The sequence below is a fragment of the Ranitomeya imitator genome, chromosome 2 (genome assembly GCF_032444005.1).
Source record: "Ranitomeya imitator isolate aRanImi1 chromosome 2, aRanImi1.pri, whole genome shotgun sequence".
Lineage (NCBI taxonomy): Eukaryota > Metazoa > Chordata > Amphibia > Anura > Dendrobatidae > Ranitomeya > Ranitomeya imitator.
The window spans coordinates 382,709,968-382,782,056 of NC_091283.1; the positions used below are offsets into that span (position 1 = coordinate 382,709,968).

At 44.7% G+C, this 72,089-nt stretch overlaps 1 protein-coding gene and 1 long non-coding RNA gene across 2 annotated transcripts; one reads left to right on the plus strand and one right to left on the minus strand.

Moving 5' to 3' along the window:
• The first annotated feature begins 19,929 nt into the window (after nt 1-19,929).
• On the plus strand, nt 19,930-55,198 carry LOC138664076 (zinc finger protein OZF-like). The gene is made up of 7 exons (XM_069750506.1): nt 19,930-20,504; nt 30,458-30,606; nt 30,736-30,915; nt 30,990-31,113; nt 31,197-31,294; nt 33,893-33,983; nt 53,801-55,198. Exons 2-7 carry the CDS (start codon nt 30,529-30,531, stop codon nt 54,793-54,795), a joined length of 1,566 nt encoding a protein of 521 aa, XP_069606607.1. The 5' UTR covers nt 19,930-20,504; nt 30,458-30,528; the 3' UTR covers nt 54,796-55,198.
• Nucleotides 28,011-29,027, minus strand: LOC138664094 (uncharacterized). Its single transcript, XR_011318288.1, has 5 exons — nt 28,924-29,027; nt 28,765-28,830; nt 28,608-28,675; nt 28,253-28,359; nt 28,011-28,145 (listed from the first exon to the last, which is right to left on the minus strand). It is a non-coding gene; the product is annotated as an uncharacterized lncRNA (long non-coding RNA).
• Nucleotides 55,199-72,089: the final 16,891 nt, after the last annotated feature.

The window sequence follows — 72,089 nt, forward strand, 5'->3', positions numbered from 1 at the left end:
CGGCTACCTTGGTTTCGCCGTTTTTCGGCAATTCTGGGTTCCATCCTCGTTTCTCTTCAGGGCAGGTTGAGTCTTCGGACTGTCCTGGTGTGGATACTGTGGTGGACAGGTTGCAGCGGATTTGGACTCATGTAGTGGACAATTTGACCTTGTCCCAGGAGAAGGCTCAACGTTTCGCTAATCGCAGACGCTGTGTGGGTCCCCGACTTCGTGTTGGGGATTTGGTTTGGTTGTCATCTCGTTATATTCCTATGAAGGTTTCCTCTCCTAAGTTTAAGCCTCGTTTCATTGGTCCGTATAGGATTTCTGAGGTTCTTAATCCTGTGTCTTTTCGTTTGACCCTTCCAGACTCTTTTTCCATCCATAACGTATTCCATAGGTCGTTGTTGCGGAGATACGTGGCACCTATGGTTCCATCTGTTGATCCTCCTGCCCCGGTTTTGGTGGAGGGGGAGTTGGAGTATATAGTGGAGAAGATTTTGGATTCTCGTGTTTCGAGACGGAAACTCCAGTATCTGGTTAAGTGGAAGGGTTATGGTCAGGAAGATAATTCCTGGGTCTTTGCCTCTGATGTCCATGCTGCCGATCTTGTTTGTGCCTTTCATATGGCTCATCCTGGTCGGCCTGGGGGCTCTGGTGAGGGTTCGGTGACCCCTCCTCAAGGGGGGGGTACTGTTGTGAATTCTGTGGTCGAGCTCCCTCCTGTGGTCACAAGTGGTACTTCGGCTAATTCTGTCTATGGGCTTCCGTTGGTGGATGTGAGTGGTACTGCGGCTTCTGAGTTTCCTTCCTCAGGTGATGAGGTTAAGTCGTTAGGTGCTGCTCTATTTAACTCTACCTAGTGCTTTGATCCTGGCCTCCAGTCAATGTTCTAGTATTGGTCTTGCTTCCTCCTGGATCGTTCCTGTGGCCTGTCTGCTCAGCATAAGCTAAGTTCTGCTTGTGTTACTTTTGTTTGCTTTATTTTCTGTCCAGCTTGCTATATTGGTTTTTCTTGCTTGCTGGAAGCTCTGAGACGCAGAGGGAGCACCTCCGTACCGTTAGTCGGTGCGGAGGGTCTTTTTGCCCCTCTGCGTGGTTGTTTGTAGGTTTTTGTGTTGACCGCAAAGCTATCTTTAATATTCTTGGTCTATTCAGTAAGTCGGGCCTCACTTTGCTAAATCTATTTCATCTCTGTGTTTGTATTTTCATCTTAACTCACAGTCATTATATGTGGGGGGCTGCCTTTTCCTTTGGGGAATTTCTCTGAGGCAAGGTAGGCTTATTTTTCTATCTTCAGGGCTAGTTAGTTTCTCAGGCTGTGCCGAGTTGCATAGGGAGCGTTAGGCGCAATCCACGGCTACCTCTAGTGTGGTGTGATAGGATTAGGGATTGCGGTCAGCAGAGTTCCACGTCTCAGAGCTCGTCTTATGTTTTTTGGTTATTGTCAGGTCACTTTGTGTGCTCTGAACTTCAAGGTCCATTGTGGTTCTGAATTACCTATTCATAACAGTACCCCCTGACAACCCCAGCTGGACAGAGACATAGATTTCCAATCCAACACTGGATTATGGACCTGTAGCCATGGCAACCCCAAAACGACCACATTATGCAGATTATGCAACACCAAAAAGCGAATATCCTCCTGATGTGCAGGAGCCATGCACATGGTCAATTGAGTCCAGTGCTGAGGCTTATTCTTGGCCAAAGGCGTAGCATCAATTCCTCTCAATGGAATAGGATACTGCAAGGGCTCCAAGAAAAAAACCACAGCGCCTGGCAAACTCCAAGTCCATCAAATTCAGGGCAGCGCCTGAATCCACAAATGCCATTACAGAATAGGACGACAGAGAGCAAATCAGAGTAACGGACAAAAGAAATTTAGACTGTACCGTACCAATGGTGGCAGACCTAGCGAACCGCTTAGTGCGCTTAGTACAATCGGAGATAGCATGAGTGGATTCACCACAGTAAAAACACAGCCCATTCCGACGTCTGTGTTCTTGCCGTTCAGCTCTAGTCAAAGTCCTATCACATTGCATAGGCTCAGGCCTATGCTCAGAGAATACCGCCAGATGGTGCACAGCTTTGCGCTCACGCATGCGCCGATCGATCTGAATGGCCAAGGACATAGACTCATTCAGACCAGCAGGCGTGGGAAATCCCACCATGACATCCTTAAGGGCTTCAGAAAGACCCTTTCTGAAAATTGCCACCAGGGCACATTCATTCCACTGAGTAAGCACAGACCACTTTCTAAACTTCTGACAGTACACCTCCACTTCATCCTGACCCTGACACAAAGCCAGCAAGATTTTCTCAGCCTGATCCACTGAATTTGGTTCATCATAAAGCAATCCAAGCGCCAGAAAAAACGCATCTACATCTCGCAATGCAGGATCTCCTGGCGCAAGGGAAAATGCCCAGTCTTGAGGGTCACCACGCAACAAAGAAATTATGATTTTTACTTGTTGAACGGGGTCACCAGAGGAGCGGGGTTTCAAAGCTAGAAACAGTTTACAATTATTTTTGAAATTCAAGAATCTAGATCTATCCCCAGAAAATAAATCAGGAATAGGAATTCTAGGCTCTAACATAGGATTCTGAACCACAAAATCTTGAATGTTTTGTACCCTTGCAGTGAGATGATCCACACAAGAGGATAGACCCTGAATGTCCATCTCTACACCCGTGTCCTGAACCACCCAAAGGTCTAGGGGAAAAGAAAGACAAAACACAGTGCAAAGAAAAAAAATGGTCTCAGAAGTCCTCTTATCCCTCTATTGAGATGCATTAATACTTTTGGCCAGCTGTACTGTTATGACCTGGTGGTTAGGAGCACCCGGCCTGATAGTTAAACTCATACAGGACGAGCTCTGGGATGTGGGAGCTCTGCTGACCGCAAGCCCTAATCCTATCGCACACACTAAAAATAGCCATGGAGCGCCCCTGACGCTCCTTAGGCGCCTCGTCACAGCCTCAGAGCTAGCTAGCCCTAGAGATAGAAAATAAAGCCTACCTTGCCTCAGAGAAATTCCCCAAAGGAATAGGCAGCCCCCCACATATAATGACTGTGAGTAAAGATGAAAGTCACAAACGCAGAAATGAAATAGGTTTCAGCAAAGGGAGGCCAGACTTACTAAATAGACAGAGGATAGGAAAGGAATCTTTGCGGTCAGCACAAAAACCTACAAAAGACCACGCAGAGTGTGCAAAAAGACCTCCGCACCGACTAACGGTGCGGGGGGGGGGGGCACTCTGCATCCCAGAGCTTCCAGCTAGCAAGACAAAATCAGGATAACCAGCTGGACAAAGAAACAATGAGCAAAAATAACAATAAGGAATTTAGCTTCTGCAGGAGAAGACAGGTCACCAGGCAGATCCAGGAGCGAACTAAACCAATGCTAAAACATTGACAGCTGGCATGGAGTAACGATCTGAGTGGAGTTAAATAGAGAAGCCAACCAAAGAATAAACCACGTCACCTGTGTAAGGAACCTCAGAAGCAGCAGCTTCACTCATAGCCACCAGAGGGAGCCCATAGACAGAACTCGCCGAAGTACCATTCACGACCACAGGAGGGAGTTCGACAACAGAATTCACAACAAGGTCCTTAACATAAATTTGAAGTGTATGAAGTGTATGAAGTTCATGCTGTGTCCTCCGTAGTGCACGCCTGCGCAAGGCAAGATTGCCTTGCGCAGGCGTGTACTACGGAGGACACAGCATGAACTTCAACCCAATATTGCGGCCAGCATGCAGCCAGCGGGTAAGGAAAGGGTGAATCAAACACCCGAAAACCCCACCCATATGACCGCAAACCTGTCCCGCCAAATTCAGGTGACAGGTTCCCTTTAACTCCAAAACATCCTAACAGGCCAAGTTACATGTTAACATAGGAACCTTTCTTCGATATCACCTTGCATCCATTAAACTTGTGAGTTTTTGGAGAGTTTCTGCTTCTTTGCATGAAGTCAGAATAGCTGCTGTTTTGAGGTGAACGGCCTCCCACCCTCATAGATCTTTTGCTTGATGATACTACAAAGGTTCTCTATAGGGTTGAAGTCAGAGGAAGATGATGGCCACACCATGAGTTTATCTCCTTTTATGCCCATAGCAACTCGTCTGAGTTTCGCACAAGTGAGTATGAGCCCTTTGAAGGATCCTACACCTTGAGGTTCAAGGGACTCCAGAGGCACCAGCAGCTTCAAATAACTGTTTGCTGCTTTGTAATGGTATTTTGGCAGCTGCTCTCTTAATCCAATGAATTTGTCTGGCAGAAACCTTCCTCATTATGCCTTTATCTGCATGAACTCTGTCTGTGCTCTCTTTCAGTCACAAATCTCTTCACAGTATGATGATCACTCTTAAGTTTTCATGAAATATCTAATGTTTTCATACCTTGTCCAAGGCATTGCACTAATTAACGCTTTTCAGCAGCAGAGAGATCCTTTTTATTTCCCATATAGCTTGAAACCAGTGTCTTGCTTAATAATGTGGAACATCATTTTTAAGTAGTTTTCCTTTAATTAATATCACCTGGAAAACTAATTATCACATGTGTTTAAGATTGATTTCAGTGACCCATTGAGCCCTGAGACACAATACCATCTACATGCATTTGCATATTTCATATAAGGGATGGGAGCAGTGTTCTGGATCACTGCGTTGAGAAACATGTGATGGTGTCTCTGCGGTGTTGGATGTTTTGATCTCCCTGAGGTCATTCATCCTTATGTTTATAGTCCTTTTACTAGGCACTGCTCCTAATAGCCAGTTTCCTACTCCACACTAATGAGGGGCAAATACCCCGAAACAGCTGTCTGTGGATGGATACCATGTTTTGGCATAGGTAGTTTTCCTATTTGGATGCTGCCCTTCCCGTGGTTGTTCCTTCCAGGTGAAAGACCTGGCTATTTATTGCTTGCGTTGAGAAACACGTGATGGTGTCTCCGCGGCTTTTCTACATGCATTTGCATATTTCCCATAAGGGATGGGAGCAATGTTCTGGAGCACTGCGTTGAGTAACACGTGATGGTGTCTCCGCGGTGTTGGATGTTTTGATCTCCCCGAGGTCATTCATCGTTATGTTTATAGTCAGCTGATTCAGTTTGACTGGTGGCCAAATTTGCAGTGTGCTCCAACACAGCCCGTAGAGCTCTCTGGATTAAATGCTAAATTAGGATCTATTCCCTGTGAAGGTGATTTCCTATTCAGGCCAACATTAGATGACATTCTTGAGAAAGCAGGGGATAATAAAAAAGGATTTTCTAATCTGCCTATTCCCACATATTAGAAGTCATTTTGGGGTAAAAAAAATTTCATTGAAGACCCCCGAGAGAGCAAAACAGTTGGGAAGAACTGAAAAAGAAAAGCAGAGAGTTCCTCTTTAGAGGTTCTTCACAGGATAGGAAGCTCTCCTAGTGATGGGCTTCCCAGGTGGGGATAAGGTTTTCCCTCTTTCTCCTCGCCTGGGGAAAGATTTCCAGGAATTCCTGGATACTGGTCCCTAAAAAGTTAGGTCTAAAGATAGAATTTCTCTCATTTCAGTCCCAAAATTTGTGGTAACTCCTCTACCGTCCTCTCCAGAGGAACAATGCGCCTTGGAACACGAAGTGTTGAATCTAGTGGACAAAGCAGGACAGGAGATCAACCCCCTCAGACAAAAACAGAAGGATTCTACTCCCCATTGTTTCTAGTGAAGAAACCAAACGGATCCTTCAGGGCAATAATAAAACTGAACAAGTGTCTGAAGGCTCAGACTTTCAAAATGGTGTCCAAAAAAACAACTGTCAAAATCTTGTTTCCAGATTGCTTTATGACAGTCCTGAACTGGAGGGATGCATACTATCATATTCCCATACAGAAAGACTCTCAGAAGTTCCTCAAGGTAGCGGCCTTCATAGCAGGCAAAGTCAGCTCTTCATCAGTACAGAGCCCTCACTTTCGACTTTGCGGCAGCCGCTGGAGTATTTACCAGACTTGTGGCGGAAGCAATAGCACACCTGAGGGAGCAAGAGATCTTGACTGTCTCTTACCTGGAAGACTTCCTAGTGATAGGCAACTCGATCCAACACTGCAGAGCTCAACTGGAGAGTTATGACCTCTTTAGTAAACTTATGATGGTGTTAAACTTAAAAAAATCAAAGATCGAGCCAAAAAGGGTACAGGAGTTCTTGGGGCCTATACTAGACTCCGAAAAGCAGGAGTGTCGCCTCCATGAAGAAAAAAGGGAAAAAATTATGGGTCATGGGTTGAGGGTATCACAATACCCATCAATGACGTTGAGGAAAGCTACAGGTGCTTCTCACAAAATTAGAATATCATCAAAAAGTTAATTTCAGTCCTTCAATGCAAAAAAGTGAAACTCATATATAGAGTCATTACAAACAGACTGATCTATTTCAAGTGTTTATTTCTGTTAATGTTGATGATTGTAGCTTATAGCTAATGAAAACCCAAAAGTCATTATCTCAGTAAATTAGAATACTTTGTAACACCAGCTTGAAAAATTATTTTAAAATCCGAAATGTTGGCCTACTGAAATGTATGTTCAGTAAATTCACTCAATACTTGGTCGGGGCTCCTTTTGCATCAATTACTGCATCAATGCGGCCTGGCATGGAAAAAATCAGCTTGTAGAACTGCTGAGGTGTTACGATAGCCCAGGTTGCTTTGATAGCAGCCTTCAGCTCGTCTGCATTGTTGGGTCTGGTGTCTCTCATCTTTTCTTGACAATACCCTATGGGGTTAAGGTCAGGCAAGTTTTCTGGCCAATCAAGCACAGTGATACTGTTGTTTTTAAACCAGGTGTTGGTACTTTTGGCAGTGTGGACAGGTGCCAAGTCCTGCTGGAGAATTAAATTTCCATCTCCAAAAAGCTTGTCAGCAGAGGGAAGCACAAAATTTCTTGGTAGATGGCTGCGCTGACTTTGGTCTTGATAAAACACAGTGGACCTGCACCAACAAATGACATCACTGATTGTGGAAGCTTCACACTAGACCACAAGCAGCTTAGATTATGTGCCCCTCCACTCTTCCTGCAGATTCTGGGACCTTGATTTCCAAATGAAATGAAAAATTTGCTTTCATCTGAAAACAACACCTTACGCCACTGAGCAACAGTACAGTTCTTTTTCTCCTTGGCCTAGGTAATACGCTTCTAGCGTTGTCTACTGATAATGAGTGGCTTGACACAAGCAATGCAACACTTGTAGCCTATGTGCTGGATACAGTCCACTCCTTGTGTATCTCCCCCAAATTTTTGGATGGCCTTTTCTTAACAATACTTTCAAGGCTGCAGTTATCCCGGTTGCTTGAGCACCCTTTTCTACCACACTTTTTCCTTCCACTCCACTCTCTATTAATATGTTTGGATGCAGCCAGCTTCTTTAGCAACAATATTTTGTTGCTTACCCTCCTTGTGTAGTGTGTCAATGACTGCCTTCTGGACATCTGTCAAGTCAGCAGTCTTCCTCATGATGGTGGAGCCTACTGAAGCAGACTAAGGGACATTTTTAAACTGTTAGGAAGACTTTGCAGATGTTTTTTGTTAATTATTCTAATTTACTGAGATAATGACTTTAGAGCTTTCATTGGCTGTAAGTCATAATCATCAACATTAACAGAAATAAACACTTGAAATAGATCACCTTTTGACTCTATATAATACCTGAGATTCACGTTTTGTATTGAAGAGCTGAAATAAATTTTTGATGAAATTCTATTTTTGCACTTGTAATTAGTAATGAGTCACAACATCTTATTCCGGACACAACTCACCTATTGGAAATGTTTAGACATACTGTACAGCTTTGGCAAAAAATTAAGAGACCACTGCAAAATGTTCAGTTTGTCTAATTTTTCTCTTTATAGGTATATTTTTGAGTAAAATGTAAATTGTTATTTTATTCTATAAACTTCTGACTACATGTCTCCAAATTTCCAAGCAATAACTTCTGTATTTTTTTCTGACAAAAGAAAAATGGTCAAAATTAAAAAAGAAATCTAGGGCTTTAGACTTCAAATAATACAAAGAAAACAAGTTCATAATCATTTAGAAACAACAATACTAATGTTTTAACTCAGGAGAGTTCAGAAATCAATATTTTGTGGAATAACCATGATTTTTAATCACAGCTTTCATGTGTCTTGGCATGCTTTCCACCAGTCTTTCACACTGCTTCTGGCACAAAAATGTAAGCAGTTCTTCTTTGTTTGAAGGCTTGTGACTATCAATCATCCTCTTGGTTACATTCCAGAGGTTTTCAATGGGGTTCAGGTCTGGAGATTGGGCTGCCCATGATAGGGTTTTGATGTGGCGGTCTCTTAATTTTTGCCAGAGCTGTATGTATTAGCTGCACAGATGAATGGTCTGAGAATATGCACAGTCCCACCAAGTGCTCGGAGATTTGGCCCTCTGGCATGAAGTCATGTGTACACTCAGCATTTGATACTGAGGATTCTTTCTAGGGGGGCAATGTAGAGCCCGTGCAGTGAGAAGTCCTGAAATCTCCTTATGAAGGCAGGATAAGATGGACCATACATCAGATCTTGCGACTATCAGGAACATCCATGAGAGGTTCTATGCTGCTGGGAATTGGCTAACTACCTGTCTCACTCCCTTTTGACCAGTCCTCATAATAATCAGAAGGCATACCTCTTCCCCTTGCACACACCATGGTAAAGCAGGACAAAACATGCATTGGGATGCCGGAAAATTGCTGGACCAGGTTCAATTTCAATGCTTGTTGTGTATCGCAGTTTGCAATTTTCACTCGCCAACATTCATTGCTGCATGTTTCTGGAAAATACCCATGGAGTCAAAATCACCACTACACCTGTAGATAAATTCCCAAAGAGGTAGAATTTCCAAAATGGGGTCACTTGTGCACTTCTAGAAATTAGGGGCTCTGAATATGGAGTCTGCAAACTCTCATAGGAACTTATGTAATTCAGGAGGCAAATAGCGCTCCATTCCACCCGAGTCTCTACATATGGCTAAGTAGTACTGAACAGCCACATTCTGTATTGTGGGAAAAATTTTGGTGCCATTTTTACTAGAAATGAGCAAATATTTTAATGTTTGGTTCGGATTACGAATTTGCAATATTCATGGATTAATTCATCGAATATTCGCTGAACATAACCAAACGCTATTCACCTCAATGGGACGCAAAAACAAACGCATGCACAACACCTTAGATTGGTCCCAAATGCTGCTAAAACACATTAAATGAGGGACAGACACCAGGAAAGTGGCCTCAATTCACACACAGTACAAATTGCAGCATGGCGCTGCAGCAATCAGCCAGGCATGAGGTATCAGGGTCTGGGACAGCATTTACAGCTTTCAATTGAATGTCACAGTAAGACGAGGTGAGTGAGGGATCAGTGTAGGCCTCCTTTGCTGGGAGCCCTGATACCACATGCAACACCTCTAACTGCTTTCATGCTGAGTACAAATCCTACTAGTATAAAATTCAATTACCTAGTATATACTAGTAGGATTTGTACTGTGTTTTTATGATACCTGAAGAAGGATATATACTGTATCCGAAACGCGTTGTATCTCTTCTATTTTAAGTTATGAAATAAAAAAATATGAAATATCATCTTTGAATGTGAGTCCTGGGAAGCGCTGCCATTCATGGGCTGGATGTGCTTTTCTTGAACTACTCATCCTGTGTGAGCCTTACTCTGGCTCTCTCACTTGGATCCACCCGAGGCAAGCTGCAAGCCCTGTATATTGAAAAGTATCTCAGAGGGAATTTGGAGGATACACGATCTAAAGCCATTTTAGTCTTTTATCAGGTGAGTGCATAAAATTGTGCACCCTTTAAAGACTATAATATTGTGTTTACGCACTTAGGGCGCCGCGATTTGTCTGTTCTTCTCTCCCAAACAGGGTTTTTTTGTATGCTTTCATGCTGAGCCACACTCAGGTGGCACAAATATCAGTTTTGTAGACTACTATTGTCATAAAAATTTAAGAATAGTAACATGGGTAGTTGAGTCCAAGGAAGTGGAGGCCTGACGGTCTTGGAGGCCTACTGCTACATGCAACACGCAAGAAGGAGACCCAACCAGGAGTGTTCACATTTCCAAAAATTATTGGCAGACACAAAAGTAATATAATAGGGACCGACAGTTCCTCCACACCCAATGCAGCAGATGGACACCCAACAAGGAGTGTTCACATTTAAAGAAATAAGGGCCTGACACCACATAACTGGCATCAATTTCACCACAGTAGAAATAGTATAATAGGGACCGACAGTTCTTCCATTACACCCAATCCAGCAGATGGACATCCAACCGTGAATGTTCACATTTAAAAATTAATGGCCTGACACCAACGAAGTGGAATAACTGTCACAAGAATAGAAATAGTATAATTGGGACCGACACGTCTTCCACTATAGCTAACCCAGCAGATGTAAACCAAATTTGTGTTAACATCAGCAGCAGCAACAGCCACAGAAGTGACACTAAAGATATCACAGAGTTCAGTTATGTGACATTAATGCATCACACTAAAAAATGCAATATCACCTAGTCTGTACAGTCTGCGATTGGGGTGCAAAAGTCCTTGGAGATCCATGACTTCTCATCTTAATGAAAGTTAGGCGGTCTAGACTTTCAGAGGACAGCCCGATGCACTTATCGGTCAGGACACCACCAGCATCGCTGAAGACACATTCTGAGAGAACGCTGGCTGCCGGGCATAACACCTCCAAGGCATGTGAGGCATTCACATATCGGGGTCTACCCATGAGGTCCGAGCCCATGCTGTGTTGGTGGCTGGGTAACAATGAGGCTTGTTTCCTTCATCCCCTTCCACCAACCATGAACAACAGAGAGGGGAGGATTATCCTCTTCATCCTACAGTTGCTCGCCCATCACCTTTTCCTCCTCCATTTGTTCCTCGGATCTTACACCTTCGATAACAGTTTGTCTGTTATCACTAGCCCCCCTCGATCGCAGTAAGCCACCCTCCATTGGCAGCCGCCTTTGTGACTACAGTCTTTAACTTAGAGACAATGTTATCCCTTCCACAGCCTCCTCTGCTTCCTCCTTTTCTTCTGGGACCACCATCTCCTCTCGCAGGCTATTCAAAGTCTGGCCCAGCATATAGATAACACACTAGATGCTACAAACTATTTTTAAAGTTAGGTCCCTTACTGTGTGACGTTAACAACAGAAAATTTTTTTTGGACCAAGGATCTGGCCTCTATAACACAATAGATGCTCCAAGCTATTTTTCAATTTTTTATACATATTAGTCCAATGATCAAATCTCCAAAGAACACATTCAACACAATAGTTCACAAAAAAGGCCCCCCCCCATGCTATTAAACAGGCCACAGAATGTTTAGTTCAAACATATAAATTTATTTATAACAAATACAAAAAAGTCCATCCTTCAACATGTACAAATTTCCTAATGTAAAGAATGCCTCCAATCCAATAGCTGGTTTGATGTAACGGTACAGATGTCCGAACAATAGGGACTTTATAGTAGATAGTAAAGTAAGTAACGAAATAGCTTATTCATTAATTATTGTTGGACCAATTTATGGGTAATGTGTCCAATGGATTGCCTGAGAGGAAGATCCCCAATGTTAAAGTGCCAATGTGCATAAACACATAACTACCTATCCAAGTCGCCCAAAAGGTTTGTACGATAGTATACACCTAGATTAATCAATCATTAATGCGGCCAAAACCACTATTTGTTGCAAGGCACCCAAACCTATAAAGTTTTTAATAGTTGCAATTTTGCCAGGCACAACCTCACTATGGCATAATCATAAGACCATAATTACCTCTGTACACGTACTCAAGACCAGTAGGAACCCCTACGCGCGTTTCGATAAGTTCTTCTTCCGGTGGGCTTGTGGACTTCTATTATGCGACGTGCACTTGCACAAAGATATACAGTATGTGGGCCTCGCCACCAGGCATTTAAAAGTGCGGGTTAGGGAGCACGTATTGGGCATTGCTGCAGCGGCAACCTGTGAGGACACATCCACATTAAAAACTATTCCTCGGCATTTTAAATTATTTCATGGATGTGATGGATGTGATGGCAGCCTACTTAGGGTAAGAGGAATAGATATGGTGGATGTGGGGATCCGGAGGGGTGATATTGGTAAAAGATTGGCCCAAATGGAATCCAGATGGATTTGGACCCCGGGAACCCTACATCCATCGGGACTTAATGAGAATCTAAGCTATGCTCCGTTTCTCTGATCACATTTGTCTATGTATAGTTTAGTGAGATCTCAACCTTAAAAATATTGTTTTAATAATTTTAATTCTGTGTGGTTTTTTATGTGTACTGATTTTATCTTTATATACCTTGTGTTCTCTGCAGTCTTTTCAAGGCTATGTTAATACACTTTTTGACTCCTCAAGCCCGATATGATGAATGGATCGGAAATGATTCTGTGATCTCCCAAGCAAGAAATATAGCAGCATTGATGTTCCTTACCGCATCAAAATATGTTGATTATGTAAATTTATGAGTGGACATTGATGTAATAATGATATCTTTGTGGGAAATATTAAGATAATTGTGGTTCCTTATACTGATGAGGACTTCTTGCCGTGTATATTGTTGTATTGGATGTGGTTGATAAATAGACTGCTGCTGGTGATTATCTTATATGTATGGAGGTTTTGCGGCGTGGCGTCCCTGCTGTTGCGCGAGATCCCGCTCAGCTACACTGGCTCCCCGGGGCATTCGGCGGTGCTGTGTGATGCTGATGCTCCGTGGCGTTGTGGTTGCGGAGGGGATGCGTCGCTGCACATCATTGGCAGCGATGGGGGAAATGGGATTATTTAAGGCACAGGACATGAGGGAGTTTGCCCCCTGACGAAGGATGGACCGAAACGCGCGTTGGGGTAGGCACACACTCCCCTGACTCCCCACAACTGATCGAGCACTCTGCACTTTAGGCCGGAGTCACACATGCGAGAAACACGTCCGTGTCTCGCATGTGAACAGCAAGCTCTGGCGCCGGCACTTCGGAGCGGAGCATGCGGCCACATAGCAACACATGGAGCCGCACGTTCCGCTCCGAAGTGCCGGCGCCAGAGCTTGCTGTTCACATGCGAGACACGGACGTGTTTCTCACATGTGTGAAACCGGCCTTATAGTAAGTATATGAGAATTCTCAACTTTGCCATGTAGTCTCACTTGGAGACAGGTGATTGCGAGTCACACGTGACAGGCTTTTAGTGCAGGGGCATAAGTACCTTCTGGGCTTAGATCCCATAGGAATATAATAGAGTATTCCGTGATAGTATCTGATATGGGTGGGGATGCACAGGGGGGGGGGTGCCTTAGGTGTATTACTATTTTTCAGGTTGTACTTTACACACACACCTGGTTGTGTTATGTTTTAAAATTTCTAATAAAGATTGATATATATTAAATAACTTTGGATGAGTACATCATTATTACCTGGTGGAATTTGTTTTGTTGTGTAATGGATGTGTCCGGTAGGATTAAGTATCCACATGGGGGTAAATGACTTATAATGGAGTATTATTAATATGTTATCTCCCAATATGTGGTGGTATTGTAGTTTTGTCATGCACTCACCACACATCTAGATCAGTTCCCTGAGGGGTCTAGTTTGCAAAATGGGGTCACTTGTGGGGGATTTTCACTGTTTAGGCACATCAGAGGCTCTCCAAAGGTGACATGGCTTCCGCAAATTGTTCCAGCAAATTTTGCATTCAAAAAGTCAAATGGCGCTCCTTCCCTTCTGACCTCTAGTGTGCGCCCAAACAGTGATTTCCCCCACATATGGGGTATCGGCATGCTCAGAAGATATTACATAACAAATTTTGCGGTCCATTTTTTCCTGTTACCCTTGTCAAAATAATACAAATTGGATCCGAAGTTAATTTTTTGGTGAAAAAAAGTTAAATGTCAATTATATATTTTTTTTTCAAAAAATTACTGTGAAGGGTTAATAAACTTCTTGAATGTGGTTTCGAGCACCTTTTGGGCTGCAGTTTTTATAATGGCGTCACTTTTTAGTGTCTTCTTTCATATAAACCCCGCAAAGTGACTTAAAATGTTCTGTTGTCCCTTAAAAAAATGGTTTTGTACGAGTAAGTGCACACATTACAGATTTAACTGTGGAATTTTCTGAGCAGATTCTGCATCTCTTGGCAGAAAACGCAAGTAAAAATCCACGTGGATTTGATGCGTTTTTGATGCGGATTTGTATGCGTTTTTGAATGCTAAATAAAGATCTATTATTAAACAAAAAAAAAAGATTTGTGATGTCATTTCTTGTTAACCTTTTTTTTTTTACATACTCTACTAAAGAATAATGTTTACACACAGATAGATAATAGATAGATATTACCAAGCTCGATGTTTAGTGATATACAAAATGGTACATAAAGAGTTAAATACACACACACACAAAATGTCATACACTTCGTACACACATGGCTCCACACCATACACCTTGCACACACGAAGCTCCGCTCCGTACACGTGGCTCCGCACACCTCGTACACACAAGGCTCCGCTCCGTACACCTCGAACACACGAAGCTCCACTCTGTACACCTTGTACACACGTGGCTCCGCTCCGTACACCTCGTACATGCGGCTCCGCACACCTCGTACACACACGGCTCCGCTCCGTACACCTCGTACACACGCGGCTCTGATCCGTACACCTCGTACACACACAGCTCCGCACACCTTGTACACACGGCTCCACTCCATACACCTCGTACGCACGGCTCCGCACACCTCGTACACACACGGCTCTGCTCCGCACACCTCGTTCACACATGGCTCCGCTCCGTACACCTCGTACACATGCGGCTCCGCTCCGTACACCTCGTACACACGCAGCTCCGCTCTGTATACCTCGTACACACACGGCTTTTCTCCGTACACACACGGCTTTTCTCCGTACACCTCTTACACACGCAGCTCCGCTCTGTACACTTCGTATAAACGCGGCTCCGCTCCATACACCTTGTACACACGCGGCTCCGCTCCGTACACCTCGTACACACGCGGCTCCACTTCGTACACCTCGTACACACGCAGCTCCGCTCCGTACACCTCATACACACGTGGCTCCGCACACCTCGTATACACAATGCTCCGCTCCGTACACCTTGAACACACGAAGCTCCACTCTGTACACCTTGTACACACGTGGCTCCACTCCGTACACCTCGTACATGCGGCTCCGCACACCTCGTACACACATGGCTCCGCTCCGCACACCTCGTACACACGCGGCTCTGATCCGTACACCTCGCACACACACAGCTCCGCACACCTTGTACACACGGCTCCACTCCATACACCTCGTACACACGGCTCCTCACACCTCGTACACACACGGCTCTGCTCCGTACACCTCGTACACACATGGCTCCGCTCCGTACATCTCGTACACATGCGGCTCCGCTCCGTACATCTCGTACACACACGGCTCTGCTCCGTACACCTCGTACACACATGGCTCCGCTCCGTACATCTCGTACACATGCGGCTCCGCTCCGTACACCTCGTACACACGCAGCTCCGCTCTGTATACCTCGTACACACACGGCTTTTCTCCGTACACCTCGTACAAACGCGGCTCCGCTCCGTACACCTCGTAGACACATGGCTCTGCTCCGTACACCTCGTACACGCACGACTCTGCTCCGTACACCTCGTACACACGCGGCTCCGCTCCGTACAACTCGTACACACGTGGCTCCACTCCGTACACCTAGTACACACACAGCTCAGCTCCGTACACCTCGTACACACGCGGCTCCGCTTACACCTCGTACACACGTGGCTCCACTCCGTACACCTAGTACACACACAGCTCAGCTCCGTACACCTCGTACACACGCGGCTCTGCTCCGTACACCTCATACACATGCGGCTCTGCTCCGTACACCTCGTACACACACGGCTCCGCTCCGTACACCTCGTACACACACGGCTCCGCTCCGTACACCTCGTACACACACGGCTCCGCTCCGTACACCTCGTACACACACGGCTCCGCTCCGTACACCTCGTACACACACGGCTCCGCTCCGTACACCTCGTACACACACGGCTCCGCTCCGTACACCTCGTACACACGCGGCTCTGATCCGTACACCTCGTACACACACAGCTCCGCACACCTTGTACACACGGCTCCACTCCATACACCTCGTACGCACGGCTCCGCACACCTCGTACACACACGGCTCTGCTCCGCACACCTCGTTCACACATGGCTCCGCTCCGTACACCTCGTACACATGCGGCTCCGCTCCGTACACCTCGTACACACGCAGCTCCGCTCTGTATACCTCGTACACACACGGCTTTTCTCCGTACACCTCTTACACACGCAGCTCCGCTCTGTACACTTCGTATAAACGCGGCTCCGCTCCATACACCTTGTACACACGCGGCTCCGCTCCGTACACCTCGTACACACGCGGCTCCGCTTCGTACACCTCGTACACACGCAGCTCCGCTCCGTACACCTCATACACACGTGGCTCCGCACACCTCGTATACACAATGCTCCGCTCCGTACACCTTGAACACACGAAGCTCCACTCTGTACACCTTGTACACACGTGGCTCCACTCCGTACACCTCGTACATGCGGCTCCGCACACCTCGTACACACATGGCTCCGCTCCGCACACCTCGTACACACGCGGCTCTGATCCGTACACCTCGCACACACACAGCTCCGCACACCTTGTACACACGGCTCCACTCCATACACCTCGTACACACGGCTCCTCACACCTCGTACACACACGGCTCTGCTCCGTACACCTCGTACACACATGGCTCCGCTCCGTACATCTCGTACACATGCGGCTCCGCTCCGTACACCTCGTACACACACGGCTCTGCTCCGTACACCTCGTACACACATGGCTCCGCTCCGTACATCTCGTAGACATGCGGCTCCGCTCCGTACACCTCGTACACACGCAGCTCCGCTCTGTATACCTCGTACACACACGGCTTTTCTCCGTACACCTCGTACAAACGCGGCTCCGCTCCGTACACCTCGTAGACACATGGCTCTGCTCCGTACACCTCGTACACGCACGACTCTGCTCCGTACACCTCGTACACACGCGGCTCCGCTCCGTACAACTCGTACACACGTGGCTCCACTCCGTACACCTAGTACACACACAGCTCAGCTCCGTACACCTCGTACACACGCGGCTCCGCTTACACCTCGTACACACGTGGCTCCACTCCGTACACCTAGTACACACACAGCTCAGCTCCGTACACCTCGTACACACGCGGCTCTGCTCCGTACACCTCATACACATGCGGCTCTGCTCCGTACACCTCGTACACACAATGCTCCGCTCTGTACACTTCGTACAAATGCAGCTCCGCTACGTACACCTCGTACACACGCGGCTCCGATCTGTACACCTCATACACATGCGGCTCCGCTCCGTACACTTCGTACACACATGGCTCCTCTCCGTACGCCTCGTACACACATGGCTCCACTCCGTACACCTCTTACACAGGCGGCTCCGCTCCGTACACTTCGTACACACAAGGCTCCTCTCCGTACACCTCATACACACAAGGATCCGCTCTGTACACTTCATACAAACGCAGCTCCGCTCCGTACACCTCGTACACATGCGGCTCCACTCCATACACCTAGTACACACACCGCTCCGCTCCGTACACTTCGTACACACATGGCTCCTCTCCGTACACCTCGTACACACACCACTCCGTACACTTCGTACACACATGGCTCCTCTCCGTACACACATGGCTCCTCTCCGTACACCTCGTACACATGTGGCTCCGATCCGTACACCTCTTCCACAGGCGGCTCTGCTCTGTACACCTCGTACACACACGACTCCGCTCCGTATACCTCATACACACACGGCTCTGCTGCGTACACCTTCTACACACGCGGCTCCGCTCCGTACAATTCGTACACACGTGGCTCTGCTCTGTACACCTCGTACAAACGTGGTTCTGCTCTGTACACCTCGTAGACACATGGCTCTGCTCCGTACACCTCGTACACCCACGGCTCTGCTCCGTACACCTCGTACACACGCGGCTCCGCTCCGTACACCTCGTACACACGTGGCTCTGCTCTGTACACCTCGTACAAACGCGGCTCTGCTCCGTACACACGTGGCTCTGCTCCGTACACCTCGCACATGCGCGGCTCTGCTCCGTACACCTCGTACACGCGCGGCTCTGCTCCGTACACCTCGTACACGCGCGGCTCTGCTCCGTACACCTCGTACACGCGCGGCTCTGCTCCGTACACCTCGTACACGCGCGGCTCTGCTCCGTACACCTCGTACACGCGCGGCTCTGCTCCGTACACCTCGTACACGCACGGCTCCGCTCCGTACAACTAGTACACACACGGCTCAGCTCCGTACACCTCGTACAGACACGGCTCAGCTCCGTACACCTCGTACACACGTGGCTCCGCTCCGTACAACTAGTACACACATGGCTCAGCTCCGTACAACTAGTACACACGAGGCTCTGCTCCGTACACCTCGTACACTTGCGGCTCTGCTCCGTACACCTCGTACACACAATGCTCCGCTCTGTACACTTTGTACAAACGCGGCTCCGCTGCGTACACCTCGTACACATGCGGCTCCGATCTGTACACCTCATACACATGCGGCTCCGCTCTGTACGCCTCGTACACACATGGCTCCCCTCCGTACACCTCGTACACACGCAGCTCCGATCCGTACACCTCTTACACAGGCGGCTCCGCTCTGTACACCTCGTACACACACGACTCCGCTCCGTATACCTCGTACACACACGGCTCCGCTCCGTACACCTCGTACACACACGGCTCCGCTCCGTACACCTCGTACACGCGCGGCTCCGCTCCGTACACCTCGTACACGCGCGGCTCTGCTCCGTACACCTCGTACACGCGCGGCTCCGCTCCGTACAACTAGTACACACACGGCTCAGCTCCGTACACCTCGTACAGACACGGCTCAGCTCCGTACACCTCGTACACACGTGGCTCCGCTCCGTACAACTAGTACACACATGGCTCAGCTCCGTACAACTAGTACACATGAGGCTCTGCTCCGTACACCTCGTACACATGCGGCTCTGCTCCGTACACCTCGTACACACAATGCTCCGCTCTGTACACTTTGTACAAACGCGGCTCCGCTGCGTACACCTCGTACACATGCGGCTCCGATCTGTACACCTCATACACATGCGGCTCCGCTCTGTACGCCTCGTACACACATGGCTCCCCTCCGTACACCTCGTACACACGCAGCTCCGATCCGTACACCTCTTACACAGGCGGCTCCGCTCTGTACACCTCGTACACACACGACTCCGCTCCGTACACCTCGTACACACACGGCTCCGCTCCGTACACCTCGTACACACACGGCTCCGCTCCGTACACCTCGTACACACACGGCTCCGCTCCATACACCTCGTACACACACGGCTCCGCTCCGTACACCTCGTACACACACGGCTCCGCTCCGTACACCTCGTACACACACGGCTCCGCTCCGTACACCTCGTACACACACGGCTCTGCTCCGTACACCCTTGGCTCCGCTCCGTGCACCTCGTACAAACACGCCTCCGCTCCGTACACCTCGTACAAACACGCCTCCGCTCCGTACACCTCGTACACACGGCTCCGCTCCGTACACACATGGCTCCGCGCCGTACACCTCGTACACACACGGCTCTGCTACATCCACCCTGTAAACCCCTCATGACCCCACACAGAAACTTCCCCTCATCCGGCACCATGACAACCAGCACAGCAGAGTCCTGCAGACAGCGCAGACAATGAGGCCCCTGATCATGTGACCCCTGACTCCTCCCCTCCTGTGACCTCATCACAGGTCCTATCCTGTGCACACAGGTCTCCCTCCTGAGAAGCCAGTGATGGATCAGCCATCTGCAGACCGGACATAACTGCAAGAGAAGTATGCTGCCTTCCAGGTGCGATGATCAAGGATGTGACCGATAGGATACCAAAGCTCTTCAGCTCCAAGGACGTCCACCCATTTCTTCTGATACATGTTGGCACCAATGACACGGCAAGGAAGGACCTACCGACAATCTGCAAGGACTTTGAAGAGTTGGGGAAGAAAGTAAAGGAACTGGATGCACAGGTAGTTTTTTCTTCTATCCTTCCAGTAGACGGGCATGGCACCAGGAGATGGAACAGGATCCTTGATGCAAACAACTGGCTAAGACGATGGTGCAGACAACAAGGATTTGGATTCCTGGACCACGGTGTGAATTACTGGTATGATGGACTCCTCGCCAGAGACGGACTACACCTCAACAAACCTGGGAAACACACATTCGCCAGAAGACTCGCTACACTCATCAGGAGGGCGTTAAACTAGAAGAAGAGGGGACGGGAAGAAAAACATTAGACTCGAACAAAGACGACCCAGGAAAACATACTCAGAAGGGAGGTAAGAACATTTCTAAAACAATCCACAGTGAGGAGATTGGAACAAAACAAAATCCTCTAAACTGCATGCTCGCAAACGCCAGAAGCCTGACAAACAAGATGGAAGAACTAGAAGCAGAAATATCTACAGGTAACTTTGACATAGTGGGAATAACCGAGACATGGTTAGATGAAAGCTATGACTGGGCAGTTAACTTACAGGGTTACAGTCTGTTTAGAAAGGATCGTAAAAATCGGAGAGGAGGAGGGGTTTGTCTCTATGTAAAGTCTTGTCTAAAGTCCACTTTAAGGGAGGATATTAGCGAAGGGAATGAGGATGTCGAGTCCATATGGGTCGAAATTCATGGAGGGAAAAATGGTAACAAAATTCTCATTGGGGTCTGTTACAAACCCCCAAATATAACAGAAACCATGGAAAGTCTACTTCTAAAGCAGATAGATGAAGCTGCAACCCATAATGAGGTCCTGGTTATGGGGGACTTTAACTACCCGGATATTAACTGGGAAACAGAAACCTGTGAAACCCATAAAGGCAACAGGTTTCTGCTAATAACCAAGAAAAATTATCTTTCACAATTGGTGCAGAATCCAACCAGAGGAGCAGCACTTTTAGACCTAATACTATCTAATAGACCTGACAGAATAACAAATCTGCAGGTGGTTGGGCATTTAGGAAATAGCGACCACAATATTGTACAGTTTCACCTGTCTTTCACTAGGGGGACTTGTCAGGGAGTCACAAAAACATTGAACTTTAGGAAGGCAAAGTTTGAACAGCTTAGAGATGCCCTTAATCTGGTAGACTGGGACAATATCCTCAGAAATGAGAATACAGATAATAAATGGGAAATGTTTAAGAACATCCTAAATAGGCAGTGTAAGCGGTTTATACCTTGTGGGAATAAAAGGACTAGAAATAGGAAAAACCCAATGTGGCTAAACAAAGAAGTAAGACAGGCAATTAACAGTAAAAAGAAAGCATTTGCACTACTAAAGCAGGATGGCACCATTGAAGCTCTAAAAAACTATAGGGAGAAAAATACTTTATCTAAAAAACTAATTAAAGCTGCCAAAAAGGAAACAGAGAAGCACATTGCTAAGGAGAGTAAAACTAATCCCAAACTGTTCTTCAACTATATCAATAGTAAAAGAATAAAAACTGAAAATGTAGGCCCCTTAAAAAATAGTGAGGAAAGAATGGTTGTAGATGACGAGGAAAAAGCTAACATATTAAACACCTTCTTCTCCACGGTATTCACGGTGGAAAATGAAATGCTAGGTGAAATCCCAAGAAACAATGAAAACCCTATATTAAGGGTCACCAATCTAACCCAAGAAGAGGTGCGAAACCGGCTAAATAAGATTAAAATAGATAAATCTCCGGGTCCGGATGGCATACACCCACGAGTACTAAGAGAACTAAGTAATGTAATAGATAAACCATTATTTCTTATTTTTAGTGACTCTATAGCAACAGGGTCTGTTCCGCAGGACTGGCGCATAGCAAATGTGGTGCCAATATTCAAAAAGGGCTCTAAAAGTGAACCTGGAAATTATAGGCCAGTAAGTCTAACCTCTATTGTTGGTAAAATATTTGAAGGGTTTCTGAGGGATGTTATTCTGGATTATCTCAATGGGAATAACTGTTTAACTCCATATCAGCATGGGTTTATGAGAAATCGCTCCTGTCAAACCAATCTAATCAGTTTTTATGAAGAGGTAAGCTATAGGCTGGACCACGGTGAGTCATTGGACGTGGTATATCTCGATTTTTCCAAAGCGTTTGATACCGTGCCGCACAAGAGGTTGGTACACAAAATGAGAATGCTTGGTCTGGGGGAAAATGTGTGTAAATGGGTTAGTAACTGGCTTAGTGATAGAAAGCAGAGGGTGGTTATAAATGGTATAGTCTCTAACTGGGTCGCTGTGACCAGTGGGGTACCGCAGGGGTCAGTATTGGGACCTGTTCTCTTCAACATATTCATTAATGATCTGGTAGAAGGTTTACACAGTAAAATATCGATATTTGCAGATGATACAAAACTATGTAAAGCAGTTAATACAAGAGAAGATAGCATTCTGCTACAGATGGATCTGGATAAGTTGGAAACTTGGGCTGAAAGGTGGCAGATGAGGTTTAACAATGATAAATGTAAGGTTATACACATGGGAAGAGGGAATCAATATCACCATTACACACTGAACGGGAAACCACTGGGTAAATCTGACAGGGAGAAGGACTTGGGGATCCTAGTTAATGATAAACTTACCTGGAGCAGCCAGTGCCAGGCAGCAGCTGCCAAGGCAAACAGGATCATGGGGTGCATTAAAAGAGGTCTGGATACACATGATGAGAGCATTATACTGCCTCTGTACAAATCCCTAGTTAGACCGCACATGGAGTACTGTGTCCAGTTTTGGGCACCGGTGCTCAGGAAGGATATAATGGAACTAGAGAGAGTACAATGGAGGGCAACAAAATTAATAAAGGGGATGGGAGAACTACAATACCCAGATAGATTAGCGAAATTAGGATTATTTAGTCTAGAAAAAAGACGACTGAGGGGCGATCTAATAACCATGTATAAGTATATAAGGGGACAATACAAATATCTCGCTGAGGATCTGTTTATACCAAGGAAGGTGACGGGCACAAGGGGGCATTCTTTGCGTCTGGAGGAGAGAAGGTTTTTCCACCAACATAGAAGAGGATTCTTTACTGTTAGGGCAGTAAGAATCTGGAATTGCTTGCCTGAGGAGGTGGTGATGGCGAACTCAGTCGAGGGGTTCAAGAGAGGCCTGGATGTCTTCCTGGAGCAGAACAATATTGTATCATACAATTATTAGGTTCTGTAGAAGGACGTAGATCTGGGTATTTATTATGATGGAATATAGGCTGAACTGGATGGACAAATGTCTTTTTTCGGCCTTACTAACTATGTTACTATGTTACTATGATCTGAGAGGACAGGTGAGTTCTTAGAGGGGAATTCTCTCAGTCCAGCCAGGACTTGTCTCTGCAGAAAATAACACAATGTTATCTAGAGCACGGATTCCAGAGCACATTCCCCATTTTTTTCCAACTTCTACACTACCTCAGATGAATCGTAACAGGACCCCCTTCAATTCATCATTTTCTCTCCCATACTTCAATACAGAATTATTTGATGTTTCCCACCCCCCGTCTCAATTCAGAATCATAATCATTGGCTTGCTCCCACCCCCAATACATCATCATTTTCTCTCCCTCAGCTTCTGTACATCATTTACTCTCCTCCTCCCCAATTCATTATTTGCTTTTCCCCACCCTCAATTCATCATTCTTTGCTCTCACCTCCCCCCACCCTCATTGTATCATTTGTTGTCCTCCACTCCCAATTCATCATTATTTGAATGTCTGTATGAGCCGACAGAACTCTTTTTTTTTTTTTATGGATCTGAAATAAATCATATAGTTTTTATAAATGGACTAGCTGAAGAGCCCGGCGTTGCCTGGGCATAGTAAATATCTGTGGTTAGTTATAGCACCTCACTTGTCTTATTTTCCCATCATGCCTCTCATTTTCCCAATCAAATCTTTCATTTTCCCCCTCACACTTCTCATTTTCTCCCTCACTCCTCTCATTCCCCCCTAACACTTGTCATTTCAACCTGACATCTGTCATTTTCTGATCACTCCACTTTTTTTCCTCACTCCTCTCATTTTGCACTCACACCTTTTCATTTTCACCTCATCACCTCAGTATATACATGTTTGTCATCTCCCTTATATATAGTATACATCTGAATGTCATCTCCTGTATATAGTATATACCTGTATGTCATCTCCCCTGTATATAGTATATACCTGCTGTGTCTCATCTCCCCTATATATAGTATATACCTGAATGTCATCTCCTTCTATATATAGTATATACCTGTGTGTCATCTCCTCCTGTATATAGTATATACCTGTGTGTCATCTCCCCTGTATATAGTATATATCTGTGTCATCTCCTCCTGTATATAGTATATACCTGCATGTCATCTTCTATATATAGCATATACCTGTATGTCATCTCCTCCTGTATATAGTATATACCTGTAGGTCATCTGCTCCTGTATATAGTATATACCTGTGTGTCATCTCCTCCTGTATATAGTATATACCTGTATGTCATCTCCTCCTGTATATATATGTACCTGTATGTCATCTCCTCCTCTATATAGTATATACCTGTGTGTCATCTCTCCTGTATATAGTATATATCTGTGTGTCATCTCCCCTGTATATAGTATATACCTGTGTGTCATCTCCTCCTGTATTAGACCTCGTTCACATGTTATTTGCTCAGTATTTTTACCTCAGTATTTGTAAGCTAAATTGGCAGCCTGATAAATCCCCAGCCAACAGGATGCCCTCCCCCTGGCAGTATATATTAGCTCACACATACACATAATAGACAGGTCATGTGACTGACAGCTGCCGTATTTCCTATATGGTACATTTGTTGTAGTTTGTCTGCTTATTAATCAGATTTTTATTTTTGAAGGATAATACCAGACTTGTGTGTGTTTTAGGGCGAGTTTTGTTTGTCAAGTTGTGTGTGTTGAGTTGCATGTGGCGACATGCATGTAGCGACTTTTGTGAGATGAGTTTTGTGTGGCAACATGCGTGTAGCAACTTTTTGTGTGTCGAATTGCATGTGACAGGTTAGTGTAGCAAGTTGTGTGCAGCAAGTTTTGCGCGTGGCGAGTTTTATGTGTGGTGCCTTTTTGAGTATGTGAAAGTTTTGTGTGAGGCAACTTTTGCATGTGTTGCAACTTTTGTGCATGTGGCAATTTTTCCGCGTGTGCAAGTTTTGCGTGTGGCGAGTTTTCCATGAGGTGAGTTTTGCACTTGTGGCAAGTTTTGCAACAGCCTAGTTTTTGCATGTGGCGAGTTCTGCGCGTGGCGAGTTTTGAGTGGCGACTTTTGTGTTTCGACTTTTATGTGGCGAGGTTGGTGTATTTGTGGTTAAATGTGTGCTGAGGGTAATATGTGTTCAAGCATGTGGTAGTGTGTGGCGCATTTTGTGTGTGTGTTTATATCCCCGTGTGTGGTGAGTATCTCATGTCGGGGCCCCACCTTAGCAACTGTACGGTATATACTCTTTGGCGCCATCGCTCCCACTCTTTAATTCCCCCTTGTTCACATCTGGCCGCTGTCAATTTGCCTCCTACACTTTTCCTTTCAATTTTTCGCATTGTGTAGATAGGAGCAAAATTGTTTGGTGAATTGGAAAGCGCGGGGTTAAAATTTCACCTCACAACATAGCCTATGACGCTCTCGGGGTCCAGACGTGTGACTGTGCAAAATTTTGTGGCTGTAGCTGAGACGCCTCCAACACTTTTCCTTTCACTTTTTCCCCATTATGTAGATAGGGGCAAAATTGTTTGGTGAATTGGAAAGCACGGGGTTAAAATTTCACCTCACAACATAGCCTATGACGCTCTCAGGGTCCAGACGTGTGACTGTGCAAAATTTTGTGGCTGTAGCTGCGACGGTGCAGATGCCAATCCGGGACATACATACACACATACACACATACACACATACACACACACACACACATACACACATTCAGCTTTATATATTAGATGTACATATGATGGATGCTCAGGTCAGTGCTTGTAGAGTGAAGGATACTTATATGATAAAGTCTTCAGGAATATTAGGACTAATTATGGGATATAAAAGGAAAAAAGTGTAAGGCCGGGGTCACACGAGTGATGATTTTCTCATGCGAGAGAATTGGCTCAATTATGGTGCCGTGTTAGACGCCCAGATATTGTCCAATTAGCCTCTGATGTTGGAGTTCGACCTCAAATACTTATTTTTTGTAATACTGTGGCAGTTTTGCATACTTCTACATATACTGTGCTTGTGATATGTATAAAATACAGTATATATATATATTAAAGTGTTTATGTTATATGACCTCTCTGGAAGGTGAATCTATTCCTCAGCTATAAATCCTGATGAGCAGTGTCCTGCTGACCCCCTGGCCCCCTTCAGGGAAGGAAAAGGCTGATGCCCCCTGACAGGATACCACAGCTCAATTTTGAAGACTGACCTTTTTCAGAGCAAATGACACCTGTGGGAATCTTGAGAGGAGGCCCGCTGTGTCCCGTCAGGGGGCAGATTGGGGTCAGCAGCCTAATCCTTCTCTGCAGGAGGTGCTCTTATCAGGATCTATAACTGACACATAGGCAGGGGTCAGGACACAACAGCGTCCTCAGTGAGCGGCTGCTATGCTGATAGTATGGCTGACACTGTCACTGAGCACACCGGCCGGCTCACTGAGGATGCGTCTGCTGCATGTGTGGACTGGAGCCTGTCAGGCAATGTCCATACACTTCACCAGCACAGGATCAGACACCTGGTGGGGGCTGCGCTGCTCCTGCTGCTCACTGACTGTGGTAGGGCACACGAGATGCGTGTGTTCTTGCCTTAATTGTCTGCCACCAAATTGTATATTTGAGGTATATGGCCGGAGTAATCACAGGACATGGACAATGAGTCGTGTCTCAAATGAATTGTGGTTTATTGGTTGAAATGTCTACAAGAGTTTTTTTTGTGTATCTTTACAATCAAATATATATCAAATACATATCCTTAACAACTGTGACTGGGGAGAATACTGTACGATCGCAGGCTCAGTGGGGATTAGATGGTGGAGTCTGCCCAACAGGGGTCCCACCCTCCTGTGGCTCAGCATTGGCTGCCTCTCCAAACTGTCAATGACACTCCTCCTACTGCTCCCTCCACACAGCTCCGGTTTATGAAAACTCTGACACAGGGCCCTCCCAGCTCACGGGCCATATACACCAGTAAGGGCTCCTACTCACTTGTGCGAGACTCAGATGGCGGCCCTGCCACAGGGCGATAGTCATTCAGGGAATCTAGGAAAGTAGCCTTGGGACCCGGAACTGGGCAGGACGTCTTCCATAACACTGGTAACCTCAGTGATTATAGACTCCAGGTAAACAGGTACTGTAAGACCGTACACAGCTGGTTTGCATCCACTTAAAGGACACGTGTACTGAGACTGTCTGGCCTTGCTGCTTTGCCTATGTCTAGTTTCCAAAACTGTCTCATCACATCACTTTGGGAAACTCTGAAATCAGTCCATGAGGACAAAGTCCTCTCCACTCTGTACTAGTCTGTCAATGATATTTCACTGTATTGTGTGTATATGTGTGTATACGGTAAGGAAACACGGCACTCAGTAGATATGAGGGTTGGCGGTGCTCAAGTAGGGTGTCCACCCCGTATATTAAAGATGAATGAAACTTGGCACTCAATTTTTGAGAAGAAAAGCTTCTTAGTTTATTGATGCATCCAGACAAACAAAACCGCTAAACGTTTTCGGTCCACACCGGACCTTCGTCAGAGTGTTTCTTAGACATTGACTAGTAAATATATAAAAATAAACATAGTGTCACATGATGCAGAAGTATACGTCATATAATGCAACAATAAAAAAAATCGACCTAACGGTGAAAAAACAAAAGGCAAACATATACGTGATGCTCCATCTGGTGTAGGGAGACATGTGCCAGAGAGATGAAACTATCCAGAATAAACGGTGCTCCGTGCGAGGTGGAGATATGGTCCGTGCTGAGATACTGGATAAGGGAAATAACAATCGTGCTGGAGATGAGAGGACGCTGGTGATGGTGTGACCTCAGGACAAGGAGGTCTAGCTAAGTACGGTAAAAGGATACAACACAGAAATGTACTATACAGATATTAGAAGCGCAGACATGTGGTATAGAATACGCCTCCAGTGAAGCTATATGGAATAGCATGGTGGATGATCTAACGTGAGGACCTAGAGAAATAAAGGATACGTGAGTCTGTGCACATAAATCTAGCTGGGCACACCAGAAAATAGGGAGAAAATAAGGAAAAACAAAGGGAAGACCAAAAAGGTGAAGAGGAGAAAAGAAAAGACAAGGTAGAATGGGTCCTAAGAGAGAGAAATAGGAAAGTAATATAACTACTACCTGAAGGAGACTGCCTAGTATGGACCTATACACAGAGGAGAGGTAATAGAGTAAATGGGAGCATAAAAACTACCTGGATGAGGAAGCTAATGAGCCTGAATGAGCGTCAGCCAGAGCACGGGATATAGGAGCTGCAGTCTGCTATAAAAAGCCAGAGCCGAGGGAAAGGGTTAAAAAGGGGGAGAACACACATGAACCTGGAGAGCTAAAAACATAGCAAATGTATATACCTGCAGGATCACAACGGAAGGTGAAGCGCCAGAGGAGAGGCACAAAGCCTGGAGGGAGTAACGGCGCTGTAGGAGATAATGTGACCGGGTTAGGAGATATATAATGGGGTAGATAACAGAAGATACAGGGGAGGAGGGGTGCAGTAACCGCCGGCATACCTGGATCCTGAGCGCTAGTAGTGCAGAGCAGAGGAGAGCGACGCTACAGGAGGGTTGGCACTTCCTGGTATAAATCCTGGAGACTAGTGATGTCATAGTGGTCATGTGACCACCCACAGAGTGGGGGAGGGCAGTACAGGGGAAGGAATCCCTAGATGTGCAGGATGCTGGGAGCGGTCATGTGACCGCAGGCAAAGTGCCTGTCAGAGCTGTAAAGGTGTCAATGGTGTAAATAAGATAGTGTGAGGAGAGTGACAAGGGGAAGAAGCGCATAACAATAGCGCTATGCAGAGAGATAATGGACAACAGGGAGAGGGAAAAAAAAAAAGGGGGAACAAGGAAAAAAGGAACAGAAAGGATTCCCATAATACCACAGGGGAAGAAGGAGATGTCATACCATACGAAGTATAAATGGTGCCCAGTATAGTGAACATGGTGCACGTAGTGCGATCTAGCGATTCTAAAGAGAAGAAAAAAAAGGAGACAAATTAGTATATACATAATATACACAAGAAAACAACAATGTACAATGAATTACAATAGGGCTGATACGTCATATTCCCTATTGAGACCTTTAGGCTCTAGGGTTTGGAGGGTAAAGATCCAGAAAGCCTCTCTCTTTTTGAGGATATTAATCCTATTAATACCTCTCCTATTAGGTTCAATTTGCTCCAGGACCTGGAATCTAAGTTGTGAGATATTATGGTTTTTTTCATGGAAGTGATATGGAAGGGGCAGATGATTTTTATTACAGCGAATGGTGGATTTGTGCTGTGAGACCCTGTCCTTAATGGGTTGGGTGGTTTCCCCAACATAGGCAAGCCCGCAGGGGCATTTGATGAGGTATACTACGTATGCGGAGTTGCATGTATAGTAGCCCCTAATCGGGATGCCCTGACCCGTGTGTGGATGAAACACTTTGGAACCTTTTTGAACGTTATTACATTGGAGGCAGCCAAGACAGGGGAATGTACCCCGCTTTTGCGTCTGTAAAAAGGTTTGTCTGGATATAGTGCTCCTGGAACCCACATCCGCCTTCACTAGTTTGTCCCGTAAATTTTTTTTTTTTGCCCTGCGGAAACAGGATAGAAAGGGTAACTTAAACTCAGGGATAGTAGGATAACCTTTCTGCAATAGACCCCAATGGCGTCTAATGGTAGCTTGTACCACATTGGAGAAGGGATGAAATGTACTAACAAAGGGGATACGTTTATTATTATCGTTGGGCCTATTGGCAACACCAGACTGTCTAGCTTGAAGTAACGCCTTTTGTGGATAACCACGGTTAGAGAATTTTTGTTGCATCTCGTTAAGTCTAGTGTTTTTAGTAGTTTCATCCGAGACTATCCTGTGTATCCGTTGGAATTGTGATTTTGGGATCGCATTTTTAATAGAGGGGGGGTGGCAACTATTGTAATGCAATAATAATGTATGTGTGTGTATATACATGTAAGGTGTCTACATATATACACAGCACCAGAGAGTCAGTAGTGGTCTAATATAATACTGTTACATCATCTTGTTTCTCATTCAGGTCCCTACAATATCGGACCTCTCAGTGGAGATCTTCTATATAAGAGAATTCTCCTGAGTGACCCTACAAGGATGGATAGGGACAGGGACAAGATGGCGGAGAGGATATTACACCTCACCCTAGAGATCCTCTTCCGGCTTACTGGAGAGGTGAGAGATTCTGATGACGTCACATTACATCATTCTTATCTATGGGAATAACAGATGGACAGAACTGGAGAGGTGAGGACTCTGGGAATGTCTGTAGTGAGGTTTATTAATGTGTCTCTCCATAACCAGGATTACACAGTAGTGAAGAAGACCTCTAGTGAGCGCTGTCAGGCCCCTGTGTCTGAGGGATGGGGAAGACCCCTGAGCCCAATCACAGGGCCTCCACCTCACCCCCTGAAACATGAGGACATCAATGATCAGAAGATTCTAGAACTCACCTACAAGATGATTGAGCTGCTGACTGGAGAGGTGACACTGCTGGGACATTATACAGTAACGCTATGGAGGGATCGGGGGGATGACGGTATCATTGTATGTGTCAGGTTCCTATAAGGTGTCAGGATGTCGCCGTCTATTTCTCCATGGAGGAGTGGAAGTATTTAGAAGGACACAAAGATCTGTATGAGGACGTCATGATGGAGGTTCCCCAGCCTCTCACATCACCAGGTAACAGACAGGACTATATACACACGGCCTATAATTATCTGTATGTAAATAATGAATTCAGTCCCTGTATGTGTTTCCTCCAGATCTATCAAGTAAGAGGACAACACCAGAGAGATGTCCCCATCCTCTCCTTTCACAGGATTGTAAGCAAGAAAATCCCAATGTTCTTCAGGATCATCAGGTAGATGGAGATGAGATATTATAAAATCTCCCTAATGTGTAGAAAGCTGTGAAGATCTTGTCTTCAGGCTTGTTTTTACTATCAGTATTTTACACTGAGCTGTCGCTTTATGAGAGACATCGGAACTTTTCTAATATAATTTTTCGTGAATGGAAATGTGACCAGTGACTCCAGAGTTCATCAGGAAATCCAGTGATCAGTTTTCTGGGGACATTTGCAATGAGAATCTACATTGTAATGGATTAAAGAAGTCAGAGGCGTTTATCAAGAGTCGTTTTAAGAACAGGCGATGCACAGTCATGTCCTGCAGCTGAATGCAATGCTGGATCTACAACTATAGTGACTGAAGAAACAGCTCTTCAGCACAGGAGCTTACCTAGGCTTTGTGGCCAATGGTCAAGTAAGTTCATCCTTTTCTAGCAGAAGGACACTTACGGCAGGACAATACTCGATGCCACAATGGTCATATTGTCATGGATTGCTTCTAGGAACATGACAGTGCATTTTTTTTTATTCTTACCCGGCCCTTATAGTATTCAGATCTTAATCCTAAGTAACATCTGCTTTACAAATAAGAATGACTTGATCAGTTTTCTGTGGACATTTGCAATGAGAAACTACATTAAATCACAACAAATGATACCGCGCTTGAGGGTGTATGTTTAAAACTGAATACTTAGCCATAATAATACAAAATAATGCAAATAGTCTCTCAGTGTACGGTATGTTGAAGCCCTTTAATTGTGGCTTAGTTGCTGATTGAGGCCACTAAGGTTGGCCAGTTTGGACAGGTACAGAGAAAAAAAACAATGCCCAAGATGTGGTTACAAAGGAAGCAAACTTGGGCACGTATGGCTAATCACTTACCCTAGTAATGGTAAGTTTCCGCTTGCAGAGTTTCATCTGGGCGTGTAGATTGCAGTGAGCGGACTGTGCTCCTGCGATAGGCAAGCAGCAGGAGTACATAGAGGCTGCGCAGAGCCAGGGAATACCCGGCCGGTGGCGTCCCTGGATATCAGCTGAAGGGAAAAAATGGCCGACAGAACCTGCTCGCGTGTGATGTCACAGAGGCTACAGAGCACCGCTGGAATCAAAAGGGTGACCTACGCATTTCGAAGGACTGCGCCCTTCATCAGGGTTACCGCCTTCAGACTTATCCCATCTCTATATACTGCCTGCGCTTAAGTCCCCACCCCCATGTCTTGCCTTGCCCTGTCAAAATATGTAAATGCGTGTACTTGTACATAGACTGAATTACAACTACTTAGTGTGTGGGACTGTATGTGGATTATAAGTCTCAAGATTTGAAGAGTGGATACATTTATTTTGCATATGCCATCTTAAATCTTTAAAATTATAAACTATGCACCACTATCTAAATTTAGAAATGTTCCAGGACAAAATGTATGAAGGGAAAAATGAAATACTTTAAAAACAAAGTTTATTAATAATTTAAGCAATTAAAAAATATATATTTTTAAATATTTGTATAGATGTATGATAAAGATAATCTAAAAATGTGTTAATCAGTATAGTACCTAGGATTATTGACTCAATATAGTATTATAGACCTTTGAACCCGGTTTATAAAACCTTCCTTAAACATAATTATATAAATAAAGGTGTTTAAAATATTTAGAGGTTTCCTCAAGATAATTTGTTCCAATGATCTATATATATTTTCCTTCTCACCCTAAAGCATCCTCAGGGTATATGTATCAACGGATTGAGAGCAAAAGGGTCCCATTGTCAAAAATAAAATACAATAAAAATGACCCCCATACTGATACCATTACTAGGGATTGGCCTTATGTGCCCAAGTTTGCTTCCCTTGTAACCACATCTTGGGCATTGTCAGAAGTCAGAGGTGTTTGTCAAGAGTCGTTCTAAGAACAGGCGGTGCACAATCATGTCCAGATGAATGCAATGCTGGATCTACAACTATAGAGACTGATGAAACAGCTCTTCAGCACAGGAGCTTACCTAGGCTTTGTGGCCAGTGGTCAACTAAGTTCATCCTTTTCTGTCAGAAGGACACTTACGGCAGGACAATGCTTGATGCCACAATGGCCGATTTGTCATGGATTGCTTCTAGGAACATGACAGTACGTTTTTAATTTTTTTTTCTTAGCCGGCCCTTATAGTGTTTAGTTCTTAATCCTATGGAACATCTTATTTACAAGTAAGAATGACTTGTTCAGAGCAAGTCAGCACCTCCATCTATATTGTGGCAACTGTAAAAACCTATCCTGTTATCAATGAACATTACTCATGCAGAAGGATTAATACTCATTGGAATTCACAACTTAACAATTTGCTGAGGTTCTGAAGACCGAATGAGGTCCAAGTGGGTGTCTCTAATAATGTGACCATTCAGTGTATGTTCTATTCAATGACAGGAAAAAACTGATCATAGACTATAGATGCTGTCTTGATTTTTCTCACAATTTTTTGATTATGGAGACTGCTGGTTACATTTAATAGTCAACATGTTGGATTTATACAGGAGACCTGCCGCTATTTCATCTTTTCTGTTCTTCTAAATCCTTTCACACAACATTTACATCTGTCTGTGACTTTTATAATATTTTGTTTCAGGGTGGAGCTCTGCCCCATATTAATACTACAGAGACATATGTGAGGGGTGATGAGCGGTGTAAAGGGGAGATTCCTACAGATAACTGCACAGGTGAGTAGTGACCATTAAATGTAGATAAGTCACAAATTAGAGAGAAAGAGAAGGAAAAAATGAAAGTGATAAATCAAATATAGATTGCGTTCTTAAGGGGTTACCTTCTGAACAGGTTTTATTGGGTAGTATTTTGAAAATATTGTGCTACTGGATGGAGATATATAATTATATTATACATAGTTAACTTGTGTCGCTTGTGTGTTTCATTGACTGCACTTCAATATTGTTTGTTGGTTTTATACAGTAATTGTTATATGGAAAGTGAATGTGGTGTGATGGTTTTGAGGATTTTATGGGAGGTTGACTTTTATTAGACTTCACTGAATATTATAGGAGAATTGGAACTATTAATTCTTAATTGATTATTGATATTAGAGGGAATGTTCAAGGGTAAGGCCTCTGTTTAAGGGGCATTTAAGTTATGTCCCAACAGTTGTCCATACTCCTTCAAAGTAACCATGAGGTTGGGGAGTGCTATATGAAGTTTAGTGAGGGTCAAAAAAACATCATCACCAAATAGTGAAATCTTAAGTACCTTATTTATGACTTCCACCCGAGATATTATGATTTTGACGTATCATTGCCACTAAAGGCTCCATACACATTACATATAGCAGGGGGAAAGAGGGCATGGGGGTCTATACGATGCATTTAATTCTGTAAAAAAAGCTCCTGAGATACCAAATGTTTTCACTGTTTCAAACAAGGAAGACCAGTTAAGTCGGTCAAATGCCTTCTCTGCTTCTAAACTTAAAATAAGTGTTTGGATTGACGTGTCCAACAAAAATAAAATACAATCTATCGCCCTTCTAAAGTTGTCCCCTCCCGGGGAAAAAGGGTCAAAGCCTAACTGATCCTTACTAATAAGCCGGGGTAGCCACTGATTAAGTCTATTAGCCAACATACAGGTAAATATTTTCAAGAGTTAGTAGGGCAATCGGACTACAATTAGAGCAATCCAAGTGGTATTTTCCCGCCTTAGAAATAAGTATCAAGTATGAATGCGACGGTATCTGGTATGAAAGAGCCCTAAGAGAGTTTATCGCTTCAGGGGCCAGGACAAGTAAATTTAAATTGTATAAGTAATTTTTCAATAGGGAATTCCTTCTATTTTCATCCAAATGAAGCGTATCCTGGAAATTATAGAATTTACTATAGAAATCTATATATATAAAGCTGTGTGTGTGTGTATCAAGCCACACCCACCCCACATAGCCACACTCCACATGCAAAGCCCCGTCCACACGGCCCACATTGTTAGCGCACTCGGGCGGAGACACATTCACCTTGAAAGCTACCCTGCAAAACTCACCGGCTGCGACATCCCAGCCACTGCGAGCTACAATCAGGGCCGCCGCCTCCCTGCGTGCTTCCCTGAGACCATTGGAACAACGCACTGTGATCCAAAATGGCCGTCGGGATCCTTCTGGGTCCTGCAGGGACGTGGCTTGCAAACGCCTGCTCAGAACAGGCGCCAGCAAGCCTTCTGCACTGCCTGTCAGCTTGCTGATCTGACACAGTGCTTTTCAAAGTGTCAGATCAGCGATCTGACACTATAGCATAATGTCCCAAATGATAAAGTAAAAAAGTAAAAAAAAAAAAATATTTACATGTGTTAAAAAAAAAAAATCCTACATAAAGAAAAAAAATTGTTGTAATAAATACATTTCTTTAACCCCTTAGGGACCGCCGATACGCCTTTTAACGGCGGCCGCTAAGGGTACTTAAACCACAGCGCGCTGTGGAAAAAGTAAATAGCGCCCCCCAGAGTCGGATTTTCCCCGGGGTCTCGGCTGCCGGGGGTAGCCGAGACCCCAGAGAACATGATTCGGGTTTTTTTTAACCCACCCCGCATTTGCGATCGCCGGTAATTAACCGTTTACCGGCGATCGCAAAAAAAAAACAAAAAACGCAATCTCTTTTTAATTTCTCTATCCTCCGATGTGATCGCACATCGGAGGATAGAGAAAAGGGGTCCCAGGTAGCCCCCCAATACTTACCTATCTCCCCCGATGCTCCTCGTGGCTCCCGGTGGGCGCCGCCATCTTGAAAATGGCGGGTGCATGCGCAGTGCGCCCGCCGGCCGGCCCCGCTAGAATCTTTGGGGTCTCGGCTGCCGGGGGTAGCCGAGACCCCAAAGAGCATGATCGGGGGTCGGTTTTAGCGACCCCTGTTTTGCGATCGCCGGTAATTAACTGTTTACCGGCGACCGCAAAAAAAAAAAAAAAAAAAAAAGCTAAGTGTAATTCTCTGTCCTCTGATGTGATCGCACATCAGAGGACAGAGAAATAGGGGGATTCGGGGACCCTATCATACTCACCTGTGTCCCTGGATCCTCCTGCTGCTCCTCCTGGCCGCCGGCATCTTCTGGGCAAAAGAAAATGGCGGGCGCATGTGCAGTGCGCCCGCCATCTGTCTCCATCTGCCGGCCGGCAGGAGAAGAGCAGTTGGGGCTAAAATTAGGGTTAGGGGTAGGGCTAGGGTTAGGGGTAGGGCTAGGGGTAGGGTTAGGGCTAAATTTAGGGTTGGGGCTAAATTTAGAGTTGGGGTTGGTGCTAAATTTAGGGTTAGGCTTCTTTCACTCTTACGTCGGTACGGGGCCGTCGCAATGCATCGGCCCGACATACCGACGCACGTTGTGAAAATTGTGCACAACGTGGGCAGCGGATGTAGTTTTTCAACGCATCCGCTGCCCAATCTATGTCCTGGGGAGGAGGGGTTGGAGTTACGGCCACGCATGCGCGGTCAGAAATGGCGAATGCGACGTACAAAAAAACGTTACATTGAACGTTTTTTATTGTGCTGACGGTCTGCCAAAACACTGATCCAGTGCACTTCGGACGCGACGTGTGGCCATCCGTCACGATCCGTCGGCAATACAAGTCTATGGGCAAAAAACGCATCCTGCGTGCACATTTGCAGGATCCGTTTCTTGTCCAAAATGACGGATTGCGACGGATGCCAAACGACGCAAGTGTGAAAGTAGCCTTAGGGTTAGGGTTGGGGCTAAAGTTAGGGTTAGAGTTGGGATTAGGGTTAGGGTTTGGATTAGGGTTGGTATTAGGGTTAGGGTTGGCATTAGGGTTACGCTTGGGATTAGGGTTAGGTTTGGGATTAGGGTTAGGTTTGGGATTAGGGTTAAGGTTAGGGTTGTGATTAGGGGTGTATTGGGATTAGGGTTAGGTTTGAGGTTAGTGTTGAGATTAGGATTAGGGGTGTGTTGGATTTAGGGTTTTGATTAGGGTTATGGTTAGGGTTGACATTAGGGTTGTTTTGGGGTAAGGGTTGGGATTATTGTTAGGGTTAGTGATTAGGATTATGGATCGGGTTGGGATTAGGGTAAGGGGTGTGTTGGGGTTAGGGTTGGAGCTAGAATTGGGGGGTTTCCACTGTTTAGGTACATCAGGGGGTCTCCAAACACGACAGCCAATTTTGCGCTCAAAAAGTCAAATGGTGCTCCCTCCCTTCTGAGCTCTGCCGTGCGCCCAAACAGTGGGTTACCCCCACATATTTGGCATCAGCATACTCGGGATAAATTGGGCAACAATTTCTGGGGTCCAATTTCTCTTGTTACCCTTGTGAAAATAAAAACTTGGGGGCTACAAAATCCTTTTTGTGGAAAAATATATATATATATTTTTTTATGACTCTGCATTATAAACTTCTGTGAAGCACTTGGGCATTCAAAGTTCTCACCACACATCTATATAAGTTCCTTGGGGGGTCTAGTTTCCAAAACGGGTTCACTTGTGGGGGGTTACTACTGTTTAGGTACATCAGGGGCTCTGCAAACGCAACATAACGCCCACAGACCATTCTATCTAAGTCTGCATTCCAAAACGGCGCTCCTTCCCTTCCGAGCTCTGCCGTGCGCCCAAACAGTGGTTTACACACCCACATATGGGGCATCAGCATACTCAGGATAAATTGGACAACAACTTTAGTGGTCCAATTTCTCCTGTTACCCTTGTGAAAATAAAAACTTGGGGGCTACAATATCTTTTTTGTGAAAAAAAAAATATTTTTTATTTTCACGACTCTGCATTCTAAACTTCTGTGAAGCACTTGGGCATTCAAAGTTCTCACCACACATCTAGATAAGTTCCTTGGGGGGTCTAGTTTCCAAAATGGGGTCACTTGTGGAGGGTTTCTACTGGTTAGGTACATCAGGGGCTCTGCAAACGCAACATAATGCCCGCAGACCATTCTATCTAAGTCTGCATTCCAAAACGGCGCTCCTTCCCTTCCGAGCTCTGCCGTGCGCCCAAACAGTGGTTTACACACCCACATATGGGGCATCAGCATACTCAGGATAAATTGGACAACAACTTTAGTGGTCCAATTTCTCCTGTTACCCTTGTGAAAATAAAAACTTGGGGGCTACAATATCTTTTTTGTGAAAAAAAAAATATTTTTTATTTTCACGACTCTGCATTCTAAACTTCTGTGAAGCACTTGGGCATTCAAAGTTCTCACCACACATCTAGATAAGTTCCTTGGGGGGTCTAGTTTCCAAAATGGGGTCACTTGTGGGGGATTTCTACTGTTTAGGCACATCAGGGGCTCTCCAAACGCGACATGGCGTCCAATCTCAATTCCAGCCAATTCTACATTGAAAAAGTAAAACGGCACTCCTTCTCTTCCAAGCTCTGCGGTTTACCCCCACATATTGGGTATCAGCGTACTCAGGAGAAATTGCACAACAACCTTTGTGGTCTAATTTCTCCTGTTACCCTTGTGAAAATAAGAATTTGTGGGCGAAAAGATCATTTTTGTGTAAACAAAAGCGATTTTTTATTTTCACGGCTCTACGTTATAAACTTCTGTGAAGCACTTGGGGGTTCAAAGTGCTCACCACACATCTAGATAAGTTCCTTAAGGGGTCTAGTTTCCAAAATGGTGTCACTTGTGGGGGGTTTCCACTGTTTAGGCACATCAGGGGCTCTCTAAACGTGACATGGTGTCCGATCTCAATTCCAGCCAATTCTGCATTGAAAAAGTCAAACGGCGCTCCTTCACTTCTAAGTTCTGCGGTGCGCCCAAAAAGTGGTTTACCCCCACATATGGGGTATTGGCGTATTCAGGAGAAATTGCATAACAAAATTTATGGTTACATTTCTGTTTTTACACTTGTGAAAATAAAAAAAATGGTTCTGAATTAAGATGTTTGCAAAAAAAAGTTAAATGTTCATTTTTTCCTTCCACATTGTTTCAGTTCCTGTGAAGCACGTAAAGGGTTAATAAACTTCTTGAATGTGGTTTTGAGAACCTTGAGGGGTGTAGTTTTTAGAATGATGTCACACTTCATTATTTTCTATCATATAGACACCTCAAAATGACTTCAAATGTGATGTGGTCTCTAAAAAAAAATGGTGTTGTAAAAATGAGAAATTGCTGGTCAACTTTTAACCCTTATAACTCCCTAACAAAAAAAAAATTTTGTTTCCAAAATTGTGCTGATGTAAAGTAGACATGTGGGAAATGTTATTTATTAACTATTTTTCGTGACATATCTCTCTGATTTAAGGGCATAAAAATACAAAGTTTGAAAATTGCAAAATTTTAAAAATTTTCGCCATATTTCCGTTTTTTTCATAAATAATCGCAAGTAATATCGAAGAAATGTTACCACTAACATGAAGTACAATATGTCACGAAAAAACAATCTCAGAATCAGCGGGATCCATTGAAGCGTTCCAGAGTTATAACCTCATAAAGTGACAGTGGTCAGAATTGCAAAAATTGGCCCGGTCATTAAGTACCAAATTGGCTCTGTCACTAAGGGGTTAAATAAAAAAAAATAAAAGTACACATATTTAGTATCGCCGCGTCCATAACGACCCGACCTATAAAACTGTCCCACTAGTTAACCCCTTCAGTGAACACCGTAAAAAAAAAAGAGGCAAAAAAACGCTTTATTATCATACCGCCAAACAAAAAGTGGAATAACACGCAATCAAAAAAACGGATATTAAAAATCATGGTACCGCTGAAAACGTCATCTTGTCCCGCAAAAAATGAGCTGCCACACAGCGCCATCAGCGAAAAAGTAAAAAAGCTATAGTCCTCAGAATAAAACGATGCAAAAATAATTATTTTCCCTTCCCCCATGACGGCACACCTGAGAGAGAGGGGATCCGCCCAGCCAGGACAGGAAACCCTACTGAAAATAAAAGGGCGGTACCTCTCCCTCGCTTCAGTTGGGTTTCCTGTCCTGACAGGGACCCTCTTAAGGCCCCTTCACACTTAGCGACGCTGCAGCGATACCGACAACGATCCGGATCGCTGCAGCGTCGCTGTTTGGTCGCTGGAGAGCTGTCACACAGACCGCTCTCCAGCGACCAACTATGCCGGTAACAAGGGTAAACATCGGGTAACTAAGCGCAGGGCCGCGCTTAGTAACCCGATGTTTACCCTGGTTACCATGCTAAAAGTAAAAAAAAAACAAACACTAGATACTTACCTACCGCTGTCTGTCCTCCAGCGCTGTGCTCTGCTTCTCTGCTATCCTCCTGTACTGGCTGTGAGCCGGAAAGCAGAGCGGTGACGTCACCGCTCTGCTTTCCGGCTCACAGACAGTACAGGAGGAGTGCAGAGCGCAGCGCTGGAGGACAGACAGCGGTAGGTAAGTATGTAGTGTTTGTTTTTTTTTACTTTTAGGATGGTAACCAGGGTAAACATCGGGTTACTAAGCGCGGCCCTGCGCTTAGTTACCCGATGTTTACCCTGGTTACCAGTGAAGACATCGCTGGATCGGTGTCACACACGCCGATCCAGCGATGTCAGCAGGAGTCCAGCGACGAAATAAAGTTCTGGACTTTATTCAGCGACCAACGATCTCCCAGCAGGGGCCTGATCGTTGGTCGCTGTCACACATAACGATTTCATTAACGATATCGTTGCTACGTCACAAATAGCAACGATATCGTTAACAATATCGTTATGTGTGAAGGTACCTTTACTGAACACGGCGGTTCACTTACCCAGGTCCCGTCCCGGCGTGGAAGAATCAGGCAGCGCCTGTGCGTCGGGTTCGGGAGTCTGGAAGCGCCGTCCGCAGGTCCCCCGGGTCTCTGCGTCCGAGCGGGCGTTGAGCAGCATGGTCAGAGGGCTGAGTTCCCTTCCATGGCTGCCACGCCGCCCTCCCCTCTCTGCCGGCGTCCAGGTGCGGTGGCCGCTTCCGGGTCGCTCGTCTGACGTCACGCGCAAGGCACGCTGGGAATGGGCGTGCCCGCGTGGCGTCGGGGGCGGGCGCCGGATCCAAGATGCAGGAGATAAGAAGAAAGGTTTTCCCAACATCCCTAAAGATACTAAAAAACCTTTTTTTCGGAGGAGAAGATATAATAGAGGTCGCCCCCCAGGGGAGAGAAAAAATTGGGACTTTAGAGATAAAAGAGGATCGGGCTATATGTTTAAAGGCCCCTCCACATCGGCAAAAAAATCCCCCCAATGACATTACGCCAGAAGTGGGAGGAAGACTCTCCCTCTTCTTTCCGGCCTGGGTAAATATCTCCCCCAGTATCTGGGTCACGAACATCATCAGAGACGGCCTAAAAATAAAATTCGTCTGTCCTCCCAGACGAAACTTCATAATAACTCCCCGACGGAAGTCTCAGCAGGAACAATCTGCCCTAGAAACCGAGATCTTGGGACTTGTCCACAAAAAGGTTCTTCAGGAAGTCCCGGTTCAGGAGGAAGGAGAGAGGTTTTACTCCCCCCTCTTCTTGATCCAAAAACCGGATGGTTCTTGGAGAACTATTATAAATCTAAGGAAGCTCAACCAATCCATAGAGAACTACACTTTCAAGATGGAGTCTATAAACACGACCATAAAACTTCTCTTCCAACACTGCTTCATGGCAGTAATAGACTTAAAGGATGCTTACTACCATATACCAATACATCAAGAATATCGGAAATACTTGAGGGTAGCTCTCTATATTCAAAATCAGGTAAAGCATTTTCAATATACAGCTCTTCCATTCGGCCTGTCTACAGCCCCCAGAGTTTTCACCAAAGTGATGGTGGAAGTGATGTCATACCTCTGGTCCCGGGATGTAGTAATTGTCCCATATCTGGACGATTTCCTGGTAATAGGGAGGTCAGAGTCCCACTGCACTCATCAAATATCAGTGGTAACATCAACTCTAATGGAGCTGGGTTGGATAATAAACATCCCCAAATCCAGACTACTGCCAGTAAAAATACAGTCCTTCCTGGGGTTAATACTGGACTCCGAGCGTCAGCTCTGCCTCCTTCCACAAAACAAAGTGGACAAGATAATAAACCTGACCAATACAGCAATACGTCAACCCGCAATGACTCTCAGAAAAGCGATGTCCCTTCTAGGCTCGTTAACATCGTGTATACCGGCAGTAGAATGGGCACAATTCCACCTCAGACATCTACAGTGGGAAGTTCTCTCAGCTCAAAGACTGTTAAGAGGGCATTTAGAAGGAAATCTATGTCTCTCCCTGAGCGTAAGGGATTCCCTAGCTTGGTGGACTGTAGAACACCACCTGACAAAGGGGGTCCGGTGGAAAAATCCGGTCATAGACATCATCACGACCGACGCAAGCGGTACAGGTTGGGGAGCTCATCTGAGATCTCACTCTGTACAAGGTACCTGGTCCATACGAGAAAAAAACTATGGATCAAACGAAAAAGAGCTATGGGCAGTGGAGAAAGCCCTAAGACATTTTCTCCCTTTACTCCAGGGTCGCCATACTCGAATCCTAACAGACAATCGAGCAGTGGTGGCGTATGTCAATCATCAGGGGGGAACGAGGTCCAAAGGCCTCATGAATGCGTCAAAACTCCTCTTCCAACTGGCGGAACAACACCTGTTATCTCTGTCGGCACTACACATCAGGGGCATAGAAAACACTCAAGCAGACTTCCTGAGTCGCAGAGGCTTAAGACAGGGGGAATGGTCCTTAAACCCCCAGATATTTCAACAAATAGTCCAAGCCTGGGGCTCACCAGAAATAGACTTGTTTGCCAATTCTCACAACAAAAAAGTCAGAAAATTCTGCTCCTTGAATCCAAGAGAACATCCCTTCGCAGTAGATGCCCTACTAATACCTTGGAAGTTTTCTCTGGCCTACGCATTCCCACCGATAGTGATGATCCCAGCTGTGATCCGGAAGATCAGAGAGGATCAGGCGAGGATTATCCTCATAGCTCCATTTTGGCCAAGGAGACCATGGTTCTCCCTTCTAAGACAGATGTCGGTAACAGATCCATGGATTTTGCCAGAAATTCCGGATCTACTAACCCAGGGCCCAGTAACCCACTCTCAGGTGAAGGGCTTCCATCTGGCAGCCTGGAATTTGAGAGGGCGTTACTAAGTCGCCATGGATTCTCACCAGGTTTAATCTCCACCCTGTTGAAAAGCAGAAAACCCATAACTTCTAGAATCTATGGTAGGACATGGAAAAAATTTCTTGACTTCCTGGGTGAACCATTGGGGGAGGTGGCTCCAGTGGGTCCTATCCTAGAATTTCTGCAAGCAGGATTACATCTTGGGTTAGCAACCAGCACCCTTAAAGTTCAGGTTTCAGCCTTGGGGGCCCTGTATAACTGTAATCTTGCCTCAAATAGATGGGTTTCACGATTCATAAAATCTTGCAGTAGATCTCGGCCGGTCGTTATCCCAAAAATCCCTCCTTGGGATCTAAATTTGGTCTTAGAAGCTCTAACTAAACACCCTTTCGAGCCCTTACAGGAGTTATCACCTAAGTTACTTACCCTTAAAACAGTTCTTCTAGTAGCCCTAACATCGGCACGTAGGGTAAGTGATTTGCAAGCCCTGTCAATATCCCCTCCTTATACTCAGGTATTTGATGACAGGATCGTTCTAAGACCAGACCCGGCTTATCTCCCCAAGGTGGTTCAAAAGTTCCATAGGAGTCAAGAGATTACCTTACCATCTTTCTGTAGTAATCCCAAAAATCCAGGGGAACAAAAGTTCCACATGCTAGATGTGAGAAGATCTATGTTACAGTACATATCTATGACTAGTCAGTGGAGGAAAGACCAAACCCTATTCATAGCCTTTCAGGGTAGCAAAAGAGGGTGTGGGGTAGCTAAAAGTACTATTGCTAGATGGATTAGGGAGGCCATTAGTTTATCCTACTCTGCGGGTGGCACTCCGGTTCCTGAAGGCATCAAGGCTCACTCTACCAGAGCCATGGCTACCTCCTGGGCGGAAAAGGCTGAGGTATCAATTGATCAAATTTGCAAGGCTGCTACCTGGTCCTCACCCTCAACTTTTTTCAAGCACTACCGGCTAGACCTTTCCTCCTCTGCTGACCTAACCTTTGGTAGAAGGGTACTCCAAGCGGTGGTCCCTCCCTAAGGTTTCATTCTACATTCTACAGGTGTGCCGTCATGGGGGAAGGGAAAACACCAGGGTTACTTACTGGTAACAGGTTTTTCCGGAACCCATGACGGCACCTGTATATTCCCCCCCTTTATCACCTTTTCGGTGTGCACTATTGTTTTGGGTGCTTTTTTAGTTAATATGATGTGGTGTTGGATTGCCATGTGTACTAACCAGGGGGGCCTCTCATGCTCTGAAAACCAACTGAAGCGAGGGAGAGGTACCGCCCTTTTATTTTCAGTAGGGTTTCCTGTCCTGGCTGGGCGGATCCCCTCTCTCAGGTGTGCCGTCATGGGTTCCGGAAAAACCTGTTACCAGTAAGTAACCCTGGTGTTTTTTCTCTAAAATAGTTTTTATCGTATAAAAGCGCCAAAATATAAAAAATGATATAAATGAGGTATCGCTGTAATCGTACTGACCCGAAAAATAAAACTGCTTTATTAATTTTACCAAACGTGGAATGATAAAAACGCCCTCCCCCCCCCCCCCCCCCAAAAAAAAAAAAAAAAAGAAATTCATGAATAGCTTGTTTTTGGTCATTCTGCCTCACAAAAATCGGAATAAAAAGCGATCAAAAAATGTCACGTGCCCGAAAATGGTACCAATGAAAACGTCAACTCGTCCAGCAAAGAACATGACTTCACATGACTCTGTGGAGCAAAATATGGAAAAATTATAGCGCTCAAAATGTGGAGACACAAAAACTATTTTTTGCAATAAAAAGCGTCTTTTAGAGTGCGACAGCTGCCAATCATAAAAATCCACTAAAAAAAAACGCTATAAAAAGTAAATCAAACCCACCTTCATCACCCCCTTAGTTAGGGAAAAATAATAAAATAAAAAATATATATTTATTTCCATTTTCCCGTTAGGGTTGGGGCTAAAGTGGAGGCTACAGTTAGGGTTAGGGTTGGGGCTAAAGTTAGGGTTAGAGCTGGGGCTAAAGTTGGGGTTAGGGTTGGGGCTAAAGTTAGGGTTAGGGGTGTGTTAGAGTTAGGGGTGTGGTTGGGTTAGGGTTTCAGTTAGAATTGAGGTGTTTCCACTGTTTAGGCACATCAGGGGCTCTCCAAACGCGACATGGCATCCAATCTCAATTCTGCATTGAAAAAGTAAAACAGTGCTCCTTCCCTTCCGAGCTCTCCCGTGCGCCCAAACAGTTGTTTACCCCAACATATGGGGTATCAGCGTACTCAGGACAAATTGTACAACAACTTTTGGCGTCCAATTTATCTTGTTACCCTTGGGAAAATAAAAATTTGGGGGCTAAAAAAATGTTTTTTGTGGGAAAAAAAGATTTTTTATTTTCACGGCTCTGCTTTATAAACTGTAGTGAAACATTTGGGGGTTCAAAGTTCTCACAACACACCTAGATAAGTTCCTTAGGGGGTCTAGTTTCCAATATGGGGTCATTTGTGGGGGTAAAAGTACATCAGGGGCTCTGCAAACGCAATGTGACTTCTGCAGACCATTCCATCTAAGTCTGCATTCCAAACGGTGCTCCTTCCCTTCCGAGCACTGCCATGCTCCCAAACAGTGGTTTACCCCCACATATCGGGTATCGGCGTACTCAGGACAAATTGTTCAACAACTTTTGGGGTCCAATTTCTCCTGTTACCCTTTGTAAAATAAAGCAAATTGGAGCTGATGTAAATTTTTTGTGAAAAAAAAGTTAAATGTTCATTTTTTTTTTTTTTTTAAACATTCCAAAAATTCCTGTGAAATACCTGAAGGGTTAATAAACTTCTTAAATGTAGTTTTGAGCACCTTGTAGGGTGCAGTTTTTAGAATGGTGTCACACTTTGTAATTTTCTATCATATAGACCCCTCAAATTGACTTCAAATGTGATGTGGTCCTTAAAAAAAAAATATGGTGTTGTAAAAAAGAGAAATTGCTGGTCAACTTTTAACTCCCTAACAAAAAAAAATGTTGGTTCCAAAATTGTGCTGATGTAAAGTAGACATGTGGGAAATATTACTTAAGTATTTTGTGTGACATATTTCTGTGATTTAAGGGCAAAAAATTCAAAGTTGGAAAATTGCAAAATTTGTTTTTTTTGTTCACAAATAAATGCAAGTAATATCAAAGAAATGTTACCACTATCATGAAGTACAATATGTCACGAGAAAACATTGTCAGAATCATCGGGATCCGTTGAAGTGTACCAGAGTTATAACCTCATAAAGGGACAGTGGTCAGAATTGTAAAAATTGGCCCGGTCATTAACGTGTAAACCACTCTTGGGGTAAAGGGGTTTAACTTGTAGTCATGAAGGCAGCAGATGATGTCGCAAGGAAATGGCGTAGACCCTTTCAGTTGTAAGGCTCAGTGTGCTCTGTCCATTTTGATTTGTGTTGCGTGTGGATCTCCAAGGATACAGTTAACCCCTGGAGGTATTTTCGGTTTTGCGTTTTAGTTTTTTCCTATGGCCACAACAGCACCCTACTGAGAGAGGGGATCCGCCCACCAGGACAGTTGATTTCCTGTCCTGATGGGAACCTGTGGAAGAAATCTAATCTGGCTCCAATATGCCTCTGCGGTGTCTGTGAGAACAGCAGAGCCTGGGATGCCAGAAGCAGCGTCAGGGGTGCTCTGCCTTGTCTGGCATGGATGTCGCGATCCCAGGGCCCGGGTAGTGCAGCCCTGGGTCGTGTGGGTGTAGCGCAGGTAGAGGTGAGCTCCCTGTGTTCCATCCGGTGCATGCATTGGCCGGCCGGCGCCGCGTGGAGTCTGTTCCGGGATCAGGCCTCCTCACATACAATGTGACGAGCCCATGAACTGGAAGTGCTTCTACTTAACTTCCAGGGGGACCGGAGAGGTGCATTGTGGATGGGGAAGTGAAGGGGTGTGACCAGGCCTACTTAGTCTGGCAGCATACAGCAACCGTGTGCCTGTAGCATGTCTTCCCCAAGAGATATCGAGGAGCACCCACTGCTTAAAAAGGGGGCCACCGAACGGCGCAGGATTGGCAGCAACAGTGGTCGCTCTAGAGGAGATGACACCAAGGATGCCAGGAGTAAACTGGGTCAGCAATCATCTGTAACCTTCAAATCACGCGCTGTGTCTCCACCTTCCAAGCCGGTACCCTGCTAACAAGCTTCAGTTGGTGAGTTCATGCAGTGATCACCTGGTATGTTGAATCCCCCTTCTTTTTCTATGTATTCCCAGGTATAAAAGAAGTCTGTTAAAACCAAGCACAGTGTCCTTTTATATACAGAGCCCCTGCCTGATGCTTATCTTAAAAGGCTTTGCCCTTAGAAGACGGAGGTCTCCTGAAAGATCCGTCCGATAGAAAGGCAGAGATGTTTCTAAAGCGGACTTGGGAGTCATCGGCCGGAGCATTCAAACCGGCTATTGCGAACAACTGTACCGCCAGGTTGATCATGGTCTGGCTGGACCAGCTGGAGGACCAGATTCGGTCTGGGACGCCTAGAGACAAGTTGCTGGATTCGTTTCCACAAATCCGTGGAGGGGCAGCCTATCTGGTGGATGCTTCCGTCGACTCATTGCTTTTAGCTGCCAGGTCTGCTGGTCTGTCCAATGCTGCCCGCCGAGCCCTGTGGTTGAATAACTGGAAGGGAGATGGATACGCTAAGTCTAAATTGTGTGCTATTCCATGCTGGGGTGGGTACTTGTTTGGCCTTGTGCTGGATGAGATCCTCGCAAAAGCAGTTGACAGGAAAAAATTGTTTCCTAAATCGTATACCCCTACTTTCAGCAACACCATTAGGAGATGGTCATCTTTCCAGAGGAAGTATAGAAACAGAGACTGGGAGCCAGCGGAACCGAAATAGAAAGGTCTCTACTTCGGTGGGGCCTCATCGTCCAAATATAGGCGCAAGTATCACTAGCACTGATCTAGCGGTGGGAGGTAGGCTGAAATATTTCTTTAAACAATGTGTCCATATAACCTCTAATATCTGGATCCTCGATATAATTTCATCCGGGCTAAAATTGGAATTCCTCAATATTCCTGCGGACTCCATGTTAACAACCCTAAGAGATTACTCTGATTGACAATAGGCCCTCGAACTGGAAGTTCTCCAGTTGATAAATAAATGAGTCCTAGTTGACGTTTCTGGGGGCCAGGATGGGAGGGGGTGTTATTCTTCTCTGTTCTTGGTCTCCAAATCTGATGGTTCCTTCAGAACCATTATTAATTTGGGGAAGCTAAATTCCTTCTTACGATGTCATACCTTTAAAATGAAGTCCTTAAGATCTACAACCAAACTTCTGTTTCCCAGGTGCTTCATGACAGTCCTGGACCTAAAGGACGCCTATTACCACCTGCCCATATACTAGGACCACCAACAGTACCTCATAGTGGCGGTACGGCTGGGCAATCAGGTTAGACACTTTCAGTTCACCGCTATGACGTTTATTCTGTCCATGGCACCACGTGTATTCACTAAGGTGATGGCAGAGGTGATGGCCCATTTGAGAGAACAGAATACCCTGGTCATCCTATACCTAGATGATTTCCTTGTAGTAGGGAGATCGGCCACCCAGTGTAGTACCTGGCTGAACCATATAATATCATCTCTACAGGGTCTGGGATGGATAAAAAATCTGGAAAATCAAGACTAGTTCCCTCAACCATGCAAAGGTTCTTCGGCATCCTTGTGGATTCAGTAGCTCAACATTGCTTCTTCCAGAGAACAAAAGACTCAGCATCATCCACAAAGTCAGGAAGATAATAGACAATCCAGATCTGTCCTTGATGGATGCAATGTCCCTGCTAGGTTCTCTGATTTCCTGTATGCCGGCCGTGCAGTGGGCCCAATTTCACACCAGGGCTTTGCAGAATGGGGTGCTCGAAGCAGAGAGGAGATTGCAGGGCCACCTCGAAGGAAGAATGCGGCTGTCAGTCGCCACTGTGGACAACCTATCTTGGTGGATAGATCCTGTACATCTGTCCAAAGGGGTACAGTGAGAGATTAAACCCGACATTATAGTCACGACAGATGCCAGTCCCTCGAGGTGGGGCGCTCACGTGGGAAACAGACTAGCCCAGGGGACGTGGAGGACCAGGGAGGCACAGGGTTCCTCAAACCTGAAAATTAAGGGCGGTGAAGTATGCACTTCTTGAGTTTCTACCGATTCTGCGGGGCATGCGTACGAGTACACACCGACAACACTACAGTGGTGGCCTATTTGAATCGACAGGAGGGAACAAGGTCACAGTCACAAATGTCCACCTCAGACAACATACCTCACCCTGGCCGAGGATCACCTCCACTCCCTGTCGGCACTTCATATCAGAGGGGAACACAATATTCAGGCAGACTATCTGTCGTCACTCCATACTCCACGGGGAATGGTCCCTAGATCGACAGGTGTTCAGACAGATAGTACGGTTATGGGGCCTCCTGGACATACAGGCATCAGACCAGCCATAGGTGGTAGACTCCCTTCAAGTCCGGTGGGATTATACTCTGGCCTACGCATTCCCTCCAATGTGTCTGATCCCCCTAGTACTCAGGAAAATGAGAGACGAGAACGCAAGAGTAGTCTTGATCTCCCCCTTCTGGCCCAGGAAGCCTTGGTTTTCTTGGCTGAGGGCGATGTCCGTGACCGACCCTTGGGTACTGCCAGCGAGCCCGAGGCTTCTTTCTCAGGGCCCAGTTTATCATCCCCAGACGGCGTGGAATTTGAGAGCAAGCTGCTGAGGCGTAGAGGGTTTACAGAAGCCCTAATCACACCTTACTAAAGAGCAGGAAGGAGGTTACCACCAAAATTTATTATAAGACCTGGAGGAAGTTTTTGCTATTCCACTCAGCTCCCCTGTCGGACAAGGTTCCAATTCTGGCAATTCTGGAATTTTTGCAGAAGGGTCGGGAGTTGGAGTTATCTGTTAACACCTTTAGAGTACAGGTATCTGGTCTGGGCACACTATATAACTATAATGTAGCAGGGGACAGGTGGGTCACTAGATTTATAAAAGCCTGTGAACGTGGTGACCCAGTGCCTATTCCTAGATTACCTCCTTGGGACTATCAGATCGCCTCTATGTAGTACAAATACTCACTTGCTATGAGTACCGACAACTGGGTGGCGCTCGCAACCATCTGGCAGTGACAACCATAGAGGTCTCCAGGAGGCATATGGTTGTCATGCCAATGAACCGGTGATCCGTGATCACGTGACGGGGTCACTTATGGGCGGGTTTTCGTCCCGATGGCCGGAAGCACGAGTTAAATATCATTGTCAGCGTTTAACCGCCGCATTTAATGGGTTAATAGCCACGGGTGGATCGCGATTCCACTCTCGGCTATTCCGGGCACATGTCAGCTGTTCAAAACAGCTGACATGTACCGGGAAAGATGTGGGCTCACCGTCAGAGCCCTCATCCAAGGAAGGGAGTCCTTCAGATCCTCCTGTAATCTCTGCTGCTGGGAAACCTCCTCCATGTGTCCATCCACCTCACCCCCTGCTGACTCACCATCTCCTGTCCCTATCAGCAGTTCCCTTGTGTCTGAGCCTCCAGCCTCACCTTCCTCTTTCTGTGAAGCAGCCACATCTGAAGGGGAATACATCCAGGGCTCTTGCATGAGCAGCCGACACTGTCCCTGCATGTGCCGAGTCCTAGCTCTCCTGGGGACAATCGCTGAAGGTAATCTTGCTGAAAAGGAGGCTGTGGAACCTTGTAATCTAAAGTGTCTGGTGAGAGCTCTCCTGTTGCATGTCCTCTCAGCACAGCAGCCCAGACACGCCCCCGTGTCACTTTGCGTCAGTGATGTAAAACGCAGAGTATTTTCCTCCAGCACACTACGTGATGTGAGGTTTTAACTAACTTGCATGATGGGCTGGTTTGTTATGTAGACATCCATAGAGAGGGTGGGAGGATGTTTATCTTATCTCCACCGGCAGAGCCGGCACTGCCGCGTGCCGACAGGAACTGTGTGGTATCACAGTCATGTACTGTATATACAGTACAGACCAAAAATTTGAACACACCTTTTCATGATTTTTCTGTATTTTCATGACTATGAAAATTGTAATTTCACACTGAAGGCATTAAAACTATGAATTAACACATGTGGAATTATATACTTAACAAAAAGGTGTGAAACAACTGAAATTATGTCTTATATTTTAAGTTCTTCAAAGTAGCCACCTTTTGCTTTGATGACCTATTTGCACACTCTTGGCATTCTCTTTATGAGCTTCAAGAGGTAGTCACAGGGAATGGTTTTCACGTCACAGGTGTGCCCTGTCAGGGTTAATAAGTGGGATTTCTTGCCTTATAAATGGTGTTGGGACCATCAGTTGTGTTGTGCAGAAGTCTGGTGGATACACAGCTGATAGTCCTACTGAATAGACTGTTAGAATTTGTATTATGGCAAGAACAAAAGCAGCTAAGTAAAGAAAAATGAGTGGCCATCATTACTTTAAGAAATGAAAGTCAGTAAGTCCGAAAAATTGGGAAAACTTTGAAAGTGTCCCCAAGTGCAGTTGAGAAAACCATCAAGCGCTACAAAGAAACTGGCTCACATGAGGACCGCCCCAGGAAAGGAAGACCAAGAGTCACCTTTGCTTCTGAAGATAAGTTTATCCGAGTCACCAGCCTCAGAAATTGCAGGTTAACAGCAGCTCAGATTAGAGACCAGGTCAATGCCACACAGAGCTCTAGCAGCAGACACATCTCTACAACAACTGTTAAGAGGAGACTTTGTGCAGCAGGCCTTCATTGTAAAATAGCTGCTAGGAAACCACTGTTAAGGACAGGCAACAAGCAGAAGAGACTTGTTTGGTCCAAGGAATGGACATTAGACCAGTGGAAATCTGTGCTTGGGTCTGAGGAGTCCAAATTTGAGATCTTTGGTTCCAACCACCGTGTCTTTGTGCGACGCAGAAAAGGTGAACGGATGGACTCTACATGCCTGGTTCCCACCGTGAAGCATGGAGGAGGAGGTGTGATGGTGTGGGGGTGCTTTGCTGGTGACACTGTTGGGGATTTATTCAAAATTGAAGGCATGCTGAACCAGCATGTCTACCACAGCATCTTGCAGCGGCATGCTATTCCATCCGGTTTGCGTTTAGTTGGACCATCATTTATTTTTCAACAGGACAATGACCCCAAACACACCTCCAGGCTGTGTAAGGGCTGTTTGACCAAGAAGGAGAGTGATGGGGTGCTACGCCAGATGACCTGGCCTCCACAGTCAACAGACCTGAACCCAATCGAGATGGTTTGGGGTGAGCTGGACCGCAGAGTGGATGCAAAAGGGCCAACAAGTGCTAAGCATCTCTGGGAACTCCTTCAAGATTGTTGGAAGACCATTCCCGGTGACTACCTCTTGAGTGTGCAAAGCAGTCATCAAAGCAAAAGGTGGTACTTTGAAGAACCTAGAATATAAGACATAATTTCAGTTGTTTCACACTTGTTTGTTAAGTATATAATTCCACATGTCTTAATTCATAGTTTTGATGCCTTCAGTGTGAATGTACAATTTTCATAGTCATGAAAATACATAAAAATCTTTAAATGAGAATGTGTGTCCAAACTTTTGGTCTGTACTGTATATACATACTGTGTGTGTATGTGTATGTATATATATATATATATATATATATATATATATATATATATATATATATATAAAATAGAACTCACCGATCCTTAGAAAACTTGCTTTATTTCGACGTCTAAAACATCAATGACTGGTAGAAGCGCTGTTGAGCGCGAAACAGCCGTTGTCAGCACTGGCTCACACACTCCACTCACTTCATCTGTTCTCCTGGCCATGATGTTTTAAACATTGAAATAAAGCAAGATTTTTAAGGATCTTTGAGTGCTATCCATTTTTTCTATTTTCTGCATACTCTTTATGATGTTTTTTCTTGGATAAGCACCCGGTACCCTATGGTATAGTTGACGCATGTGTGCCACATATGTGATTATCAGACTTTGCTGCAAAGTGGTGCCGTCACCTTTTTTTTATATATATCCCCATTGTGTCTCTGGGCTCAGACTAGCTTTCTGTATTTTTCAGTGATTCAGTGGTTAACACGCTTCGCTTCTGTAATTCATTCGACTGCACTTCATTGTTGTTTGCTGGTTTTGTATTTGTTATATGGAAAGTGAATGAGGTGGGATAGTTTTGAGGATTTTTTGGAAGGTTGACTTCACTGAATATTGCATTAAATCTAAATAATTATTTTATATTTCACAAAAGTTTGGTGACAGGTACACTATAACCTGGACCTATAAAGTGTTGAAGTGAAAGACGAAAAGAGCAGAAACCTAATGGTCTAATATTGATTCTGAGTCCCTGCTTTACTATCTATTGCTGCCACTAGTGCCTTCATCATTTCCAAATCAAATTTTAGTACAATTTGTACAGAAATGTTATAAAAAGTATAAATATTAGAATTATTAATCTAATTTCAAGGCGGTATATGTTATCATTTCTGTTTTATTCTTGGCAGTTGATTGTACCAGCAGATCGGGGACACATCTTGCACTTTCAGATTTGACTGCACTTGATCATACTATCACACCGGATACATGTGAAGAACATGACAATATTCCGGATTTCTTCTCAGCTCTTCACAGTAAAGATCCACCATCTGATCCTTTTGAAAAGCTTCAATCTTCTGATTCATCACAGACTATTATGCAAAACAAAAATTACAGAACTGATAGTGAACATCAAAGAGCTCACAGAAAAAAGCCATATTCATGTTCACAGTGTGGGAAATGTTTTGCAAAAAAATCAAATCTTGTTGCACACGAGAGAAATCACACCGGCGAGAAGCCATTTTCATGTTCAGAATGTGGGAAATATTTTGCAAAAAAATCAAATCTTGTTGCACACGAGAGAAATCACACAGGTGAGAAGCCATTTTCATGTTCAGAATGTGGGAAATGTTTTACACAAAAATCAAATCTTCTTGTACATCAGAGAAGTCACGCACGGGAGAAGCCTTTTTCATGTTCAGAATGTGGAAAGTGTTTTACAGAGAAATCAAGTCTTGCTAGACATCAGAAAACACACATAGGTGGGAAGCCATATTCATGTTCAGAATGTGGGAAATGTTTTACACAGAAATACCATGCTGTCACACATCAGAGAATGCACACAGGAGAGAAACCATTTTCATGTTCCACATGTGAGAAATGTTTTAAAAAGAAATCACATCTTCTTGCACATCAAACATTTCACACTGGGGAGAAGCCATATTCATGTTCAAAATGTGGGAAATGTTTTACACAAAAAGCAAATCTTGTTGCACATGAGAGAAATCACACAGGTGAGAAGCCATTTTCATGTTCAGAATGTGGGAAATGTTTTGCAAAAAAATCAAATCTTCTTGTACATTTGAGAAGTCACACAGGAGAGAAGCCTTTTTCTTGTTTAGAATGTGGAAAATGTTTTACAGCTAAATCAACTCTTGTTCAGCATCAGAAAAGACACATGTGAGAAGCCATATTAATGTTCAGAATGTGGGAAATGTTTTACACAGAAATACCATACAGTCACACATAAAAGAATTCACACGGGAGAAGCCATATTCATGTTCAAAATGTGGAAAATGTTTTAATCACATCTTATTACACATCATAAAACTCACACAGGTGAAAAGCCATTTTCATGTTTAGAGTGTAGGACATGTTGTTATACAGTTATATCAAATCGTAAACATCACAGATCTCGCACTGGGGGCTAGCCATGTTTGTGTTTAGAATGTAAAAAATGCTTTTTCAGTTTCAGTATGTAGCCAGTACCACTGAGGCTTGCAGTCCCAGATGTAGGTAAATAAATATTATTGTTCTATTTACGTATGCAGAATCCCTTCTCATTCAATAAATGGACCCTCAACAGACTTTCTGGGTCTAATTAAATTTACATGAGATGTATTTGTAAAATACAATAGACTCTTTTCTTTGTCATTAAGGAAATCCCCTATATTTTTCTTATCTTATTTCATTAACATTTCTCATACAGCATGACTTCAGCTATGGTTCTCACTTGGTCATCGATGAGCCTGTTCTGATTTGTGGACAAAGCCAATGCCAATATGAAAACCATGTGTTTTCCTTTGAAATCTATAAAACCCATAATTAATATCCCTGAGTGAGGGCGTTAAAATAAATTTCAGGTAAAGCAATTTGCTTTTTCCCCTTTTTAACTCTGCTCTTTCTAGTCTCTGTCAAACCACTCTCCCAACCACTTTTGAAAAGATATGTAGCAATTCCTTTTCTACTAAAGGGCTAATTTCAGAAATGTACTCAATGATAAATCACCTCATACCCTCTCTGGCATTCCTACGCACATGTATGATTAAATGGGATACCTATTTGTGAAGATAAAAGAATTCCCTCTTCGTACCTGGCAAACTATTTGGGTATGAGTTACTGAGACTTTAATTTGTACAAGAAATAAAAGAGGCAAATATAAAATAATGATTTTCTGTTACCAATCTCCAGAATTGGCTCTCCTAGCACTGTCAGTTGTGCTGTACGCTCCCTGAGAGGAGAGCTGATTGAATTGTTTATAATTGTCACGCATGTGCCTCATCCTGCTGAGATCTCAGGGATATCTGGGATCAGAAAGTTGCAGCGGTTGGCAGATCGCAAGTCCTCTTTGGAGTCCGCTCGGCATTTAACTTTAATGGTGCAGATTGATTTTGACTTGGTGAGGAAGCTGTTAAGGGTTCTTTTTTGATCCTGCTCCGATTCCATATGGCTCTAATCTCAGTTGCCACTCCCATTATTTACTCACTCCTAGCTCTCTCCTGTGTAGGTTACAGGTTTGCTATGCTGACCTCTTTGAGAAGTTGTTCCTATCCCTGGTGAGGTTGTTTCTGTTTAAAGGGAAGGTGCCGCGTTTTAATATTGTAAAAAAAAAAAAAAACCTCTTTAATTCCTTATTTTTATAAGTTATTTTCAAGTGCATAGTATTTATTGTTTGTTTTTTTTTATTCATTTTTTTTTTCTGCCACTGGGCGCCACCATTTTCATTTGCAGGACTGTAAGTGTAGCTGCACGACACTTACAGTCTTCACATACGGCTGCCCTGGACATAGAGATCAGTAGTCGGGAGGCGACCCCATAGCTAGCATTGTCTGCTCTCTGCTCTGATGTGGCCACGCCCCCTGGGTGGTCTCCACATCACAGCAGAGGCAGGAGGTCAGCGCCATCTTGCTTCAGCCTACAGTGGAGTGTACCTGTGAGCTCCACTGTAGAGCCGTGCTGTTGGAGGGGCAGCTCCATCTGTCTCCCCTCACACTCAGCGGCCATTCCCTGTCCTCTGCTGCCTGGTGTGTGGCTGAATCTCTAGAATCGCTAGAGAGGGTGAAGTGCTGTGGTCTGATGTTCTCTTATCAGGAGCTGCAGAGAGGTAACCGAGGGGGATGGGGGAGGCTCTGTGCTGCTCCGACCTCTCACTGCAGCTCCTCACAGGACATCAGACCGTGCATCTATCACTATACTGTGCTGAGCCATGTATCTAATCCTCTCCTGTGTGATACTGTCTGCTGAGCAGTGTATCTAATCCTATCCTGTGCTGACCTGTGTATCTAATCCTGTGGAATACTGACTGCTGAGCCGTGTATCTAATCCTATCCTGTGTGATACTGTCTGGTGAGCCGTGTATCTAATCCTCTCCTGTGTGATAGTGTCTGCTGAGCCATGTATCTAATCCTCTCCTGTGCTGACCTGTGTATCTAATCCTGTGGAATACTGACTGCTGAGCCGTGTATCTAATCCTCTCCTGTGTGATAGTGTCTGCTGAGCCGTGTATCTAATCCTCTCCTGTGTGATACTGTCTGGTGAGCCGTGTATCTAATCCTCTCCTGTGTGATAGTGTCTGCTGAGCCGTGTATCTAATCCTCTCCTGTGTGATACTGTCTGCTGAGCCGTGTATCTAATCCTCTCCTGTGTGATACTGACTGCTGAGCCGTGTATCTAATCCTCTCCTGTGTGATACTGTCTGCTGAGCCGTGTATCTAATCCTATCCTGTGTGATACTGACTGCTGAGCCGTGTATGTAATCCTCTCCTGTGTGATACTGTCTGCTGAGCCGTGTATCTAATCCTCCTGTGTGATACTGTCTGCTGAGCCGTGTATCTAATCCTATCCTGTGTGATACTGACTGCTGAGCCGTGTATCTAATCCTCTCCTGTGTGATACTGTCTGCTGAGCCGTGTATCTTATCCTCCTGTGGAATACTGACTGCTGAGCCGTGTATCTAATCCTCTCCTTTGTGATACTGTCTGCTGAGCCGTGTATCTAATCCTCCTGTGGAATACTGACTGCTGAGCCGTGTATCTAATCCTATCCTGTGTAATACTGTCTGCTGAGCCGTGTATCTAATCCTCTCCTGTGTGATACTGTCTGCTGAGCCGTGTATCTAATCCTCCTGTGGAATACTGTCTGCTGAGCCGTGTATCTAATCATCTCCTGTGTGATACTGTCTGCTGAGCCGTGTATCTAATCCTCCTGTGGAATACTGACTGCTGAGCCGTGTATCTAATCCTCTCCTGTGTGATACTGTCTGCTGAGCCGTGTATCTAATCCTATCCTGTGTGATACTGTCTGCTGAGCCGTGTATCTAATCCTCTCCTGTGTAATACTGTCTGCTGAGCCGTGTATCTAATCCTCCTGTGGAATACTGACTGCTGAGCCGTGTATCTAATCCTATCCTGTGTGATACTGTCTGCTGAGCCGTGTATCTAATCCTCTCCTGTGTGATACTGTCTGCTGAGCCGTGTATCTAATCCTATCCTGTGTGATACTGTCTGCTGAGCCGTGCATCTAATCCTCTCCTGTGTAATACTGTCTGCTGAGCCGTGTATCTAATCCTATCCTGTGCTGACCTGTGTATCTAATCCTCCTGTGGAATACTGACTGCTGAGCCGTGTATCTAATCCTCTCCTGTGTGATACTGTCTGCTGAGCCGTGTATCTAATCCTATCCTGTGCTGACCTGTGTATCTAATCCTCCTGTGGAATACTGACTGCTGAGCCGTGTATCTAATCCTCTCCTGTGTGATACTGTCTGGTGAACCGTGTATCTAATCCTATCCTGTGCTGACCTGTGTATCTAAGGCTATGTGCACACGTCTGGATTTTTAGCGTTTTTTTTTTTGCGAAATTTCGCCATAAAAACGCTATAAATCCGGTAAAAAAACGCTAACATTATGCATCCTATCATTTAGAATGCATTCCGCATTTTTGTGCAGATGTTAGCGTTTTTTTCCGCAAAAAAACGCATACCGCAAAAAATCCGGACATGCTCTATCTTTTTGCGTATTTTTTGCGGATTTCCTATCAAAAAGGACATTCCGGAAAATAAAAAAAAAAGCAAAAAATCCGCAAAAAACACGCAAATTCCACGAGAAATCCGCGCAAAAAAAGCACGCGGATTTCTGGCAGAATTCTCAGGATTATGTCAGGAAAAAATCCTGACGTGTGCACATAGCCTAATCCTGTGAAATACTGACTGCTGAGCCGTGTATCTAATCCTCTCCTGTGTGATACTGTCTGGTGAGCCGTGTATCTAATCCTCTCCTGTGTGATACTGTCTGCTGAGCCGTGTATCTAATCCACTTCTATGCACTCCTCTCCCCCCTGCATATCTTTCCCCATTGCGCACACAACTCAATGCGTGCGGTAACAGGAGCTGCGAGCGTCATGCTGTATTATGGCATTATGTGAGATCTATATGACGGTATTATGTGATCTGTATGGTGGTATTATGCTTGATCAGTATTGTGAGAATTATATGGTGGAATTGTGTGTGATCTATATGGTGGTATTATGTGAGAACACTGGCAGCATTATGTGTGATCTATATGGCGGTATTATGTGAGAACACTATGGCAGTATTATGTGCGATCTATATGGTGGTATGTGAGAACACTGGCAGTATTATGTGTGATCTATATGGTGGTATGTGAGAACACTGGCGGTATTATGTGTGATCTATATGGTGGTATGTGAGAACACTGGCGGTATTATGTGTGATCTATATGGCGGTATTATGTGAGAACACTGGCAGTATTATGTGTTATCTATATGGCGGTATGTGAGAACACTGGCGGTATTATGTGTGATCTATATGGTGGTATTATGTGAGAACTGTATGACAGTATTGTGTGATTTATTTGATAGTATTGTGTGTGATCTATATGGCGGTATTATGTGAGAACACTATGGCAGTATTATCTTCAGAAAGCGGACCCATTCTATGGTGGTTCTGGCTGAGCACCTGCACGCGGGTCTGGGGTAATAGAGGGGGCAGCATGACCTCCAGTTAGGTGCAGTCAGGGGAAGGCTGGTGAGGTAGCTGAAGAGAGGGGTCTCATTTTTATCGTTACTATATGGCTACATTTCCTTCCCAGCGTCACCCCAGACTGCGCCTGTCGCCTCGCTTTCACACATTGCCAGGACAGGATGGAGAAGACAGGATCTGAGGAGGGGAATGGGGTCTGCATGCAAAGTCTGGATCAGACCAGGCCATCAATCCGCAGAAATGTTTCCTGGATTTCTGTGGAGCAAACAAGCAGACGGTCCATCCATGTGTATAAAAGACAGCGCTCTATGTACAATCCCTGGCTGCTCCGCACACCGAACAGGGGGCCCCCATAGACCAGCACACTGCTCTCCTGAAATACTCTGTGCTGCTGTCACCCTGCTCCCTCCACCACCTATCTCCCAGAATCCATGCTGCCTGCCATCCTCGGTGACTGTCTACTTGTCAGTATAAGGCTGCTTTCACACTAGCGTCGGTACGAGCCTTTCGCAGTGCGTCATACCGACACATGCTGTGAAAGAAATGTCCGATGTGGGCAGCAGAAGCAGTCTTACGACGCTTCCGCTGCCCCATTGTAAGGTTTGGGCATGAGGGGGCGGAGTTTCGGCCGTGCATGTGCAGTTGAAAATGGTGGACTCGACGCACAAATGTTACATGTAACTTTTTTTGTGGCGGCGGTCCACCAAAACATGACGCAACCGTCGCACGACAGTTGTGACGTGTGGCAATACGTCGCAATACGTCGGTAATGTTAGTCTATGGGGAAAAACGCCTCCTGCAGACAACTTTGCAGGATGCGTTTTTTCTCCTGAATGACGCATTGCAACGTACAGCCAAAAACGCTAGTGTGAAAGTAGCCTAAGGCTGCCGTCCACTATCCGTATTTGGTCAGTATTTTACCTCAGTATTTGTAAGCCAAAACCAGGAGTGGGTGATAAATGCAGAAGTGGTGACGTGTTTCTATTATACTTTTCCTCTAATTGTTCCTCTCCTGGTTTTGGCTACAAATACTGAAGTAAAATACTGACCAAATACTGCTAGTGTGACGGCAGCCATACTCTGCAGTCACCAACAAAATGGCTGCTCACTGGGTTCCTGAATATCATCCTCTCTAATCCCTTAGCAAACACCCAGAAGGGGAGGAGACATCACACAGGTCAGCAGACTCCGCCCATATTTACTGCAGTGCTGTAATGTGAGGTATTTGTACACTAGATTTTTCTGAAATTTCAGCAGCTGCTCCCCCTAGTGTTGAAAAGTGGAAATTCCAAAACTTTTCAAATTATTTTTCATATTTTACTAAATTATAAACAAATGATAATATTTTTTAAGAAAATGTAATCATTAATTCTTTACATTTTTACAATTCCTGAAAAAAAATTTTTTTTGATGGCACCTTCCCTTTAAGCTGTGGAGTTCTATTTGTTGTTTGACTTCTCCCTGTTTGTTTCCTTTGCTGTGTTTCCTTACCTTAGTAGTGAGACCAGTGTTTTACTGCCCTTACTAGTTAGGGCTAGCTCTGGGCCAGCCAGGGCTTAGGCATGTGACAGCACATGGGGGAAGGACCCATCAAGGGACAATAGGGAGTGCCGGGTGCAGTCTCAGGTGAGTGTTAAGGGGTGTACCTTCTTCCCTTTCCCTGTTGTCAAGGCACCCTTTTCCTTCTTTCCCTTGTTTGTGCCACACGCCAGGCATTTCCTTGCTACGGCGTGACATGATTATTGAACATAAAAATCTATTGTACCTGTAATCCACTAAACATCTCACTCCGAGACAAGGTAGGCTGTCTTTATTTTTCACGAGATTCAATTTGTTTGTCACTTACCGACTTGGGATTAAGAACATCAAGGCTGATGCCTTTTCTAGGAGTTTCCCTGGGGGAGGTAATGTGAATGACTGACTCTGTTCATATTCTACAAGATGGAGTGGTCATTTCCACCATTTGCTCAATTCTTGAGCAGGAGATGTTGAAGGTTCAGGAGGAGACCCTGCTTCCTGTCCCTCAGGAAAATTATTTGTGCCTTTTTAAATTTACGTCTTAAAGGGAATCTGTCACCTGCATTTTCGTATATAAGCTGCAGTCACCGACTTTAGGGGCTTATCTACAGCAATCTGTAATGCTGTAGATAAGCCCCCGATGTAGCCTAACAGATATGAAAACAAGTTATATTTTACTCACCTGGCGGGGCGGTCCCATCTTCATGCGATGACTTCCTTTTCCTAGCTTCTGTCGCGGCTCCTGCACAGGTGTACTTATCTGTCCTTTTGAGCGCAGAGCAAAGTATTGCAGTGCGCAAGCGCTGGGAAAAGTCCAAGAAGCCCAGCGCCTGTGCACTGCAGTACATTATGGTGCCCTCAACAGGGCAGATAAAGTACGCCTGCGCAGCAACTGCGACAGAAGCAAGGAAGAGGACGTCATCGCATAAAGATGGGGGGCGCCGGACTCGGATCGCCCCCCCCCCCCCAGGTGAGTATAATAAAACTTGTTTTTCTTATCTTTCAGGTTACATCAGGGCTTATCTACAGCATTAGAAAATGCTGTAGATAAGCCCCTGATGGCGGTGGCCGAAGCTTATATACGAAAAAGTAGGTGACAGATTCCCTTTAAAATTTTAGGAGAACATCATCACTCAGTTCTTGCAGGTCACACGGGCAGCAAAGAAACTTTGGACCTTCTTGTTTTTTTGGTGGCCAGTGTTACATCAGGATGTTTTTTGATTTCGTGTCTACCTGCAATATTTGTGCATCTCATCTGTCAGGGTCTCTTTCCATTAGTTATTTCTGACAGACCATGGACACATCTGTTTATGGATGTTATTACCGACCTTCCCCCATCCACTGGAAGGACGGTGATCTTGGTGGTGGATTGGTTTACACAGATGGCACACTTCGTTGCCTTATCAGCTCTTATGAATGCCAAAACCTTAGCTCAACAATTTATTAGGGAGATTGTGAAGCTTCACAGGGTTCCCTCCAATGTGGTTTCTGATCTGGAGACCCAGTTTGTATGTAAATTTTGTAGGGCTTTTTCTTCCCTTCTGGGGTTGCATCTATCTTTTTCTTCTGGCCTTTCATCAATAATTGAAGGTGAGACTGAATGCATGACTCAAAGCTTGAGATACCTACCTTAGGTGTTATTTTTCAGAGAATCCGGAAGACTAGTCATCCTACCTACCTTGGGCAGAATTTTCATTAAACAATCGTCGTCATGAGTCCACTGGTAAGTCACCATTTTTTCATGCATACTGTTTTCACCCTCAGTTTTGTACTTTCAGTAGGGATGGGTCTTTAAAGATTACTGGGGAATGACGTTTATCTTAGTTGCTCTTTTCTGTATGGCAAGGGCTACAAAACAACCTGAAGGTTATGAGGGGCAGATATAAATTTATGGCTGAATATAAAAAAAAAAATGTGTGCTATGTCCGGACATGTGTTTTAGTGACTGGGGGGTTATCTACCAGAAATATTAAATTGAAACTTCCTTCCTGGAAACTGGGTCTCAGGTTCATTTGTCCATATAGGGTGGTGGCCGTCATTAATCCTGTGGCTTGTCACTTTGTTACTGCAAGAAATTTAAATCCATAATGTGTTTAATAGCACATTGCTCAAAAAATATTTTGCGTCATTGGAATCGTCACCCTTACCAGTCATGGTAGGGGATAGTAATTTGGAATTTCAGGTAGCAAGAATTGTTGATTTCACCATTCCCTTCAGTACCTGTTGCATTGTAAGTTTTAAGGTCCAGAGGAGAGAATGTGGGTAAAATCATCGGAAGTAAATACTAGTATGTTCGTTCATTTTTTCCATGCAACTCATCCAGATAAACTTTGTCCTGAGGCCCACTTGTAAAAGGGAGAGGGTACTGCTGCGGCCTTTGGGGTATCTGGAATAAGAAGGTCACAGCGATTGACAAATTGCAAGTCCTCTTTAGAGTCCACTTTGTAATTCCATATGGCTCTAATCTCAGCTGCTGCAGCTTGTTGCCACTCCCTTCCATTATTTAAACTTCTAGCTCTTTCCTATGCCGCTTAATGGTTTCTTATACTTATACCCCAAAACACAGTGTCTGCAAATTGAGATACTGGTTTTGGCTTTTATCCTAAGTCATGTAACAAGGCTTGTTAAAGGGTCGACATTGACTTCTAGGATTGCTACTTCATATAGGTGGCACTAGAGTTCCAGTCCTCTTCCTCCCTGAAGAGACTATTTGCATATTTCCCAGAGGAGCATCACGGCTTCAAGTCTCCTCATCTCGACATGCTTAACATGTCACTCTCAGCAAGGAGACACATTTGCATATAAATTCATTTTATTTTGTATTCCTCTTAAACTTTTTTGAAGTCATTGATGGTTCCCACTGTGACAAGAAATTTTGTTAGGCTTTGCAGCAGAGTTCTCTCGTCACCCCTGGAGAGTGAACCTTTTTTGTCTAGACGTAGACAGGGCCCTTTGTCTATTGATGTTTTTTTTTTTTTAAATCTAGCAACTTTTCACATTTTTTCTCTGGGCCATTTGCAATATACAATTATAATTGTTTGTTCCTCCTTACATGTCTGTTTCAAGTCTAAATAAATTTCCTTCTTTTAATCTTCACTCAAAAGGCCCATTGACATTGACCAATTTCAGATTATTAATCGACTGATAATGTAGAAATCAATCGGCTGGTGTTTACTGACCTAAGTTCATCATTCTGTACTAATAGAATATCGTGTATTTGGTATCACATCAGCTGTTTACTTTAGATGATGTGCCAATAATAACAGTGATTTTTGTGCCAAAATGAACACTCACCCAACAAATGAGCCTTTTTCTTGTTCATAGTGTGATTGTCTCCATGTTTACTTAGGTTGAAAGGCATAATGAACGTTTTAAGAAACGCTCAATTGCCCTTTGTCAGCTCATCTAAATAAGCCTTTAGATTCTTTATGCATCTTATCAGTTTTGTGACTTTTATTTGAAAGGAAATAACCGAAGTGGAACTACTGCACATGGATGTGACCATATTTAATATGATACAATAAAGAATTTAAGTTAAACCCTTAAAAGCTTGATTTTACACAACTACCAGGTGCTTGTCACAAAATTAGAATATAAAGTTAATTTATTTCAGTTCTTCAATATATAGAGTGTAACTCGTATAGAGTCATTACAAACAGAGTGATCTATTTCAAGTGTTTATTTATGTTTATGTTGATGATTATGACTTACAGCCAATGAAAACCCAAAAGTCATGATCTCAGTAAATTGGAATACTTTATAACACCAGCTTGAAAAATTATTTTAAAATCTGAAATGTTGGCCTATTGAAATGTATGTTCAGTAAATGCACTCAATACTTTGTCAGGGCTTCTTTTGCATCGATTACTGCATTAATGCGGCGTGGCATGGAGGCGATCAGCCTCTGGCACTGATGAGGTGTTATGATAGCCCAGGTTGCTTTGATAGCAGCCTTCAGCTCATCTGCATTGTTGGGTCTGGTGTCTCTCATCTTCCTCTTGACAATACCCCATAGATTCTCTATGGGGTTAAGGTCAGGCGAGTTTTCTGGCCAATCAAGCACAGTGATACTGTTGTTTTTAAACCAGGTATTGATACCTTTGGCAGTGTTGACAGGTGCCAAGTCCTGCTGGAGAATGAAATTTCCATCTCCAAAAAGCTTGTCGGCAGAGGGAAGCATGAAGTGCTCTAAAATTTCCTGGTAGAGGGTGTTGGAGTAGAGTTCCCGCCGCTGCACAGGGGGAATCTGGAGCCATGTCTGCTGCGGTCTCCCATTCTACATCGACCGCAGTGGAGCCTGCTCAGCGGAGACGTCGGTCCCAGCGTCTCACTCAGTCTGATACTGTGCAAAGGGTTACTGCTGCCTTTCCAGGCTCTGCTGTTGTAGCCTGCACTTGTCAGCGGCGAGCAGGCTTTTCTGGGACTAAGTCCTGCCTTGCACACACTGAGCATGCCCAAGGTAAGACCTCTCATTGGAGGTCAGGGGTCACATGCTCAGGTACTGCAGCAGCTATCATTGGTCCTCTAGGAAGGTCCTGAAGTTGCTCAGGTACTGTAGCATCTTCCATTGGTTCCCAAGGAAGGTCATGAAGCTGCTGCCGCTATAAAAGGTTTGCATGGCCGCACGGCCATGCGCTAGTATCACCTCACGTCATGAGCTTGTTATTTGTGGTCGCGCCTGTATGTGTGTATTCTGGGACCCGGCTGAAATAAGCCCCTAGAATACCGGCACCTCCGGAGAGGAGTTTGCATGCATGTGTTCAGGGACCCGGCTGAAATAAGCCCCTAGAATACCAGCACCTCCGGTGAGGAGTGTTTGTGTGCTTTTCTGGGTGCATGACCACTGACTGCCATTAGCTCAGCAGTTAGCTGTGTTCCGCTGTAACGCTAACAGGGCACAGCATCCTATTTCTAGTGACTCTGTGGAGTTCGCTTATACCACCATATAGCGCTGCCATTTGCCAGCAGCAGGTTCCTCTCCTGCACGGTGGACCCCGGGTTGTGAACACACCTATTTATACATATATATATATATATATATACATATATATATGTATATATATATATATATATATATATATATGTGTGTGTATATATATATGTGTGTGTGTATATATATATATATATATATATATATATATATATATATATATATATTGTGGGGCAAAAAAGTATTTAGTCAGTCAGCAATAGTGCAAGTTCCACCACTTAAAAAGATGAGAGGCATCTGTAATTTACATCATAGGTAGACCTCAACTATGGTAGACAAACTGAGAAAAAAAAATCCAGAAAATCACATTGTCTGTTTTTTTTATCATTTTTTTGCATATTATGGTGGAAAAATAAGTATTTGGTCAGAAACAAACAATCAAGATTTCTGGCTCTCACAGACCTGTAACTTCTTCTTTAAGAGTCTCCTCTTTCCTCCACTCATTACCTGTAGTAATGGCACCTGTTTAAACTTGTTATCAGTATAAAAAGACACCTGTGCACACCCTCAAACAGTCTGACTCCAAACTATACTATGGTGAAGACCAAAGAGCTGTCAAAGGACACCAGAAACAAAATTGTAGCCCTGCACCAGGCTGGGAAGACTGAATCTGCAATAGCCAACCAGCTTGGAGTGAAGAAATCAACAGTGGGAGCAATAATTAGAAAATGGAAGACATACAAGACCACTGATAATCTCCCTCGATCTGGAGCTCCACGCAAAATCCCACCCCGTGGGGTCAGAATGATCACAAGAACGGTGAGCAAAAATCCCAGAACCACGCGGGGGGACCTAGTGAATGAACTGCAGAGAGCTGGGACCAATGTAACAAGGCCTACCATAAGTAACACACTACGCCACCATGGACTCAGATCCTGCAGTGCCAGACGTGTCCCACTGCTTAAGCCAGTACATGTCCGGGCCCGTCTGAAGTGTGCTAGAGAGCATTTGGATGTTCCAGAGGAGTTTTGGGAGAATGTCCTATGGTCTGATGAAACCAAACTGAAACTGTTTGGTAGAAACACAACTTGTCGTGTTTGGAGGAAAAAGAATACTGAGTTGCATCCATCAAACACCATACCTACTGTAAAGCATGGTGGTGGAAACATCATGCTTTGGGGCTGTTTCTCTGCAAAGGGGCCAGGACGACTGATCCGGGTACATGAAAGAATGAATGGGGCCATGTATCGTGAGATTTTGAGTGCAAACCTCCTTCCATCAGCAAGGGCATTGAAGATGAAACGTGGCTGGGTCTTTCAACATGACAATGATCCAAAGCACACCGCCAGGGCAACGAAGGAGTGGCTTCGTAAGAAGCATTTCAAGTCCTGGAGTGGCCTAGCCAGTCTCCAGATCTCAACCCTATAGAAAACCTTTGGAGGGAGTTGAAAGTCCGTGTTGCCAAGCGAAAAGCCAAAAACATCACTGCTCTAGAGGAGATCTGCATGGAGGAATGGGCCAACATACCAACAACAGTGTGTGGCAACCTTGTGAAGACTTACAGAAAACGTTTGACCTCTGTCATTGCCAACAAAGGATATATTACAAAGTATTGATATGAAATTTTGTTTCTGACCAAATACTTATTTTCCACCATAATATGCAAATAAAATGTTAAAAATCAGACAATGTGATTTTCTGGATTTTTTTTTCTCAGTTTGTCTCCCATAGTTGAGGTCTACCTATGATGTAAATTGCAGACGCCTCTCATCTTTTTAAGTGGTGGAACTTGCACTATTGCTGACTAAATACTTTTTTGCCCCACTGTATATGTGTGTGTATATATATATATATATATATATATATATATATATGTGTGTATGTGTATATATGTATGTGTGTGTGTGTGTGTGTATATATATATATATATATATACATACATACATACATACATACATACATACATACATACATACATACATACATACGTACATACATATATTCGGTGCGTTCCGCCAACCATAACGGACGGCTGCGCTGATTTTGGTCTTGATAAAACACAGTGGACCTGCACCAGCAGATGACATGGCTCCCCAAACCATCACTGATTGTGCAAACTTCACACTAGACTTCAAGCAGCTTGGATTGTGTGACTCTCCACTCTTCCTTCAGACTCTGGGACTGCAATTTGCAAATGAAATGCAAAATTTACTTTCACCTGAAAACAACACCTTCGACCACAAAGCAAAAGTCCAGTTCTTTTTCTCCTTGGCCCAGGTAAGATGCTTCTGGTGTTGTCTATTGTCCTTACCCTTAGTTTCTTCTTTTTTAGAGAACAGGGATCTTCCTCCATACGATCTGAGGACCAGAATGCAAACAGGTCCAAAAAAATAGGTTTCTCTAGCGATAGGAAACACATTATTAATCTTTCCTCCCATGTTTTGTCCTCAGCTGAGGAATCTGTCCTTGCTTCTGGTATGTCGTTTGTGCCAACGACTAGATTTGACTGTTTCTCTTGGGCTAAAGATATTGATCTTTTTTTGAGAAAATTGAAATGGAGAAAATTCTTCATTAACAACGACATTAATAGATGCCTACAGCTGGGCATCTCCCTGGATTCTTTACCAGATGTGAACCTTCTGGCAGAACTATCTGAAGAGGGTGCCAGAGGTCTAGGGGAAGGCCCCTTCTCTGATTTAAGAAATAAGAGCACACGTCTACCGCCACCAGGGGATTATAAAAACATTGACATCTTTTCCAAATTGGTGATGGATGAAATCAAGAAAATTAACCCAAGGAAGAGATGTATTGATCCCAATCTGACCCCTCCTGAGATGGTAGCCCTCAAAACCCTTGAAAAGAATACCAACATTATAATAAAAAAATCCGACAAGGGTGGAAACATTGTCATTTTGGATACTAACCAGTATGTCATACTGTGCAACTCTATTTTGTCGGACACCACAACTTATGAGGTGTTGAGAAGTGACCCTACGACCACCTGTTCTGGGATATTGTTGGATATGTTGACAGAAGCTCTAGACAATCGCTTAATATCAAAAAATGAATTTGATTTCATGTTTCCTAAATTTCCCACCATTGCAACTTTTTACTCACTCCCAAAGATCCATAAGGGGGTTACCCCTTTAAAAGGCCGCCCGATTGTTTCGGGCATTGATGCTCTTTGCCAGAATATTAGTGTCTACCTGGATAATGTACTACGTCCCTTTGTTACAGCGCTGCCATCATACCTTAGGGATACGACTGACTTATTGAACAAAATCGAGGATATACGGATTGATTCTGGTACCATCATTGCATCTATCGATGTAGAATCTCTGTATAGCAGTATTCCTCATGATAAGGGCATCCAGGCAATAGAGTACTTTTTGAAAACGAGGGGCACCCATCTTCGGGCTCATAACAAATTGATTGTTAATTTATTGCAATTTACCCTTGAACACAATTATTTTTTGTTTGGCGGGAAGTTCTACCACCAGCTCAGGGGCACGGCTATGGGGAGCCCTTGTGCCCCCACTTATGCTAATCTGCTCCTGGGCTGGTGGGAGGACACCGTCGTTTTTCAGGACGAGGATGTCACATGGTGCCCCAGAATTTTTTTCTGGGGGCGCTACATTGATGACATCCTCGTCCTGTGGTCCGGTGATGGCCCCTCCTTCGAGAGCTTTGTCTCGCATTTAAACAAAAATGATCTGGGTCTCAGATTTACCTGTGAGGTAGGGGGAGACAGGATTTCCTTTCTTGATCTGTTTATCTCTAAAAGCCCGGATGGACATCTGGGTATGTCGATCTTCCGTAAGCCTACGGCATCGAACAGCTTGCTACGCTGGGAGAGCTACCATCCCCTTAGCCTCAGGAAGGGTATCCCCAAGGGACAGTTTCTAAGATTGAAGAGGAACTGTTCATCCTTGGGGGATTTCGAATCTAAGGCCAACAATCTTAAAAAAAGATTTAGAGAGCGAGGCTATCCATCACAGGTTATCGATGAGGGGTGGAGACAGGCAACCGCCTGTAACCGGACTGAGCTCCTTATACCAAAATCTCGGGATGATGAAAACCAGATGACACGTCTCATTGGAACCTTTGACGATCAAAATAAAAAGGTCATGGGGATTTTGAAACGTTTTTGGGGCATTTTAAAAGCGGATCCTGATTTAGGCGGTATTATTTCACCACATCCCTCTGTGACATTTAGAAAGGGAAGATCAATATGTGACTTTGTATCTCATAGCCATTTTAACAAACCTAAACCAGTTGGTACTTGGCTTGATCGTCGGGAACAGGGCACATTTAGATGTGGTTCATGTAAATTCTGTAAATTCATCACAGTGAGTAATACTTTTACGAGCGCAGTCACAGGTAGAACCTTTTACAACAGGTCTTTTGCTAATTGCAAGACGACAGGGGTTGTCTATCTGTGCACGTGCACGTGCACCTGTCCGCTGAACTACATAGGCAAAACAAAAAGACCCTTCAAAGTGAGGATAGGGGAACACATTGGGGACGGCTGCTCCGTGCGGCTTCTACCATCCATTATCCTCACTAGTGCCGGTGATACGCTTGATATTTACGCAATTGCCCTAAGGATTTACAGATACATGCGCACTAGTGCGCTTCAGTCATCCCGGAAGTGGTTCCCTCTATTTCCCGGTCCTTGGCATATAGAACGTGGGAACGCTGCTGTTCATACAGCTTTCTCCGGACCGCGTGCAGCGCTCACGTTGCCTGCTGCTTCAGTGCCCACTGATGGCAGTCCTGTTGTGAATTCTGTGGCAGAGTTCACTCCTGTGGTGACAAGTGGTACTTCGGCTGATTCTCTTTGGGATCTTCCGTTTGTGGAGGAAAGTGGTACTGCAGCTTCTGAGTTTCCTCCCTCAGGTGATCTGGTGAGCTCGTTGGCTTCTTCTCTACTTAACTCCACCTGATGCTTTGATCTATGCTTCCTGTCAATGTTTCAGTGTTGGACTGGTTTTTTCCCTGGATCATTCCTGTGGCCTGCTGCTCTGCAAAGCTAAGTTTTGCTTATGATTTTGTTGCTATTTTTCAGTCCAGCTTGCTTTATTGGTTTTTCTCGCCTGCTGGAAGCTCTGAGACGCAGAGGGACGACCTCCGTACCGTTAGTCGGTGCGGAGGGTCTTTTTGTCCCCTCTGCGTGGTTATTTATAGGTTTTTGTGCTGACCGCAAAGTTATCTTCTCTATCCTCGTTCTATTCAGCTAGTCGGGCCTCACTTTGCTAAATCTGTTTCATCTCTATGTTTGTGTTTTCATCTTACTCACAGTCATTATATGTGGGGGGCTGCCTTTTCCTTTGGGGAATTTCTCTGAGGCAAGGTAGGCTTATTTTTCTATCTTCAGGAATAGCTAGTTTCTCAGGCTGTGACGAGGCGCCTAGGTTCTGGTCAGGAGCGCTCCACGGCTACCTTTAGTGTGGTTTGATAGGATCAGGGATTGCGGTCTGCAGAGTTCCCACGTCTCAGAGCTCGTTCTTTATTTTTGGGTTATTGTCAGATCACTGTATGTGCTCTGACCTCCATGTCCATTGTGATACTGAATTGGTTAACACAACACAGTCCCCTGATGAGCCCCTTTGGATTGCCATACGGGGCGAAACGCGTAGGGATGAGATATTGGTCTCCACGAGATAAGTGCTTTTTTATCTATACCTCTGTGCTGCGGGGCTGACGGAGTTGTTCTGTTTGGACAAGATATGGATTATTAGGCACAACACAAAGTGACGCCTCAACTATGTTTGACTATTGGTCTATTATGAGTATAAGACTGTGAGGCGATGTGCCCCCAAAGCTTTACTGGTTAAGAGTGCCTCCTGACATAAGAAATACTCTGCATGCATATATTTTTGGCGTCGACGCCTAGCTTACATGCAGTTATTGTATGGTCAGGGACGCTCTAAATGAGCTCTGAAATGTCTGGTAATTATACTGACTATTCTATATCTTAGTCCAGTCTGGCGGTGATGCCGGTAGGTCACGAAATCGGTACTTGTAAACCC

What these genes read in the sequence shown, in the direction of transcription:
- LOC138664076 (XM_069750506.1), top strand. Translation starts at nt 30,529, where the DNA reads ATGGATAGGGACAGGGACAAGATGGCGGAGAGGATATTACACCTCACC. An exon ending in TCTTCCGGCTTACTGGAGAG is followed by an intron (nt 30,607 to 30,735) that starts GTGAGAGATTCT and finishes CTCCATAACCAG; the next exon opens with GATTACACAGTAGTGAAGAA. An exon ending in TCCTACAGATAACTGCACAG is followed by an intron (nt 33,984 to 53,800) that starts GTGAGTAGTGAC and finishes TATTCTTGGCAG; the next exon opens with TTGATTGTACCAGCAGATCG.